This window comes from Acipenser ruthenus, chromosome 4 (genome assembly GCF_902713425.1).
Source record: "Acipenser ruthenus chromosome 4, fAciRut3.2 maternal haplotype, whole genome shotgun sequence".
Lineage (NCBI taxonomy): Eukaryota > Metazoa > Chordata > Actinopteri > Acipenseriformes > Acipenseridae > Acipenser > Acipenser ruthenus.
The window spans coordinates 84,865,371-84,937,459 of NC_081192.1; the positions used below are offsets into that span (position 1 = coordinate 84,865,371).

Consider the following 72,089-nt stretch of genomic DNA (forward strand, 5'->3'; position numbering starts at 1 on the left):
AAAGTAGAGATTCAGCTTTATAATAAAAACAACAAAATATTACATAACATAGTATTTTGTGTGCCCACCCTTTGCTTCCTTTACAGCTTGCAGTCTTTTATTGTATTTTGAAACCAGTTCCTGGCATTTTTCCGGAGATATTTGTGCATATTCTTCAACACACACAACTTTTTCTGAAATCAGCTTTGGTTTCCTTTATGCAACAGCAGCCTTTAAGTCAATCCACGACATCTTGATGGGAATCAAGTCTGGGGACTGAGATGGCCAATCCATAACTATAATCTTCCTTTTTCTCAGAAATTCCTTTGTAGACTTTGCAGAATGCTTAGAGTCATTATGCTGCAGGAATACAAACTTCTGTCCATCTAGCACTGGGTAACAAATGAGAGTACAATATTTCTTGATATTTTACAGCATTCGTTAATCCTACAATACAAAGGTCACCAGTGCCTGAGGAAGAAAAACAAGCCCATACCATCACACAACCTCCACCATGCCTCCTCGTTTTTTTTACAAAAGAAACATGTGCAGTGTTTATTTGTGGTTATACTCTGGGTTTACTTTTATTTCTTGAGTTTGTTTGAAGTAAAAGTGCATTCTCAAAATAATATTTTCATTTATTCATGAAAACCGTTGCAACCCACCCCCCCTACATCCTCACCCCCGGACCTTACACACACACACACACACAGTTCTAGAAAGGTTCTGGCACCGTTGTGTATGTATGTATGTATGTATTTTTGTATGTATGTATGTATGCATTTTTATTTAAATGTGAAAGGTAAGCAATACGTTTGTTTTCCCTTACACTAGACACTATTGTAATGCTGCTCCATGCAGAGGAAAAAAGGTTTATCAAAGGCAGTTTACTGTTAGTGTTACAAAACTGCAAAAAAGGAGAAAAAAATGCAAATAAATATATATATACACACACACACACACACACACACACACACTTTAAGGATTTAAAAGTTGTTTGTCACTATAGTTTATAAAAAGGAGATTGATAAATTAGACCAAAAATGTGCTTTTTAATTGATATTGTATTCACTTGCAATAGCTCTGATACTGTATGCTTGTACTACGTCACCCCCTGTGGATTTGACCTGAGCTTGTTATCATAATTGCAAACTCATGTGGAAATCCCAGTGGAACACAAAATTGTGGTTATTTCAATTTTCAGCGGTTTCTATAACTATTTTTATTTATTTACTTTGCCTTGGTTAGAAGAAGATCTGGAAGGCGCTCCAGTGCCTGTTTATGTTTGAGAGCTGATCCCCCATATAATTTCATTTCCTGGAGCTGAGTGACAGTAATCTCTACCAATAGGAATGCAAGTCATTGCTGGATAAACTGGGGTATAGAAATGGGGCACAATGTTAGGAATTTAGTGTGGGGTGGGTGGTTAAGAATAGTTTAAAATGAAATTTGAGAAAAAAAAGTTTAGAGAAAGCATCAATAGGTATGTTAAGCCAGTACTTGAATATCATTATTTCGTTTTGCATTACAGTAGGTTGTGTAAAAGTGAGTGAAACAGTTTAGTTTACCTATAACATTCCTGAAGTTAAACCTGCATATCTTTAGTTTGCATATCCATCCATTAGCATTAACCGCTTACTCCTTTACAGGGTCACAGTGAGCTGGAGCCTAACCCGGCATACACAGGGCACAAGGCGAGACTACATCCTGGACTGGACGCCAGTCCATTGCAGGGCACCACACACACACACACACACACACACACACACACAGAGGGCAATTTAGAGTGACCAATCAACCTGGTCAGCATGTCTTTGGGCTGTGGGAGGAAACCATAGTACCCGGAGAAAACCCACGCAAACACTGGGAGAACATGCAAACTCCACACAGACAGTACCCTAGGCCGGATTTGAACCTAGGACCCTGGCACTGTGAGGCAGCAGCGCTAACCACTATGCCACCGTTCATGAAACAAAACATTATAGAACTATACTGAAACATCTAATGTTCATAAACAATTTTTTGGCCCAGTAAGTTATGCACTTAAGTATATTACACACTCAATGGAATTTTCCATAACTAGAGAATTCACCAGTATGCATATTTCATTTTAATATGTAGAAACATATATTTTTTGGCATTCTTTCATATTATATCCATTTATATAAATTGTAAGAACATTAACTGTACATTTTTAAGAAAACATAATTACATAGATTGAAAAGTTTCTTGTGCCAAGTTTGTATCACATAACAGGGCTTCCTTATTAATAAAAAGTGGCCACACACCCTCTGAAAGTCCACCCAATGTAACTCTCTTCCCAATGTTCTGGTCATTATAGTTTTCTGGCAGCCTGAATTAAGTGTTTGAGTTATTGTGCGTATTGATGTCCCTATTCTCTCCTGCCATTGTATTCTCCCATCAGTCACAAGCAGCTTCTGACCGTATGTTGACGGATCAGAAGTTGCCTTCTGGGACGTTTGCCAGTTCCTTAAAGTCATGTGCAGATTATATATAGTATAATTTTTGGTGAACAATTAATTTAAATTCAGCAATAGTCTGTCATGTAAATTCAGCGATAGGCAAAGATTGGTTGCAGTTTTAAAATAATATTATTATATTATATCACAAACATGTATTTTTATTTAAAAACATGACCTCTGGTACGATACTAGGTAAAAGAAAGTTCCCAGTTAGCGTGCCTTGCCCTCCAGGATATCTGTTACACTTGCACTAGGTGATTTGACCTCAGCAGTATCTATGGGCTCAAGCATACTACTGGCTGCAAATCTTGGGGAAGCAGCTGGTTGTTTACTGACTAGTTCACTTAACATTTCACTTGACACAAATAAGCACAATAATTCTTCATTTCGCAATACAATAATTGGAAATATAGTCTTATGCATCAGCCAAAACAACCTATAGTATGAGGCATCATGGACCATTGTAAGTCATGTCAAACCCCCTGGGAGATGAGCACCAGCTGCACGGTGGAGTGGGGGAGAAGGTGTGACTAGATGTTCAGCTGTTAAGGCAACCTGTTTTAAATCAGTTTAGGGCGGTTAAGCATGACACAGGCCATATCACTGCTTTATATACAGCAATCGCAGAATAAAACAACTATAACAATTGCCATTGCTAAATAACATGGTAGACCAGAAAGTTACTGACAGAACTGCTTTCGCTCAGTTATCCTTTACACTAGGTTATCTTTCACTTCAGAGAAGGCTCCGTGATTGAGATGACATCAGTCAGTGTGGTAAAAGCTTGTGATCAAAGTGACTCACTGATAAAACGGGGAGATAAAATGTATTGAGATAGGCATGCCTGAAACAGAGTGCACAACCCTGCCTGCTTTACAGACATGAGCCTCCTCACCAATACTGGAAATGCATTGATAGGCATGCCTGAAACAGAGTGCACAACTCTGCTTGCTTTAGAGACATGAGTCTCCTCACCAATACTGGAAATGCATTGAAAGGCATGCCTGATACAGAGTGCACAACCCTGCCTGCTTTAGAGACATGAGTCTACTCACCAATACTGGAAATGCTAAACTTAGATTTCAAACTGGGTCAGTCAGGAGAGGAATTAGGGTGTAATCTGTGGTACGTTAAGAGAAACATTATTTCTTATGTTTGCCTGACAATACATTTTATCTTAGAAAGTACATACATACAAATACAGTAGCAACAAAAAGTTGTTTTAATGACTAAATAAAATAATTTGTAATTGAATCAAGCAGACCTGCTAATGTATATTTATTTTACCCATAACTCAGAAATTGCACATGCTTGAAAAGACCAAGCCAGGTAAAATGTTATTTTTCAATTCAATGGAAAATCCTTTTATAAATCCTTTTTTTTAAAACATCCATCAGACCTGGTCTACTGCATTCTAATTGGATCAATCTCCAATACATCTCAAGAATCACACACAATACCTTTAAAAATGAAATCATATATTTCTAAATTCAAACAAAGGGTATAACTGACTTACATTGCAGTAATTTCTGAATTGAAAGGGTTAAAGGAAACTTGTGGTCTTTAATAACTTGTATTGCAGTGATACCACATGACCCAAACCAAAACTTATGTGGCAGTTCACATTCTATAAATGCACCTTTATCTTAAAAAAGTACCAGGGAGATAACTTTATTTGGAGACCTGAAACACATTGCCAAGTGTAAAGATTATATGTTTTAAAGCACAACTTGTATCGTGCCTTGCAGTTTGCATTTTCAAGTGCTGTATGCATTTATACCTATGTAGCATGTGACAAGATTTGAGGTTTAGGCTAATTAACACTTTTTGCCCAGAAAAACCACTACCAAAATGTGCCTGACTAAATAAAGAAACAAACTGCACTACAAAGCTAAAACGTGACAAATCCAAGTGAATAAATCATGCAAATCTTACCTAATATATGACAAAAAGCAACATAAACAAAACAATATGCTTCACTACAGATCCCCTGCACCTGTGAGAGAGGAAAAGGGCACCCGAAACCTGCACTTGAACCACTTTGGTTTATTCAATGCAACAATACAAACAAAACAAAACAAAACTTACTCACTACTTATCAGGTGTTCTGACTTTATAAATCATTAAAAAGAGAGAGCACACAATATAATTGTAAATCACACAAGGACCAGACTTGGATTATTTGCGATTTTTAGGAAAACATACAAAATGAAAATAAAACTCTAGAAAACAGAGGCTGGCACTAATCCTTATTTTCCTGGATGTCTGAAGTCCAGTGTCACACCACGGCTCGTCTTAACAACGCAACCCCTCGGCTCATCCTCGTCACAGGTGGAATTCGAGTCGATTCAAATGCAGACCCTCAGACAGTGATGGCAACCCCAGCAGCAGCTAGCATCCATTAATGAGAGAGAGTCAGACAGCTTTTTATAGAAAAACATGCGCTCATTGAAAGACAATCATTCAATTATAGGTAAGGCACAAGGCCCTACCCGTTACACCTACTTTTTCCTGACAACACAGTGTTCAATAAAATAAGACTATATACTAAACTGATTCGTGTGAAAGTTTTGATGGAAGGCAAACATTGCTTGCCGTTGTGCCAATAGCTTTGTCACTCTGTACACATTGCCTATGTCAAGGGGTGTCTTGGTTGCCTAGCAACCTTTGAACTAGGGCCCTGAAATACATTGTGTGTAGTATATATATATATATATATATATATATATATATATATATATATATATATATATATATATATATATATATATATATATATATACTGTAAACTGTAAACATATACAGTATAGATCTTAATTATAGACATAAAGACTACCAAGCAGCAGACTAAAAAAATGATGTAAATAGATACAGTGAGAAAAAGTGTAAATATGATGTAACACACATATAAATACAAGTGAAAAGCAAATATTGAAAGTTAGATGGGTTGATAAGCCATTATTTGGTAAACAGTGATTTATAGTGGAGCAGCATTCCCTGAAAGAGCTTTAAGAAGCAGATCTGTATCTTTAGCTCTGTAGCATTTTCTTTTCTTTTGCCTGGGAATTCAATCTCCTCTTCCAGCACTCATGCACCCTGACATGGTTTCAATTCATTTAATATTCCACATCTTTAGAGAGTTCCCGATCTCTTGCTGATAACTATACAGTATGGAGATCTGACATGTTTAGCTTCACCACATTTTGCCCTAGGTTGTGGGAGTAGGTTATCTAATACCACATTTCTATCTGCAACATGGAACCAGTTTGTAAAAATAATACATTGTTCCACAGTAACTCATTCAGTAACAAAAAACTGTGGTAGTCGCGGATTGGAGGAGCGGATGCACTCGTTTACCAAGGGGTCATGTGTGATGGCATAAAAGGGGACGGAGAGACGCAATCTGTTCCTTCGCTTTGCTTTGAGAATAGAACCCGGAAGGACCTGTGAGAGAACCTATGATAACGTATCATGAGTTTTTGTTTGTTTTTGTCACTAATTATTGTTATTGTTATTAGTAGACGGCTAACACATTCCGGAGCTGTCACCAAGGGCCAGCACAAAACCCAGAACAACAGTGCACTACTGTCACGTATAAACTTGTATCACCCCTCCACGGGCACTAATGCACACACCCAAGACTGGTGACCATGTTAGTACATTGTGGGAAGGATACGCGTGTTTATTATTTGGGACTGCAATCCCGTTATTGTTTACCCCGTGCACTACACATTGTTGTGTATTGCCGGGGATTATTATTTGGTCACCAGACCTAGATTAAAAATAAACAATTTTCCCAACTGGATTATAACCTCTCTGTCTGTTGATTACGCACAGCATCACTGTACACAATAAACCACTTTTCCACACCCATTGAAGGATAAGAACCAGTGGTTCCCTGAATCCCTATCTCGGAACCTAAACAGAAGATGTGATGTAACCTTGTCTGAAATTGCAAAGCTACAGTGCATCCAGACAAAAAATCAGCCTCCAAACTACAAATTATGTCTAGTGCATTGAAAATATGATGTGGCTGAGGGCACTGGGGTTGCAAAGTTGCATTAGACATTGTAAATTACATTCCTCATGTGATATAGATGCATGGCCAAATTTTGTCCAATAAAGCTACCAAACCAGAATTACACAACACATTTAATGTAGGGGCTTGTTAGTAGTCTGAAGTTGTTTCTAAATGAAATTTATAATTAAAGTTCGGGAGGAGGGTCAGACACCAATCTCCGCATCACCAAATTGAATCATTCAATTTACACATTAGCTAATTTAAATTGTTAGCACTATAAATACCCTCTTCACTTCTCTCAGTTGCGTTTTGATTTCATCGTAACCCACCACCTCCCCATCTCCACCTTTCTTAATAACAGTTTTTATGTTTTATCAAATGGGGGTCTCAGCCTCGTCCAGTTGGCCAGGCAGCGAACCCTCAAACCAAGTTAGGTTTGATGCCAAATGAATGTGTATATACAGCATACTTCTGTTAAATCGCATACTCCGCATTCTCTACAATAAATATTTGTACTAAAACATTTTGTGATTGGTGTTTGTCCCGAACTACTGAATGACAATTTAGAGTAACTAGCATTAAGAATCTAACCCTATGTGTCTGTAAAACAGAAGGTATATTGGCTTTAGACCTTAACCAATGCTAATAAACACAGAGCATCCACACACCATGCTGATTTGTTAGAAACTGCAGTATGTCCAGGTTACACAAGCAGAACATAAACCTGTGATAACGAGTGAGTGTGAGTGAGTGAGTATTGCAACTGACCCATCAATACCCTTCTTTCAAAAGAGCGCCAAATGAAGAAGAATCTTTGTGGCCTTAAGATAATATAAACTGAAATTCATGAAAGTTATACAATTCTAGATTACCCTTGTCATCATATTGTAACTCATCCAATCCCGTGCTCCCTAAGGTCAGTAGACAAACTCATTACATTGGTGTATTTTCCAAGGTTCAAATTGGGTGGGCAGGTTTTCCTTCCCTTCCAAGCATCCTTCCTCTGACACATGTTTGCTTTACATCTTTACATTTCATTTGCTAGCAGCTGTTTGATTTTATAGTGGATACATTCTGCATTAGAAATGTTTGTTTTACACAGGAAAGTATAGAATAGACTACAATAGAAGAAGAAGAAGAAGAAGAAGAAGAAGAAGAAGAAGAAGAAGAAGAAGAAGCATGTACACCCAACTATGCCAAATAAGGCTGTAATTCTATCAAGGGTTTCTGGTGACATGTAAATCATGAGTGCGCTAGTATAGTATGCCTAATTGAACTGCTGCTGTGAAAAAATCTTCCCAATTTAAAGGATGTTTTTTTTTGTTTTTATTATCTAGATGATGTATGCTTTGCTTGGGACAAGTAGTATTAGGACCAAATAAAATATGCATCAGTTTACATTCAACTGTAAATCTGCATGAAAGAGTGGCAGAGGATGAACTAAGAACTGAATAAGACATTGGGTTAAATGGTCTGGGATTTGTACAGCAAGCAGAAATCTTACGTTCTAAAGTGGAGTCTACCTGCCAGTTTTATATTATAATATTCAGAATCACTAAAATTATTGTGGATATATCTTAAATTCACACAACTTTATTTCATATCACCCTGAGGTCTCTCATGGTATTTCGTCTATCTTTAGATAAGCATTATCCAGACTGCATTTCACCAGAGCAAATGAAGTTCAATAAGGGCCTCAGTGGAAACAGCATCACTACTGCTCTTGTTTGCATAACCCTTTACATTATAAGCAGAGCATATTTAGATGCAATCCGACAGTTAATATTTCAGCAGACATTCGATGTAGAGTTTAGAGTCAAACTTAATTAAAAACAGTGGATTATTTTTGTTATTCTGCCAACTGTAGGCTGTTACAGTCACCTCTCCGGGAAAAAAAATCATAAAATAATTCCCACCAGGAGTTATAGGTGTTTTGCTGTATGAAAGCTGTGTATTTTTGTGACATAGCACTATAAATTCACTTCCTGTGTTACAGGTAATAGAGGCCCAGCTGACGTACTAAGGCTCTTAGCTACACATACAGTTTTTTAAACTTAAAGCTCTACAGTACAGTGCAGAAGGTTGCAATCTTACACCTATAAAATTCACCTTGTAATTTACCTTTGCTTTGTTGTTAGCACTGACATACAGCACAGTGTAACCTCACTGTTAAGACCAGTGAAGGGACCAGGAAAATATGGCCAATAGGTTAATAGGCCTTCCTATTTAAGTTTACGGTAGCAAATGAATACCAAAGGATTTTGATTTACAAAAGAATGGTGGTGGTGGGGGAGGGGATGGGTGGGTGGGTGGGTGGTTAGTATAATGGTTAATTATACAGGTCAACATGATTAGTGTAATGGTAAATATGTGTTGATCATGTATTAGGTAATTGAGATAGTATTAGTCGATGTTATCTCTTTGATCTAATCTTTCTAAGTAATTTTTCACACTAATTGTTAAAAAAAAAAAAAACTATACTTGAGTACTACTAGTGGATTATTTCTTATCAATAATACAACAATGAGTATCAGGGCCTCCCTCACTATACTACAATAATATAAGCCATTAAAATTTAAAAAATCAGAGATGAAGTGAAGTACAAATAGTTTCAGATGTAATTGTAATAGTTTTTTTTTTTTTTCATTGACCCTGTATCTGGCTGCGGACTAAATGCCAACACTAAACATTATATATAGACAGAAAGAATAAGTAGGGCTTGAGTTGAAAGTTCACATTTTCACAAGAATTGAATCAGGATAATGAGGAAAGGTGTTCAGTCCTGGCACTTAGGATTCTTCAGACAAGCTCACAGCAAGTTTAAAGCAAGGTAAAAGCAGATTTGGACAACAATTGTAATGACTCAGTATTGTAGCAACAGAACCCAGAAGCCCTCAGAATGATTGGAAACACCATAAAACCACAGGGAAATGATAACAAAAAAAACACACACAATGAAAAAGACATTTGAAGTTACTTCCACTTTAGTAATCGAGGTGTAAGAAGGGACAGACTAAAATAGAAAGCTGGCAGGGCTACACACCCTCCTTCCTGCAGATGTAGTGCTGATTCAAATGTACAAGAATATACAGTTCCTCTCAGCTATTCAGCACTCCTGGGTGTTCTTCCCAGGTGTAATAAAACCATTTCAAACAAAGTTTACTGACTGCAGATTTGCATGCCTGTCATTATTGTGTGCAGGAATGGAACATAAGCAACACAATTAAGGACTGAGGCTTTGTCACTACTTAAAGAGTGGGAAATGGAGCAGGGCCAGTGTGGTTTGGTGCCATGTCATAATGGGCTCTGACCCTGGCTTGTGAGAAGAAGTAAGTGTGTGTTTGACAGTTTGCACCCTAGCTCCAATTACAATCTCTGTCTCAGGTCTTATCCACCAGGAAGACTGTTTCATACAATAAGAGCACCCAGTTATTAATTAAATAAATCACAATACATGTAATATATTTATATAATATAGTATCTAGACTGGGGGAGGACAATTGCGGTCCTGTACCCCACTCACACAGAAAAGTTATAACGGCACAGTGTGAATGAAATACTTGAGTACCACTCCACCCCAGGTTAAATATGGTTAATGGAATAATTAACTATTTTAGGACAGTTGAGGTTTACTGGCTTCAGTTAAACACTTTAGAGCTACTGAACAAGACTCAGGGCCCAGTTTTCCCATTGTTGAAAATATAGGCCCTGGACTGGGAGGGCCAACTTTGTCCATCCCTGATTCAGACTATTTTATTATTATTATTATTTATTTCTTAGCAGACGCCCTTATCCAGGGAGATTTACAGTCGTAAACAAAAATACATTTCAAGAATCACAGTACAAGTATTAATGCAATTAAGAGCAAGATAAAATACAGTGACTTCAGTTCTAGCAAGTACAAGTACATGACAAAATACGATTCAATAACGGAGCAGATAACAGTGTCAGTGATAGTTACATCAGGATATAATTAAATACAAAATACTACAAATTAAATAACACTTGTGACATATTACAGTACTCTAAAGTACAGGATTAAATGCAGTAAAATAGGGAGCAGATAAGAGCAAGTAAAGTGCATTAGGGAAGAGTGATAAAGTGTCCAGAGGGAAAAGAGTTCTACAGGTGCTGTCTGAAGAGGTGAGTCTTGAGGAGGCACCGGAAGGTGGTCAGGGACTGGGCAGTCCTGACATCTGTAGGAAGGTCATTCCACCACTGCGGGGCGAGGGTGGAGAAGGAGCGGGCTCTGGAGGCAGAGGAGCGTATAAATGATGCATGTATTTTTTATTGTAAAGCACTTCGATGGGTTTAATTATTATTAATTAACTACTATTTTAGAAAACAAGTACAAAATATTCAATGTTTCATCTACTACCATACTCAAGAACCAAATTACATCATTTTGAATTCCCTCTTGAATGTGTGGTGTACGAATACATGTATCCTGGTGTTGCTTCACTGAACGGTGTCTTTTATTTTGTATTATTTTCAGAAATGGAAGATGGAAATAATATTATTTATTTCTTAGCAGACGCCCTTATCCAGAGTAACTTACAATTGTTACAAGATATCACATTTTTTTTACATACAATTACCCATTTATACAGTTGGGTTTTTACTGGAGCAATCTAGGTAAAGTACCTTGCTCAAGGGTACAGCAGCAGTGTCCCCCACCTGGGATTGAACCCATGACCCTCTGGTCAACCACTGCTGTATATCTTTATATAGCAATATCTTTATTTAGCACCTTTCATAGTGGACCACCATCACAAAGCACTTTACAGAGGTAGGCTGTGAACTGGGCATTATATGCAGAGTCACTTACAATAGGACATTGATTTAACATCTCATCCGCAGGATGGATGGAGCACAAGGAGGTTACGTGACTTGCTCAGGGTCACACAGTGAGTCAGTCAGTGGCAGAGGTGGGATTTAAACCGGTGACCTTGTGGTTACAAGACCCGGACTTTAACCACTGGACCACACAGCCTCAATGAAATGGAGCAATATATGATAAAAGTATATTGAATGTTTGGCCCCTCAATTTTTCAGATAGGTAGCCCTGTTATCACACCTTTGCAGCCCCACTCCACCTTATGACTGCCTACTTCTATATTGTACAGTATAAGAAATAATACAGTCAAATCAGCTGATCTGTCTGTAATTTCCTCTGCCCCCCCCCTCTCTCTCTCTCTCTCTCTCTCTCTCTCTCTCTCTCTCTCTCTCTCTCTCTCTCTCTCTCTCTTATGGGAGGAGCTCTTGTAACAATCTGACAATCTCTGACTCTCGCTCACTCTATAAGAAGTGCAGATCGTAGAGCTGGGAACTTTACACAGAAACTCAGGAGAAACGAAATGATCTGCCCTGGAGCCGCAGCAAAATGCTGGATGGACACCTACTCCTGGGATGGTTATCATTCACAATTATAGTCCTCCTTATCAACTTGCCTGGACCAACCACTGCTTATTTTGGGTAGGTATTTATTTATTTACTTATTTAGTTATGTATTTATTTTGGTTGATGTTAATTTCATAATAATATAATTTAATAATAATAATAATAATAATAATAATAATAATAATAATAATAATAATAATAATAATAATAAACAAACAAGTTTTGACAATCGTTTTTAAAGCAGTGTCTTAACGTTTCAACGGATTGTGTAATGTTACGAGATGCCTTTGGTGCATTTGTGCAGTATAGTAGATTATTAACAGTACACACTTGTTACATATAGATTTTTTTTGTTTGTTTGTTTGTTTTAACAATAGAAACAAGAGTTTTGGGACTCGGTGTTTATGGTTAAGTAAATCTAGGAGCATTGTAATGCTTTTGTTCTGTTTTCAAGAGTTCCATAACTTGAAAATCCTTCGATTTTTCAGATGTATATAGTTCTATTTTTGCCAGTGACGCTTTGGGTAACTTTAGTCAGTTGTCCGTTCAAGCAAACCCAATACATGGTTTCTTATATCGCATGACAGGTTTTTGCTATATTTTTCTTACATGTGTTTTTCATTATTTCTTGTGTAAAAAGTTTGTAATTCTCTAAAGTTTGGGTGCGCCTCATATGTTTTGTCTAATTTCTTTCTTTCTTTCTTTCTGCATTGTCATTCTTTTTTTGGCAGGCTGTTTAATTATTTGTACGGCACTATTCTATTAACCTGAGCATGTGTGGTTTATTCTGTTCGTGTAGTGTTTATGAGTTGTGCTCCAACTTGCACACTGTCTTGTCATACGCACTGGAATAAGCTCTTTGGAAAAGAAAGAAAAGAAAACTGCTGATGTTTGAGTTTTGGGCTGTAGACACGTCTCTCATCTGTCATTTTTCTATGGCTGTAGACCTATATGTATTGTTCTGGTATATGTGCTAATGTGCTTATGGATGATTTACCTACAGCTGTGAAAGATTAGAAATTGCTGGGATCAGCGGATGCGTGCACGTGTTAGCATGTTTATTCTTTTGAACTGGCTAGAGCAGGCACCTGAACGGGAGGCAGCAGGGACCGTTTTACACCCATCAGGAAAAAACCGCATTCTTTTCTTGAAATGCTTGTAACCATCCACTGTGTAGCACTGTGAGTCCATTTAATAAACAATGCAGAATATCTCACAGCAGATGTTAACAATAAAGCAAAGTATGCTTTATCAAAAAAAAAAAAACAAAAAAAAAACGGTATGCTGTAATCCACAGTTACAGTCACAATATGAATCAAAAGTTGGCTTTTAAGGATTAAATACCATTTTGGGTATACTTGAATCAAAACTGAGCTGCACAGGAAAGCTAAGAAGTTAAATCCACAATGCAACAACTTAATTTGACTTGCTTTTTTTGCTTGTTTAGTAGGGTGTGTACTGTTATTATTATTATTATTATTATTATTATTATTATTATTATTATTATTATTGATTGGTTGATTGATTGATTGAACCTAAAGGAAAAAAAGAAAGAAAAAAACGGAGATTCTCAATACATAAACCTGAAAAACAAAACATTACCTTCATAACCTGAATTTTGTTCAGCATTCACAACCTGAGAAAGTGAACCAACGTTTTTTTTTTTTAAGAGTGGGCCTGTTTGCGGTTTGGGGGGGAGGAATGCTATGTTTAAATACATTTGTATGTCATAATGTCCATGCTAGGATTGACAAATACATTCAAGGTGATCTTTGTGGTGCTAGGACTGAAATTGGGATTGAAAATCTGGACACAGTAAATGGTTTAGTACTTAATTTAATCACTGCCTTTTCAAAGCTCTTCAAGTGACTTCCTGTCGGCCTAGGTCTAAATAGGAGTTTACTGCAATAAACTACTTTAAAGTCTAATACCTTTGCTGTAATGGGTTCAAATTAATTTAGTGAATCAACTAGTGTGAAAGGGAATTTTAGATATCCCCAAATCAACCCTGTACTTACCAAATCAACCCCGTATTAACTTACACGTCCAACATGTAGGCTTTAGGGAGGGAAATATGTCCAATGGTTAAAATCACATCTAAACAGATGCCAAGCAACTAGGACAAAATAAAGAATATATTAATAAGATAAAACTATGAGTAGACAATAAGTAAAACAAGAGAAAAATGTGTTACTTGAGAAAGATCATTTGTATACCCTAACAATGTGCAGTTGAACAGTTTTCCCAATAAAAGTATAGCAACAAAATACTGTTCTTTTAGCATAGCCTAATGCTTCAAAGCCTTATCTTAATATTGGAAGTCATATGTTCTTATTTACTCATCCAGAACAGGTGAAGGGAGAGTTTCATTTTATTGTGGCATATTTCCTTGAATTAGTAGCACAGATTAAATGTGTTTAGACAACACAGCAACTCACAGCAATGCGTGCTTGTAAATGATAAGGACCTTAGATCTGCTATTAGTCAGCTGGAGGGTTTTTGGGGTGTTTTGGGGAAATGGTTTGGTATAAAAATCTTTAGCTGTACCTGTTCCATTCCACCACCATTCTGAATCTGTATCCAACAGGATGTTCAGAAGTTGCAAGCCACACAAGCTTTCATATCTAACATACCTCCAAATAAGAACACTTATAAAAACAGCTTCCAGCTCACACACATAATAGTAATCATTAGCAATTACACATGTGCGAAACTTAAAAAGAGGACGATCCAGTTTAAAAAGGGGTCTGCTTAGCAGATGAACCTGAAATAGTGAACTTCTAGAGACAGACCTTATGAACGCCCAGACTAAAATAAATACCTGCTGTGAGTGAAAGGCATTTGAAGCGTTCTTTGGTTCTGATTCATTCAAAATAGACCTCCAATGTTACACACTCAATTTCCCTTGTGCGGTGGACCATAAATATAAAATAAATAAGATTTCTGCAGCTGATATAGTGTATTGCTAGGGTGGAGTGGGATTCCTGTATGCAGAGACTAAAATAATTGTTGACGATTATACTGTATTATGCTTTTATAGTCCCGAAGCCACAGGTAGTGTGCGCAGGTTTCTTGTAGTGTACTGAAGTGTTGGAGGTATTGTCCATAGGGGAAAAAATGTAACTCAACATTTAGCAATTTGGAAGACTAGTCTTAACGTTTGACATTGAATGTATTTATAAATTCAGCACTATTGAGTGTTTAATATTTATGGATGATATTTTACCTGTTAGTGCAATGTCTGTTTGTGGTGCTGGAAAGTTTTGAAACTACTTATTAAATCTCAATTTTACTGCATGCTATGAAACACATATCATTTTTAAAACCATCTAGCCATTGACCTCCCAGGTCTGCTAAAAGTGGTAACTGTTCTTTCTAGTTATGATTCTTAATATCCTTTTGAACTGACATTTTCTGTTACAAGGAATCAAACCCTTTTGAGTAGTATTTACTTTTGCAGGGTCAATTTAAGTAGCACCGGGGGGGGGATAACTGATGAAAAGCACATGTAATTCCCCCATTTATTTATTGTATTGCTTTTCCCCACTTCACACAAGGGGGACTGTACCGCGATTGAATGATATTCCACCTGCCCTCTCCCAACTTTTCTTTCTTATTATGAAAACTTGGTAAAATCGGAAATGAAATCAAAATACATGCGGGTTGAAATACTCAAAGCCTGTATAAATAAATAAGTTGTTAAGTTGTGGTCAGGCTAGAACTGAAAATGAAATGCCTTTGATCCACTGTTTACAGTCCTTGGTTGATTTTATATACTCAGTTCTCTGGTAGATGTATTTAACTTTTCAAACTGCTGGAGTTCTTCTTTTTCTGGTTGCACAATATTTTTTTGTTATGTATAATAACAGCCTGTGCATCAGTGGTTTGGACATTTCTCCTCAAACTCATTTATGTTGCTGATCATTTGAGCTTGTGTTCACTCCTGCCTGATCAAATCAGCACGGAGCCTTAAAGAGAGAATGTCACAATGGTGATAGAAATAAGACTGTGTTTATGGAAAGTTGAATTTTTAAGTCATATGGTAAACAGCTTTTAAGAAACCCCAGGAGAGGGAAGATAGTGAACCAGAATGAGAATTTTTTTTTTTTCATCATGATTGTATCTGTTCACACTTAGCCCTTTACCATTATGGTTTGTGAATTTTGTCCACTTGAATTCCCTCGGAGACATTATGTGTGTGATCAACAGCTGTCAGTAGCTGACATCCTGTAGTGATGCAGCCTGGAGCAGAGCCTGGGTGTGCTATGGAAATGTCCCCCGATAGGACAACAGACCTTCAGTCAAAAACTTTTGCGCCTGTGTTATTTTCTTGTTCTTTCGTGGAATAGTGCAGAGATGTGTTAAGATGATGTCTTCATGTGATGTTTGATTTAACAGTGCCATCAAACAAGGAAATGACACAGGTCATAAAGTTCATAAATCACTAGGTATTGTAAATAGAAGATTCACTTGTGGAGCCAATACTATTAAATAAAATATGTCTACTAAAACATGTGCTTCAACATATTTTGTTATGTTATATTACCCTTAACCCTAACCCTAGCCCTAATCCCTCATTAACTGATATTACTGAGCAATCCACATGATAATTACTATGTGATTTCCATTAGTGATCGTCTGGTTAATATAAAATGTGACCTTTACCATAATTGTCCACAGAAAACAGGGGCCTCTAATGGTGGTCTGTGACTATGATGTTGTTTTAGGGAAGACATGAAGATGGAAAGAGCTGTGTTTCAGAAAACATTCTCATGGGATAGCTTCAGGATGCGATGCAAGCAAGGGACACATTTTACTAAAGTGTTAGCTCCATTGCAAAGTTTGCTCCAAGTTTTGTAAAGACAGTAAAATAAATGGAAAAATGAGTAGGTTGTAGCCCTATGTAAGGTATGTTTCACACTGCTGTGCCATACACGCAAGCTGTGATGCATCCAATATTACTCGTTTTTGTTGTTGTGTGTATGCAAATGTCAAACCCAACATCAGTGTTACAAAATGAGAAACAAACAATTCTGGCAAAGAGACCCTACATTATGAGTTTGTCGGAATCTGTTTTAGTGTACACCGTTAAAGTCTATATAGTGCAAGTGAATGGTTAACTCATTTTATTTGGAGGACTAAGAGCTAGAGGTCTTCACAGGTCTACCCGGACCAGAGGACCCTACACCCGACCCGTAACGAACGGGTTTCCGGGTGCAAAATTGTCAAGCAACACTCGGGTCGGGTTGACTTAGGCTCTCTTTGGTACTAAAAATCATTGTTTATAATTCCTGTTGCGTGGATTGGCTTCCCCCAGTAGCACATGACATGGCTTGCAGAGCGCAGCAGCAGACACGTGACCCATATCGAAGGTGATTCTTTTAGATCATTCTTAAAAGTCGGAGTAATGGATTTGTTTATGAAGGTCGTGAAAGAAAAACTTAAGAAAAATTAATTCCATGAACAAAAAACTCACAGAAAAATGTAAGTCTGCAGTGTGGGAATCATTTGTTTTTATGGTGGACAAAGAAGGAAAACAAGTTTTGCAAAACACACATTTTACATCTCAGTACCATTTGATCTTGTGTTAAGTTTGTAATAAAATCATGCATTTAGGCGATCATATTTCAGTTCATTTGATTTTTAGATAATGTATTTATCTTTGTATCTTTTACACAAACATATTATATATTTAATTGTATAGTCCTCTGTGTAGGTTCATGATGGAATAAACACTGTCTGTAGTTCAGCCAGATTTCAAGGTTGACTGGAAAAAAAAAAAAAAAAAAAACACTGCTTAAATACTGTATCTAGTCAGTGTATATACTAAGCTGTTTTTTCGGGCTGGGTCGGATCTGGGTTTAATAACAAGAATTTTACATGGGGTCGGGTCAGGTAAATAATTGCCGGTTCGTGGTTGGGTCGGGATGATTAATTTGGACCCGTGAAGACTTGTATTAAGAGCTAAATTAAATACGGCAAAAATCAAATTTTGCCCTCAAGATGAAGTATGGACTGTAGCTAAATACCACTGACTTGAGAAGCACAACTTTGAATTCAAAAGATATGTTGTTGTTGTGGTTTCACCTGAAAGCACATAAACATTAAACTTTCCATTAACACAGCTCTCTGACTCTCAGGATGTGTCAGTAAGGCTGGCGTAATTCAGCTTTTTTTCCCCCATGCAATTAAAGACCTGTCAGTCTAAATGAATGGCAGCTTTACATGTCGTTGACAATCAGGAAGCAAAACAAGTGGAGCCCTGAAGTAAGAAATTGAGAGAGGTGACATTATGCAGTCTTACACTACTCTTTAAAATGTAAATGTATCCAGCATCTGTGGCAAAGGAATGAGCTACTCCAAATGACATCTGAGCTCTCGGATTAATAAAGGGGGACAGAGCAGAAGGAGGTATGAAGTGCACAAGCTTAACCAAAGGGGAACAGGTCTTGGGAATGCCATATAAAAGTAGTAATACCAACCTTGGCAGGGTGGCTTTGTGGTGACGTCAGGCCAGAAGCAGGAACCAAAACACTGACACCAGGTAGTACTGCAGTTTCAAAAAGATGCGGCGTGTGCCGTTTATTTCAAATAATACCAAAATAAAATACTGAAACAGAAAACACCGTGCTCACAGAACAAAATAAAAGTTTAAACAAAATAATCACATACACAAAACAATACAATACAGGTCAGGCTGGGCAATTGCTGTCACTGTTCCTGTATATCTATCTTTCTCGCTCGCTCGCTCTCGTTCCTCTTCTGAACACCCACCCAGAACCGAGAGTGCTGCAGGTTTATATGCAGGTGACCATCTCCCGATTTAGCAACAAATTAATCACTTAATATTAATTCGGGAGATGGCCGCCTTCTGCACGAGGTTTTTAATTACTCCTGGCAGAGGACGAGTGCTAATCTCGTCTCTGCCAGAACACGTCTTAAATGAAAATAAACAAAACACATGGCTTTGCCGTCACATATAAATACAATACAATTACACCAACATAAAATTACAAGTTTAAACTGCATTCAAAATAGTTACAGTGATCGCAGGTTGTACAGTGACACACATTTGTTTTGTTGTTACGACTATCTGTTATGTGGAATGTAATAAACGAGAACCAAAATTGTTTTTTTTCACCCTTCGTTTTCCAGCACCATTTCCACGTTTGTTTTATTTGAGGTGTTTAAAGTTAAATTTCAGTTTTCATTTGCTTGTTCAGCTACAAAAAGCCACAAGTAAACCTCATGTTATTACTTTATGAAAACGTGTCGATGGCCGCTGTTTACTGTGAAGAAACAGCAATGGCAAGGAATGAAAAAAAATAAATAAATAAATAAAATGCAGTTTCAACTTTATGTACTATTTATTTTGTAAATAAACAAAACAATCACTGGGGTAAAGTAAGGCCTACACAACATATTATTTATTCCTGGGATATTTTTCTTCTTTAACATGTTACATATTCTAACTTTTTGCTGTAAAATAAAGGCACACACACAGAGGCCACGCTCCCCTGCCCCTGCTGCTATGCTGTCTCTGCCTGCGTTCTGAGCAGTATACAATGGCTTTTATTACTTTTTGAAAACAAATGAATATCCGAATGAATATTTAAGTTATGACAGAATACCCGAACATGAAAATCCTGAGTCTGTCCCAGGACTAATATATGTGTGTGTGTGTGTGTGTGTGTGTGTGTGTGTGTGTGTGTGTGTGTGTGTGTGTGTGTGTGTGTGTGTGTGTGTGGGTAACCTATATGTTACTATAGAGAATACAATCCAACAGCCATTTGAATTGTGATTTTAAAAACAGCTGTAAATGCCACTGAGGATGATTTATCTAGTACTGATGAATCTATAATAACTCAAAGCCATCACTGTTACTTTGGGTTTGTCTGTCCGGTTTGGCTGAACAGTGGCATGTTTGAGTTAACCCCTTTACATCAGAAGAGGGTGGTTCCAGCCGCTGGGTCAGGTCCATATTGTCAAGGCCAATGCATTCACACTCCCATTGACTGTAAAATTAAATCTTGTAACTGCAGGCATCAATTTGCGTCGGGAGGACTAAAAATATGTGACAGACTGGGATGTGAATTTACTGTGATATAGTATACATAGTTAGGAGTAAAACTTACAATTCACTCAACCATAAACAGATGGAAGGGCCACCGCAGCTACTTGGGAGCTAGGCAAGAGTTGAATGTTTCATCAACAAAGACCTCTAGCCACCAAATATATGGGATTACTATCCGAAGAGGTTCCTGTTTTTGGAAGGGAACATTGCCAGGAGGGGGAATATGACATGGTTTCTTAAGTCTGGTCGGTTTAATATTCATTCTGCTCTTGGTACTACGGTAGAAAATTATTGACTTGAGAGAAGACTATTGTTACCGACACAGGGCTATAATGTGCTGCCATATAGTACTTGTGGCTTTACCGTAGTTTAAAATAAAGAAGCAATAGAAGCAACACAGTTCTTTAGGCTATATTACATGTGTGACATATGGTTGTGTTTTTTTATGCTAAACATCTGCTAAGAAATAAATAATAATAATAATTTGTCAACAGTGATCTGCATAGTGAATTCTCATATTGACTAGTTGTACTTTACGACATTTTCAAAATGAAACTGCTCATGTCACTTCTGAGTATACGCAACTTTAAAATGTAGAGGCTGTGTATTCACTCAACTACACACTTGAAAGAAAGATCATTTTTCTTTTCAATGTACCGGTACTGTAATCTGCTGTCTGATTGCACTGTTAACATGGTCTTGTGTTTTTTCCTAAAGCCATATTCTAATCTTATTAAATGTATAGGCACCTGAAGGAGCAATCTGCAGTTTTAGAACCGGTGTATTCATGACTTTCAGTGTCTCCATATTATAATGACCATCCTGCAGTACTCTGTTGTTGAATATCTCTCCTTCGTGACTTTTGCACCACCAGGGTATTGATGCTTAACACCGTGTTGTCTCAGTTGCAGCTCCAGGATTCAGCAAGGTCACCCCCTGGATGTGTTGACAACACTTGTTTTAGTCTAGGAAGCTCTAGGACTCCGGGCTGCACACAGACAGTGATCACCTGTGTTACACTTGTCTGCATTTTTCAAGCAACTGCTGCTTTTGTCCAGCAGGGGGTTCTGTTAACCCTTTCACAGAGGCTACAGCGTGAGATTACCAGCTGAACTTGCAGTCTGTAGAGCTTTAATTGGTTTTATTTTCTAAAATGTGTTGTTTTTAATATTATTAAATCAAATTTAAGCACTATGACTATTTGTTTATGTTTTAGATTTTTTTCTTATGTTTTTTTTTTTGCAATAAACATTTATGATATCAATCAATATCAATATTTATTGTATATAGCGCCTTTCATAGTGGACCACCGTCACAAAGCGCTTTACAAGATAGTGAGGAACAATGCATAATACATTAAATACAGGGCATAGTACATTTAATACAACATTACAAAACAATGCAAATACATTAAATATAAGCATAATACATTAAATAAAAGGCTAGAATCATACAAACAAGATAGAGTAAAAAACCTGAAATAGCAATTTAGACAACAGCTGATAATGGATACCAGGTTTAGAGAGCATTAAAAGCAAGAGAGAACAAGTGGGTCTTGAGAGTTGATTTGAAGCGAGCGATTGTGGGAGCTGCATGCACTAAAGCTGGGAGAGAGTTCCAGTGAGTCGGGGCCATGAAGTTGAAAGAGCGCTCTCCGAGTGTGGTGCGCTTTTGCTTGGATATGATTGTATGTAGGCCAATATTATTCAAAGACAGATAGGTCAGCCTTTATTTAAGACTGCTAGGGCAGGGTGGGGATTTGGAGACAATACTTCTGCTCTACTAAAAAGCACAGTTATATGTATCCTCCAATGTATAATATATCACAGTTTGCATTCCTCCTTGTTATTTAGATTTTCTTTAAAGTGCTTCTTGAAAAGTTTGAACTTGGACCTTCGCTTTTTGAACATCAGCTGCATCTAGCAGGAGTGAGCAGTGGTGGTGCCTTCATGGTATTCTTGGGATGTAACAGCTTTTTGTTTGCCAGGGTGATCAATTCCTGGATTGTTTTCCATCAGCCACATCTGCTGTTTATAAGTCCCCTGTTACTCCATGTTGGCTCGAACCAGCCTTTTCTGCTCCCTTCGACATTGCTATGTGGGATGATGCAGCCTTCAGTTTTTTTTTTTTTTTTTTAATTCTTAAAAACCAATTTTGTTTGAAATGGTTAATTACTCGATATGAATAATTGCTGATACAGAAGGTTGTGTGCAGAACCATAATACACCACCAAATGAATTATGCAGAGGCTTTACAGTAACATAAGTTCTAATTCTCTTTGATTTGTCCAAAATATATTTTGTACAGTACTTAACACATTGACTGCCATGCATTGTTCCTTTTTGTGTTTCTGTTCGGTATTTAAAATAAATAAATGAATCTGTTCATGTCTGGTGATGACTGATTAAATTAAAAGCAGAATTATAAACCGCTTTATAGAACAGTGAAGATTAATGGCAACACATTTTGGGCAACAGTGTATAGTAGTAATCAAATTGTGAGCCTGTACGTGTTCCAGCTCCATGTACCAATCAATTCCCATGATTTTTTACTTCAGTTGAGCTAATCTTAATAATGTTAGGAAGCGTGGTCTTTAAACAATATTAAGAAGATCTTACCGTAGCATCTTACCATTTGAATCTGAGCTTGCACTTAATGATTATGCTTAATGAAAGACAAGTTCAGTTACCTATCCTGCATTATAGGATTATTTCTGTATGACATTTAAAAAAAAACAAACAAACAAAAAAAAAACCAACATATTTTACACAAACCCCTTAGAGCTACATTAGTCTCCGGCTAAGAGAACACCCCTAAGGAAGCAAGCGAAGTGTTCTCTTAGCCAGAGTGTTCTCTAAGACAGAGCTGACCACCAGACAAAATATGCCAAGGCCAATTATGATATGAATGAATCAACAGAAATGTATTTATTACTTGTGTCATGATGCTGATCCCTACATCCGGTAAAAAGGTAGCAGCGGCTCTAACAGTAATTATGAATACAAGAGCACTGTTCAAGACAAGCATGGATTTTAACACAGTGGTTATTAACACAGCGTTCCTAAACATGTAATAAAAATTAGCAGCAGCTCTAGATTACTCTCGCGATGACAAGTCAGTTTTGAAAAGATTGAATAAACCATTTAAATTTGAGTTTGATGACATGTTCCTATACGCGGAGTCGACTGTCCTCTAGGATTGCCTGGTGTAAGTTCCTGTCTTCAGCACTGCGGGTTTAAGTTTGGCAGGGATGGGGTTAAAATCCCATCCCTGCAGAAATAAAGGTGGAATGTGGCCATTCCTAAATTGGTTAATTGATTGCCATATACCACCATTGAGTAATGGCTGATATCTCAGTGTTCTTTTAGGTGTGTTCTTTTGTTGTTTCAGCTTAAATCATTATTTGCCATGATTTCAAACATTTAGCAAATCTGTGCTGATTCTGAAAGGACTCTTAAAAACTGGGTTGCTGAAGTGAGATGGTTTGTAATTTCTGTCCTCACTATGATTGGGTAAACATGTTTTCCATTCACTAATGTTGCCACAGTTGTTTATTAACAATAAATGATTTGTTGCTACACTGTTACATACTGAAAGAAATAAGCTGAATTACTTTTGCGTGCAGCAGGATAAATGAGAGCACAATGTCCTTCAGTCATTATTACAGTAGGTGCATGCCTGTGATGTCTCTGAGTGTTTCGAAGTGAACTGGAGTCTTTAGAGATTGATTCAAGGGAGTTATTAGCCTAATGAATGCCATGCAGCTTTACTTACAGCACTGCAGAACATTGGCACTGTACAGTGGATCATATCTCTGCCACACTGTGTAGTCAGCCGGAATAACTGTGAATTGTGATGCTAGGTTTTTTAATAGACCCTTGTAACACACTTGTGAACTATAGAGTACACAGCAACAGCCAGCTTGCTCAATACCAAAAACATACCAAGGTATGAGAACGGCATCACAATACTTACACAGTATATAAATACAATTTATAAAACGGAATATTTGGATGCTGCGCGCTGATTGGCTGTTGATTTTTTTTTTTACTGTGCAGTTAAATAGTAAAATGTACACCAGAACTTATTTTTGCCGAAGCACAGTTCGATTAATAAATTATCAACACACAAGATATTAAACTCGCAATAAATATACACATTGTTGTGAGAGGACTTTCAAAGTTTTAAAAAATGGGTAGCATTCCTTTCATCACATTTGATCTTTTTGGAGGTATGACAGTAGACAACTGGCTAGAATTACAAGAAGCAAAACCTCAGTTGAAAAAAAAAGCAGGAGACACAAAGATCTAACAAGTTAACAACTTAATGAAATCGAAGAAAACTAAAATGCTTGGGCAGCTGGTGTTTTTATCGATTGGATGAAACATAAATAAATGATAATCGACTTAAAAACAGTTTGTCTTGAAAATGTAAATGGTCTGTTACGAGAATTCTATGCTTCAGTGCGTAATTTGGCTGGTCAAGAGTACTCAATTTCTAGCTTTGTTATGTTAACCTCTGTGCTGGTCTCAATCATCCGTAAACAGTGCTGACATAAACCCCAATGATAGCCTGTTAGTGACCAAGCATTTAAAAATGCCAATAATGTATTTTTGTATTGGCTTCTCCAGGTCAGCGGTAGTAATGCGTGGATAGTGAACTTTGTCTTTGCCTCTGTGGCAGGACGGCTGAGTGACAAGACCAGAAAGCTGACAAAGCCACAGACAGGTACTTGCGGGTGAAAAGCGCCGGTGCTCGCAAATTTATTTAAATAAAAATAAACTAAACATTTTCACAAAAAACACTGCTCACAAAGCACAATAAATATTTCAACAAAACAAATCACGAACACATAACACAAAATCTAGGTCAGGCTGGGCAGTTGCCTTCACTGATCCTGTCATCATATTTTTCGTTTTACTTTTATTTTTGCTTCTTTCTCCTGTCTCTCACACACACGTTCCTCCTCTTGAACACCCACCCCAAACAAAGGATTTCTCTCTCCTTCTATCCTATGTGGCATTCCTACGTTTTTGGCAGGGATAGGAACCCCATCCCTGCCAACCACCACCAACACACAAACCAAACAATACATTTATTTTAACAGCAGGGCTTTGCCCTGCCCCACTAACTATGTGCAGGGCAATCTTCTACCCTGCTACAGCCTCCTTTTCTGTTATTATCAACAAAAATACATGATTGGCATTTTTAAATGCTTGGTCACTAACAAGGCTAATATTGTTGGTTATGTTAGCTCTGTTTACGAAGCGATTGAGACCAGCATGGAGTCTTCATTCATTTTAATTAATTACAATAAATGGAAATGTTGAAAACCTCCAGTTTAATGTTTACAAATAGAACGTTGTTTGAGGGACTACTTTTTTCTTCAAAGTGGAAGGATATATAATAAAATGATAAATTATTATTATTATTATTATTATTATTATTATTATTATTATTATTATTATTATTATTGTATCCGTTTTATAAGCGGGATAACACACTTACAACCCAACTACACTCTAACCCAACTACAGCCGTATGCTAATGCAACACAACGCACACCCTGTCGTGTGTTGTCCCTGACATAGTGGTGTCTCTTGCTGATATATATTTTTTAAAGAAACCTGAATTAAGAAAGGTAAGTGTCTGAGCCAGTGAGAAAGCTCAACTGGTATGAGAAGTAATGTATAATGGAATTTCACTTCGTAAAACGTTAATTACAGAAAAAATACTATAAAAGTGGCAACAAAACAAGTTTACAAGAGTGTATTACCACTTTATTATTATTATTATTTATTTCTTAGCAGACGCCCTTATCCAGGGCGACTTACAATCGTAAGCAAATACATTTCAAGTATCACAGTACAAGTAATAATACAATTAAGAGCAAGATAAATACAATGACTTGGTTCAAGCAAGTACAAGTGTGACAAAATACAATTCAATAATACAGCAGATAACAGTATCAGTGATAGTTACATTAGGATATGATTAAATACAAAATACTACAGATTAAACACTTGGCAGATTACAGTACTCTGAAGTACAGGATTAAATGCAGTAAAATAGGGGGCAAATAAGAGCAAGTAAAGCGCATTTAAGGAAGGGTGATAAGTGTCCCAGGGGAAAAACAGAGGAGTTCTACAGGTGCTGTCTGAAGAGGTGAGTCTTGAGGAGGCGCCGGAATGTGGTCAGGGACTGGGCAGTCCTGACATCTGTAGGAAGGTCATTCCACCACTGCGGAGCGAGGGTGGAGAAGAAGTGGGCTCTGGAGGCAGGGGAGCATAGAGGAGGTAGAGCCAGTCTTCTAGTGCAGGCGGAGCGGAGAGGTCGAGTGGGGGTGTAGGGAGAGATGAGGGTCTGGAGGTAGCTGGGTGCAGTCTGGTCAAGGCATCTGTAGGCTAGTACAAGAGTCTTGAACTGGATGCGAGCGGTGATCGGGAGCCAGTGGAGTGAGCGGAGTAGTGGAGTTGCGTGGGAGAAGCGAGGATCCTACAAGCCTGTGGGTGCTTCTATTTTAGATTCCTAGGAAGCAGATAGCAGGCACTGCTATACTTTTCTGCAATAGAAAAGGATATGTCAAGAGTTCTAGGAATATATAAGACCAACACGCACAGGCACTAGCAAAGAATCAAAGAATGTTTCACTAATAGGTGACACTGTCGAACTGCATGCTAGCGGTGGCAAAACATATAGAGGGTTGAGATCTTCTTTGATCGCTGTGACTATGGAGGTTTTTGTTCTCAGAAACAAGTTGTATAATGCTACACTGCTTTAGAAAAACAAGCTCACAGATGATTTGGACAGGCATGAGAGAAAAACAAATCAAAACAATGAATATGATTTATGATGTCTGCTGAGAATCCTAAGAATACATTTTGACAGGAAACAGAAGAGATAGCCGATAGTATTAAATAGTTTAACAATATAACACAGTATACAGTAATACGGGTTATTCACTTAAAGCAGGCTTGCAAAAGACACAAAGAAAGCTCAGTTACTTGTAATAATAACCAAAACAGACTTAAACAAAAACAGTCTTTAAATAATACAAAATATGCAATACACACAAGTCTACCCCCTAAGTGTGGATCTCTGTTAAATATGAGGAGTAGGATTTTAAATAGGGTGCCTAAACAGGATGTACTTTTCAATGTACAAGGTACGTTGCCAAAATATATTCTGGAGAAAGTAAAATAATGTTTGAAACAAGAATAACATATGGAGAATTCCACATTGTTATGCTATCACAAACCATGGGGGAGGATTATACAAAATAATAAAAAAATCTGCATTTCTGGGAAAGTTAATAGAAACTAGGCAATGGTAAACATTACAGATGTCATGTGTTGGTAAAGCATGTACAGTGACACTATATACATTCAAAACCTGTACTGTACATATGAACCATCGTTAGCATTGGAAACGGTAATGCCACATTTGCACTATGAAACCAGTCTATAAAACTATCTCATCTTCTTCCAGTGTCAAACTGGGACTGCCTCCTGTTCATTCTGCAGTCTACAGTACAATATGCAACTGGACAAAGATCACCTGTATGTATCACCTATTTTGTTTCCAAGATTTAAACCCGCCTTTGCCTTGGATGCACATTAAGTAACTGCCACCATTGTGCAAGTTGGAGAGTTTGAGTTCCTAACCTGATTTCAAATCACTTTTAAGTCAGTCCCAGTGGCAGATAGAAATACGGCCAATGGCAGTGTTTATATTCACCACCGTTTTGAACATTTGTGTTCTTTGTCCTGGGTTGGTGAATGTGCATGTTACCCTCATACTGGCACTTTGTTTACATTAGGGAATATTTCAGATTTCTAAGCAAGAGATCAAATTGCACTCAATATAAAATCACAGTATTTCTAATAGCCATCCATAGTCTAAGAATTTCAATACAATAACAAAACAATCATACTAACAACCTGTGCAAACACAGTTAACACAGCCTAAATAAATACACAAGGATTGCTCTGACTGGCAGGTGAAGACAAACAAGCTCATTGGTGTGTAAAATGCCATGAAGGCGAACATGACAGCAGCACGCCTACAGCCATCTGTATTTGTTTCCCTGGATTATTTCCATTGCGTGTTGCTGTAAATGTGGAAAGCAGGCAGGTATGTGATTGCTGATCCTTTCTTAAAAGATCCTCCCCCATCAGACAGCAATCCTGTTATCCCCAGCTTTTATTAACATATTTTGCTTCATAATGTCGAATGAAACCTGCGGAATAATGTTACTTTAACATGTTGAATTACATAATGCTTTGTCGTTTTCCATATAATAATGAGAGCCTGACAATTCAAATCTAACATGAAGTCCTGTACTACTATTATGGCTTCCGGTAGACTTTTGCAATATCATTTTGTAATTTCTTTGGCTACATGATGTTAAATAAAAGATCAAAATGATGTTCATGTTGTCTTTCATTTAAAATGATGTCTCAATCCTAAAATTGTAGGTGATGCAAAATGTTTGGCTGTCGCTGTATAGCACAGTAGTAAAATCTAATGAATAACCTAGTGCACTTTCTTTTTACTTTGGCTGTAGGCTACCGATAACACAAACAAATCATGCTGCTGCATTACAGGGCAGCAGTGTGGAGTAGTGGTTAGGGCTCTGGACTCTTGACCGGTGGGTCGTGGGTTCAATCCCAGGTGGGGGACACTGCTGCTGTACCCTTGAGCAAGGTACTTTACCTAGATTGCTCCAGTAAAAACCCAACTGTATAAATGGGTAATTGTATGTAAAAATAATGTGATATCTTGTAACAATTGTAAGTCACCCTGGATAAGGGTGTCTGCTAAGAAATAAATAATAATAATTACACATACTGTACAATGTTAAAAAAAAAAAAAACAACATGATGTTAAATTGAAACTACAACATTTTAGCGTGTTTTCATTTACCGCAGCCTACTTAGTACACAAAACAGATCATGGTGCCGCATTAACACGTTATGATACTATACAGTGATAATTAAAGAGAAAAAAGGATCCGCACACTGAAGCAAATGAGGTGCAAGTTCACAAGGCGAAGCCATAAATCAGTCTAGAGAATGAGAGAACCGCACACTCAATTGCGCTCCAAAATATCTGTTGGATTGACAGACAAGTACTTTACAGTACCTTACATATACTGCACACACTTTACACAAATACATATTTTTTAAATGGACATAGAAAACTGTGCAGCGTACAGGTGGCTACAAGTAACACATCGCCTACCTACTACTTTTGCTTTCTTTTGGCATGAGTCAAACTTTCTTTTCTTTGCAAAAAGCAATTAAGGACTTCAAATTCAGAATATTGTTGTCCACATTTTGCATTTTGAGTCCAGCAGTATCTCTGAAAGCTTCTTGCCCTTTTCCAACCGATCGACCGCAGTTTGTTTGAACTCTGTAGAGTATGTTTATTTGCCCTCTTTTAATCATGTTTTTAATTTAATAGCTACTTGTATCTGTTGTTGGGTTTATTTTCGTCCAGTCAGTACAACAAATTGGTTATGAAAGGGGACATATCAGGCATATCAGACTGTACGGTGTAACTGTGTCTGTATAGCAAGGATCTCCTGTACTAAAAGGTGCTGGACGCGAGTGAGGGGTTATGAAAACCTGCATTCAATCCCCAGTAACTTGCAGTATTAAAATAAGACTTATTCGTCAATGCAGATCAGCTGTTTGGAAATTCAAGGTTCTGTGGCTGAAAAATATGGCAGGAGATAGCTGATCGGGTTAATGCGGTGGTACTGTAAAAATAGAATATATGCTGCCAGAAGCTGTGGCAAGATGAACGTCAGATTGTAAACTAAACTGCGGGGTCTTCTCACTCTTCTGGGTCATGTTTCAAGATATCTTCCTCCTCTTGATGTACAGTCCACACAAGCACACTGAAGCCTGGCGTTTTCTTAGAGCAACGAATAGGCTACAAACGTGATTTATATGTTTCCAGCCAGTAAATAGCTTATCCTGTTCAGTCGTCTTAACAATGCAATTTAATGTATGCGTTACAAATAACAGAATAATTAGATTACATAATTACTGGATATTTTTTTATTATTACTATTGCCGTAAATACATGTTCCTAAACACAGAAATTATGCTAGGAAATGACACCGTTAAGACAAATCTCATTCTTCGCCTGGTCTGAGGCACGTGTTAATTGTGAGGGTCAATTAACGGCACAATACAGATTTATGAATCAGACGAATAATATGTTAATAACAAAATTGGTCTCTCAAGGCATGTTATTCTAACATCGCGATGAGTGATGTTTTTTGACGGTAAATGCGGATTATGCATCACAGGATAAAATACTGTCATGTTAAACACTATTACTGGCACGATAAAGGAGATGGTGAGTTTTATGCATATGGGCCTTAATCTCTACAGTTGGGTGTACATTATCCTTATGAATATTAGAATAAATAATACAAATAGTACAACATATATTATTAGTATGATTACTACTACTACGACGACTACTACTACCACTACTACTACGACTACTACTACTAATAATAATAATAATAAACTATTGCAGCTATTTTTCACTTTACCCAGCCCAGAGTGAAGGACCTGGGAGGCAGTGAAGTTGTTAGTGATTTAATCCCAGCCTCTACACAGTTAATGTGGCAAGCCTGTTCTGAATAACATATCCTCGTACAGCAAATCCCCTCTATTATTATCGCGTAACAGTATCACTGTAATGACATTTTTGGCAAGATCAATTTACATTAAAATACAAGCATGGGACTTGTTGTATGACTCGCAGTGTAATGTTAATGAAATGCCAAGAAGGTATTTGACCACAGAGTATTTGTCCAGAAATAACTCCTGTATGTAAAGATTTGGCAGAAATGTATGTGCTTACAAAGGTAACACACAGCATCTGCTTGAACTTTCCTGACACAGCAACAGTGTGAGATTACAGGTACAGAGCTGATAAAGCCTGAAGGAGCGCAAATGGGGAATTCCTTTCTTGCTTATAACGTTATACAGTCTGTTCTGTCTGCCCATATGTCAACCTGTAGTGATGTAGGTGTAACAGGGCGGAGGCTGGGTGTGAACCGGCGCGCAAGCACACCTAAAGCGAACTTTTTAAGCACTAAGCAAAATAGCCAGGCTCGTCTGCATTCATGATTATGGAGCTTATAACATCTCACCATCGGGGGACGGAATTCAGAACGGCAGTGCATCACACAACACTGCCCATTACATAGTTATGGTTAAGGCTGTATTTTTATCACAGATTTTGCGATTTCCGTGAAATGAACCCATTGCTCTGTAATATGTAATTCCCAGTGAAAATTCCCATTTATGAAAGAATAGTATAAAATATACATATTTTTTTATCACATAAAAATAAATAAAGTAAACGTTTGCTTTGTTGACGCACTACCTGTTACCCTGCATTTAGGAATATTGCAGCCAGTTTAGTTTGCTTCCGGTAAATGATTTAACACACTGCATAGAGCTGCACAGTTTCTAAAAAATGTGTTCAAAAAGTTGCATGAAAGATCGGGAATATTTCTGGTAAAGATCGCTCTGTCCAGTACAAGTAGGGGACATTTCACATGTCTGGTGTTGTTTTTTAAAAATTCTCAGGTAAGTATTTAAATATTTAGGAACATTTGTTGCATAATAACTCTAGAGAAAATGATCAATTTTGAATTTGACAATGCTATTTTTTTCTGCTTTAATAAATATTATGTTTAATCATGAAATATCTTGAAATACCTATTTTTAGACCGTGAAAAAAATAAAGCCCTAGTCACGGTGATCACGTTTTTCCATTGATATTCATAGTTCTAATTTTGTATTTTCAGACGTGGCAGGGATGTATGTCATTAACATACTTGCTATAACTTTTTGAACAGCTGCATGTCATAGTGTGTTTTAGCACGTACACTGCCACATTCACTCAACAGTTTAAGGTTAAGTTAGTCCTTGAATAATTAAATTGAAGTATTTTACCTCAGGTGATATTTTTCCAGCGCTGCAAGTTGAATATACTAGCTGATCCATATCGATAAGAATGAAAAGCAGACAGCATGTTCAAATATTACATTTAATAATATGAGTCCACTCAATGGAAACAGACGTGTGTCTACCTGCAGAAGAAAGCTATTGAATTTTTTGTCAAGTAGCTCACTCTTTATTAGGTGCTCCACTCACAGATGTTTGAGTACTTTCTTTAGAGCTAGTATCAGGCCCATTTAAAAACAGTAGTAGCTGTAAGATGTATTGAACCTTTCTGTGCAGGTTCCTATATTCCTAGATCACTTGAAATAACTCAGTACTTTTTGGCATTTTGAACTGATTCTGGCAACTCCGATCTATCCCGAAGTTTGTTGGATTGTTTACATGTTTAGCTGCAGTCCTGGAATTAGTGGCTTCATTCATTCCAGTCAGATAGCAACACGGGGCACCCTGTTACAAGTTAGTAGATGCACCCCTCAGTCAAGTTCCCCCAAGCTAACTTTTACAGGCATTGTCTTTTATATTTTATTTTACCTATATTTAGGTCTTGAAATTGCACCTCCTTAATAAATTATTTGCAAATGTTTATAACAAACATGATTCTAAGAACTTAACTCATAATAAGTTATTGTAAAAAAAGCTAACCCGAGTGCCGTTCTCTTCCAATGACAAGGTGGCAGTATTTGAATGACAGGTTTCCTCTAGTGCGGTGAGCAGATACATCTTGATTCCTGTTGTCTTTTGAAAACAAATCATTGTTATTTCACATAGCACTGTAATGGCTTGAATTGTACTTTTTGGATGAAAATTGAAAATGCATGAAGGATTCGGTCAGGTAACCCAGTAGGAGTCAGGTCTCTCCGAAATGGGAAAGCAAAACAGAATGCAGAAGACTTTCACCATTTAATCAATTATTTATCATACCTTTGCCAACTTGTGAATGCCTATGCTGATTTGAATAGCATATCAAAACATGAAGAATCTGTTTAAAAAGAAAATGCGACAAAATATGAAGTGCAGGATGCAGCAGAGGTAAAGTTTTATTAAAGTATACTTCATGATCTCTGGAGAATTTAAGCCTTGGTTTTGGAATTAGACAGGAGGAATTTGGCAAGGCCAGAATTGTATTGACCTGAATTTAGCATTTTTGAAAGATGTCAGTAGGATCTTTAAGCAGCTTTAAATGTACATATTTTAATTATTATATTTAGCAGACGTCTTTATCCAAGGCGACTTACAGAGACTAGGGTGTGTGAACTATGCATCAACTGCAGAGTCACTTACAACAATGTCTAACCCGAAAGACAGAGCAAAAGGAGGTTAAGTGACTTGCTCAGGGTCACTCCGTGAGCGAGCTGGGATTTGAACCAGGGTCATCCTGGTTACAAGCCCTTTTCTTTAACCACTGGACCACACACCCTCCTTATTAACTGTGCCCTTTATGTATGTTTGCTATCCCTCTGTGTTGTTCACCCAAATGGGGTGGATTCTAATTACTATGTTCTAATAAGCAACATAATTTAGGATTAAAAATAATCTACAGTATTACAAAACGACTGATTCCTTGTGAATGTAATATTGTTTTTCATCAGTTCACCCAAAATTAGAAACCCCATGTTGAAGTCACATATACAGTAAAAAGACCTGGATTACACACTCTAAATAGTATAATTAACATAAAACCCAACTCTATATTACTAACTGTGATTATGGTTACATAATTATAGAGTGTACTTTTTTCAAAAATAACACTTTTATTTATTTATTCTTTTTTAGAAAAAGAACATTTTAACTTTCAAGGCTGGTAGATTAAGATTATGTTTCTTGTACCTCAATTCTATCTGTGTTATATAGTTTAATGTTTATTTTCAAAATATGTGGTTGTAACTATTAGGATACAAGATAAAAGTAACAGGGTGCACTTATTTTAAGAATGACATTGTAAAGCACATACGATTAACCATGTTGTGTATTGCTTCATTTAGCTTTTGATTTTCCTTATTCCTCCATTGTTTACTATATTCTGTGAATACCAGCCTGTTCTGATATATTTAAAAGACAGTCCCATGAAGTAGTAATGCTTGGCAGACTGTATCAATGCAGTTGGTTATGATTTACAGAGAGAGAACTTGACTCCAATGGTTAGACAGTAGTTCTAAACAGAAATGTTGTTATACAATTAGACACAACGATTATAGGTTTAAGTATCAGTTATTTAGATAATTGACATATGTGATTTCTCTGGTAGTCCTTTTAAAAACCCAATAATGCAATTTAAGTTTTTTTGAGATGGTTTAATTAAAAAAATACGATGTTGCTCATTTAATGACTTTAATAGAACATCTTCAATAACAGAAGCAAGATTGTAAAAAGCAAGATTGTAAATACATTTTTCATGCTGTTTTATGTGGAATGCCTTGTGAAATATGTGTGATCTTTCAGACAAAAATTCAAGTCAAGTCAAGAAAATATTAATTGATTCATTCAAATGATTATCTGTGGTAACACTGTTCCTCACACACACAATCTCACTTCACAGTTTTACATATGGCAGACCTTGTTTAAAATGTGATTTGCACAGGACTTACTCACCACAGACAAAGACAATGAGCATTTCTTTAAAACTGACAAGTATTCCGGGGGTCGAACACTGTGGAAAGCAAATTAAAAGGTAAGCGGACATGGTTGCCGTGGCTTGGTGCTCTTTTGGGGAAGGTATGCTGCCTAACTATACCGAACAAGCGCAAGGCAGTTTAATTGCTAATAAACATTCTGGTTCATAGTTAACAGTTACTTGCAACACTTGAAATTCACCAGATATCCTCTGCTTTAGTGGCAATCGGAGGAGGTTGTTTTATGTGGTGAGTTTTTGTCCTGTTAAAATCGGGCTTTAATAAATGGTATGTAGTCAATATGTTGGCGCTATTGCTCTCTTCAAAGAAAGCTAGTTACAGGAAAGAGAGGGCGAGGCACTCGTTTCACAGGGGGATGAAAGGGGTTGAGCGAGTAAAGGAGGGAACTATCAGGAGGGAGTTAACGACCAAGAGTAACTACTGAGAATGAATGTGTGTAGTATTTGAACCAGGATGAGTCTCATGCCAAATTGTCTGGCTCTTATTCTATGCTTCTAAAGCCTACTGGTAAATAAAAGGAACAAATAATTCAATATACCATGCATGTTTATTTCTGAGATAGAACCTTATGTAATTCTTATGGTTATCATATGTGATATTGCTGCTTGTGTTATGTTTGATTCACACCTTAGCAGCTTCACTACACAGTCTGACAACCATAGGAACAAGGGACAGAATACTAATAATATAAAAGCTTTGAAAAAATGTTATTGACAAAACAAACTTACACTACACTTATAAACTACATACACTGAAGACAATGTTAATTGAGTTTGTATTAGCTGGAGTCTCCTTTGGCTTCATAATACTGTATGCACAAACTGGACCAAATATTGGTTAAGATATTTTTTTTAATTTGCCTGTTACAAAGTTACTGTTTAGTTTTTATTTCTAAAAAAGGAAATTGTTGAGCTTAAATGTGTAAATGAGTTCCATTACATATCAAGGTGTGATGGTGATGGACTTAATACTAAATATGGTGGTCTTAATTCTAAATATAGGGGTGGCCATGACACTGAAGGTGACTTTACATTGACAGTTATCAAGTGTTTGAATAGCCTGTAGCAAGAATTGTTAAGTGAGGAAGATCACATGCTAGAGTCTACCTAGTGAGCTTTTTTTGGCAAGTACACCACCCACTCGTTTTATCAGGGGTGTCAGGGTCCAATATAAATCATCTACGCAACCCGCTTTTTCTCATGTTTCATATAAAAAGCAGCACACCACTTTAATTTGTACTGCGGAGGGTAATTGCTTCTCATCAACTCAAGTCTCCAATTAATTTCATGAGTCTTCCTCTCCTTTTTCAACATAGAATCCATTCCCAACATAGAAGGTTTGTTGCTAGGGAGCTGACATCACTGCCCTGTGACTTTTGCTAGTGTATTGCTGTCACAAGTGAACACCTTGTTGGTTAAAATAAAAAACGCTTCAGCAAGTAGATACTGTATTTAATTTGCTTTGTGTTATTGTGCAATGCCTGTGTATATGATAACAGTACAATATTAATGCTTTGTTTTTAATTGTTTTGTATATTTTTGTTTGTGATATGCAGTATGAAATAAAACAAATAGTAATGCTAAGTGAATTTGCCTATGTATGTTGCAGCCAAGGCATGCACAGTTAGACTGTAAAAATGGGGAGCCAACTCCAGGACTTCTGGTATATCCAACCGATCTAACAAGGGGTGGGTGTACATACATTTCAATGAAGACTAAGGAAACATTAAACTCTTACGTATACAACTGACCTTCAACCAGTGGTTTGTGGCAATTGACTTGCATAGGTACTGGAAGGTTTACAATTAGGTTACAGTTTTACATTATGGTGGGTCTGTTGCTAGGGGATGCAATAGGTTGACTTTTCCCAGTACAGCTTAGGGTCTAAACATTTGAAAGTCACAGTTTAGTTTACAGTTTACAGTAATTACACAACCCCAGGATTTTACCCTTAGATAGTCTGCAGGTACATGCATGTATACTGGGAAACAGCTATACGTGTTTACCAATCTATACTGTTGAAGTGGTTCTTCCTCCCCTGCCGTTTCTGCTTGTTTTGCATGATTAATTGGATAAAAAATAAAAATCCTAGATGAATGTGTTGCATGGCTTATTGGATCTCAGTTGTAGGAATTAACCCCATCCTGCCAACCACCACCAAAACACACAGAAACATCCACACTATTCACAGGCAGAGTGCTTGACTACAAAATCTTCCAGTTAATACAAGCCAGCGCAGATGCTAGGCCATGGAATGAGTCTGGGAGCACTGTCCATGCTGATTTTAATAAAAATATCAAAACATTGAAGATTCTGTTTAAAAATGTATGTGCAGGATGCAGCAAAGGTAACGTTTTATTGCCAGTTGTATACTCCATGATCTCTGGAGAATTGAAGCCTTGGTTTTGGAATTAGACTATGGAAGAATTTAGCCAGGCCAGAATTTTATTGACCTGAATTTACCATTGACCTCAGGAGGTCAACACCCCTTCTTTTTTCTGTTTTTGACTGCAATTACTAAAACAAGGTGCTTTGCCTATGAGTTCAGACTATGAAACTACTTACTCTTTAACGTTCATAGAGTAGCCAAGACTGATTTAATATCCTATTCAAAAGGACAGCAAGGGAAAAGCATGAGTGTAGTAAAGTGAAAACAGGGTATAGCACAGAAAACATTATACAGCATGGAGTAAGTAATAGCAGAGGCATGAAAAAGGCATGGCAAAATTAAATTTGTCGCCATTGAGGGCCCTTGCCTTCAGCACTCTTAACTGCCAATTATTTAGCAGGTGATTCCTGCTTCATGTAATATTGAACAAATGTTTCCAGTTACCTAACTGTTTTTATTGGCTTTTACAATATAATGTACATTGACTGTTTAGTAATCATGAACTTATGACAAAAATCCACATTTTAGATAAATAAATTGTCTTTTGGTACAGAGGATAAGCTATTGTAGTATTAACAGAAACACATTCAGTGAGAATATTTAGGCAAGTTCTGTGCTTGGTTTGGTTTATGTTCAGGTTACGTATATGGGGAAGAACTTCTCTCTATTTAAGTCTTTAATATCTTAAAAGGAGTTGGCCGAGTACACCTTCCATTGGGGCCCTGCTCTGGGGTCAGCTTCACCAACACTGGAGTCTCAAGTTTCAGTTTTCAACTGCTCTCCTCGTTAATGTGCAGAGACCTGAACACATACCATTTAACAGTATTTGGATGACATACTGTACTGTATTGAGGGTTTAGCTATTCTTCAAAATTACAAGTCAAGGTGAAGCTAAGGTACAAAAATAAGGGAATGTAAATGTAAACTATCCTCTCAAAAAACAACTCCACATTCCTTTGTTCGCGAAATCCTTGCACCAGTTTGCAGACATGAGTTTTTTGTTTTGACAGCAGCTGTTTTTCTTTTTTTTTTTTTTTTTTTTTAATTTAGTCGTTGCCAATTGGTTTTTATTATTTTCTCCCCAATTTGAAATGCCCAATTATTTTTAGGCTCAGCTCACCGCTACCACCCCTGCGCTGACTCGGGAGGGGCGAAGATGAACACACGCTGTCCTCCGAAGCGTGTGCCGTCAGCCACCCGCATCTTTACACTCTGCAGACTCACCGTGCAGCCGCCTCAGAGCTACAGCGTCGGAGGACAACGCAGCTCTGGGCAGCTTACAGGCAAGCCCGCAGGCGCCCGGCCAGACTACAGGGGTCGCTGGTGCGCGGTGAGCCGAGGACACCCTGGCCGACCTAACCCTCCCTCCCCCCGGGCAACGCTCGGCCAATTGAGCGCCGCCCCCTGGGAGCTCCCGTCCACAGTCGGCTGTGGAATAGCCTCGACTCGAACCGGCGACGTCCAGGCTATAGAGCGCATCTACTGTATTTCTTTGCTTTGTTCTGTCTGTGTTTGGTCTCTTTCTTTTTTTTCCTTTCAGGTTATTCTGTGTGCATATGATATTGCGGTGTACTACACTGTAGGCCTGGTGTCCAACATCAGTGAAATCCTGATTTTTTTTTTAAATGTAATATTCTCCAGAGGTGCTTTATTGCCAAACATATTTTTTAATGTTTAAAAGACTAAGGTCAAGTTCTTTTCAGAAAAAAAACAGCATGTTGATTGGCACTGGTAATGGTTTTTTAATGCCTTACTTTAATGCTTTAAAATAAGGAAAGCTTGGACATGTTAAAAAAAAAAGTTTTGCAATATATACAAAATAGCTTTTTATTTTAATACTTCCTTGAAATATTACATGCACATCGATTACCTGATTAAAATTTGCACTGAAAGTACTTTTTATCTTCCTGGATAGATTATTTCTGTTATAGCTGTATTGTTCAGTGAAAAATGATCTGTTTATTTATCAATACAGACATAAACAATGCTATTCAAATATTACTACATATAAAATTGTATTACAGGTTATTCTTAAGAGACTCATCAGCAATGATAGTGACACCGTAATCATTACTTTCCATTGTACACATGTGCTACTGTGGTGGAGTATAGAGCATTTAGAAAAATCTTGTAGTGAAACAAATCTAGGTTGGGAAATAATATATGGGATGCAATTGAGTCAGCATGAAATTGCAACAAAATACAAAAACAAACCAGAGAGAAATAATACAGACTAGTCATCTACTAATTGTTAGTTTATAGTTTATGGACTTTGTCATGGATGGTGAGTGGTAAGGGTGAAGTGACGTCACACACACACACACACACAAATAAAGTGACAACAGTGTAATACAGTTCCAACAACAATGGTGACAAAGGTGCAAATCCAACGGTGAGTGCTGCATGTCCCAATTGCTGTGCTGTGCAAGTTCATGGCATGCTGGAAGGGGTGTTGGTGCAAGTGCTGAGTGTAAGTCTCAGCTCCAGTCCCCTCCTCCTCTGGCTGCGCTAATATCCTGCAACAAACAAAACAAAACACGCCACTGTCTGACCTAACACAAGTTCCAACAGTAAGGGGAGAGTCTCTGTTGCTGCACCTCTAATATACACCAAAATCCCACCCACACAATCAGCACGTTGCCACGTTCTATCCAATCAGCGAATACAACAGTGCTGATGGGATTCAGCTGTACTACAGCTTCGCACCTCACCAAGATGGCCGACTTCTGGTTCACTCCGGGGTTGAAGTTCAGCACATCCTGTGATGAGTGTATTGTTCCCCTTATGCAGCGCCTTCTCTGGTCGGGTGGGAGATTTACAGTTTAGATTCATTCTGTCCCTGCCACAGACTTTCTAAATGATTATTAGTAATAAACAAATGCCAGTCTTATTCCTGGATAAATCAAATCTCTTATCTTTGTCTGGTTTTCTGTCTGCTACTGCACTGTCCAAGGTCAATATATTGCTCTGTCTTCTGATATAAGTATTTATGGAAGGCACTGATAAAGACATGCAAGTTCTACATTGTTTTGTCTTGAAGAAAGCAATGTCTAATACAATATGTCTACAACATCATCAATTGTAAACAATAATAATGTCTAGTTCTTTTTGCCCTGTGATCATGTATTTCTTTCTCTTTGTCTTCTTGTTGGTGTCAGGCTGACAGGTAATGAACCCCTGTCCATCCTCCCCCTGAACACCGAGCCCGAGGACACAGCAGGCAAAGCCCACTACAAACTGTGTGACCGGCTGAAACTGGAAAAGAAGCAACGGAGGATGTGCAGGCGAGACCCTGGTGTGGCGGAGACCCTGATGGAGGCCATCAGCATGAGCGCGCTCGAGTGTCAGTACCAGTTCAGGTTCGAGAGGTGGAACTGCACCCTGGAGGGACGCTACCGTGCCAGTCTGCTCAAAAGAGGTTTGTTGAAGATGAATTTAAAACTTCTATTGTTCCTTGGGATAACAAAATACTGAGCTCAAGTCATGTGATTTCATAAAAAACACCACATGCTCAGTGTTTGGTATTTGAGTTGAGTTAAAATTGCCAAAATGAGTTGATTAAGAATCTGTATAAATAGGAATTCGAAAAGACATGATTTTAATTAACGCAGAACAGCGAACGATATGACCATGTCATGCTTGAGTACTGAAGATCGTCTGGTTGCTATCGGCATGATTGAAGGTGGCCTCTCTGTAAGAGAAGTTACCCTGAGAATGAGATGTTCTTCTTCAGCAATCAGCAGACTAGTCCAGAGAAACCAGGAAACCAGCTCTGTGAGGGACAGGCCACGTCCTGGAAAGCAGAGGGTCACCACACAGGCTCAGGACCATCACATCTGACTGATGCATCTGCATAATTGTTTTCAGACTGCAGTGGCTACAGCATGAGAAATTCCAGGAAGAAATAACCTGCACATCAGCAGAATAACTGTAGCTCGCCGACTGCATTAAAATGATTTGCATGCTTGGAGGCCGTTCAGCGGTAACATGTTGACAGGTGAGAGATGAAATGGTTGTCTTCTGTTGGCCAGAAAACATCTGAGGTGGCGGCAGAGAGAGTGGTGGAGTGTTTTATTCACCAGTGAATGCCGTTTTGCCCTTGACAGACCTGATGGAAGACCACATGTGTGGAGACGTTGTGGAGAGCGTTATGCTGACTGTTACGTTGTTCAAGCCAACCGGTGGGGTGGTGGAAGTGTGATGATGTGGCGAGAAATCTCCTTTAATACAAGAACGTCTTTAGTGCAGATTGAGGGCAACCTTACTGCTCAGCAATACATTGACAAAGTCCTTGAGGCAACAGTTTTTTCCGTTCCTGCAAGCCAATCTGAAAGTGTCGATTTTCCAGCAGGACAATGCAAGACCACACAGTGCTAGGATTACAATTGCACGACTTCAAGAAAACAATGTGGAGGTCTTGCCATGGCCAGCTTTTTCTCCTGACCTGAGTCCAACAGAACATATGTGGGACCAAATCGCCAGTGCCATCCACAGGAGACAACCGCGACCAGCCAACCTTCGCCAGCTGGCTGCACCTGCACAGGAAGAGTGGCGGAACATCCCACAGCAGTCTATCCAGAAGCTGATTAGGTCTATGCGTCAATGCTGCCAGGATTGTGTTAATGCTCAGGGAGGTCATACCCGATACTAACTTTGTAATGTTTTCATTTTGACACCATGTCACGTTTCATACTAAAAACGTATTATGATTCTTTGATTCATGATACGATTCATGATTCTGCTTTTTTGTTTGCATTTTCTGTGATTCTGTTTGATATCTATGTTTAAAATATTTGATTAAATCCATTAGACATGAGTGTTGCATTTCTTTTGTACATCAGTATATGTAAAAAAAAATTCTAAATAGTTAAAATCTTTCAGTTTTCCAAGAACACTTTTTCTACCTACAGAAAGCTCAGGCAGTACATTTTACACTATCCAAAAGTTACTATGGGTAATATTGCATTTGCTTGTCAAAACCAAAAGGTAAAACACAGTCATTTCTTTTTTAATACTGCTTTTGTCTCAATTTTATTAGCTGATAACACAAATACAAATGTTTAATTTTGAGATTAGACTTTGTTTTAGTAAGGTTTAAGTTACTGGTTGTAGAAAATGAAACCATGTGTTATCTGGACTTTTGGGACTATAAAGAAACAGTCATCTGCAGCAAGTAGGTTTAAAATAGACAGCAAATTGTGATGCAATGCCTTGCTTATGAAGTTTCCTTCCCTGTGTACAGGATTCAAGGAGACTGCGTTTCTATACGCCATCTCGTCAGCAGGGCTGACTCACGCCATGGCCAAGGCCTGCAGTGCGGGCCGCATGGAGCGCTGCACCTGTGATGAGGCACCAGACCTGGAGAACAGGAAGGCCTGGCAGTGGGGAGGCTGCGGGGACAACCTCAAGTACAGTAACAAGTTTGTCAAGGAGTTCCTGGGCAAGAAATCCAACAAGGATCTCCGGGCCCGAGTTGACTTGCACAACACCAACGTCGGCATGAAGGTGATTAGTTTTGTAATAACTTAGGAGTCGTAACCTAATTTACCTTACTTACATGTTATTGGCCTTAACACCATTATAATAGGTCCCCATTTTGCTGAAGGTCTTTTGCACTTTTGACCGAACTGAAAAACAAGTCAAGAACAATAAAAAAGATAAAAAAATAAAAAATCAAGGGTGCTATTGGCGATATTACTTTTCACAATAAGAAGTATGTAAACTGTCTTAAAAGCCTTACATATCATACGTTTAGGTTAGTGTTAGTCTCAGTTTCCTTACACTTCCAGGACATAATATTTTAGGACCAGTAAATCATAAGTATCATGGTCTGATAGTAAATATTTATTTCAAATAGGAAAATATGGAATGCATTTTGATCTAGAACCTGAAAACAGACATCCTGATACTGATAATAATTGCTGCTAGTTCTCAACACATTTCATTGTATACTATAAGTGCTCAGTTCTGTCTGTGTGAGAGCTCCAGTGCAGTCCTCATTTTTGCTCATTAAAGATGTTGTAATTGCTTTTTTAAAACTAAAAAAGAGTGACAAAATATAAGGAAAAAAATCACTGGAGCAGATGCTAAGGCAGAACTTTTTTTTTGTCTTAATAATTCCACTCCCAATGTGTGTCATTAGTTAAACAATGACAGGAAATATTTAACCCTTAAGACGCTGTGGAGAAGCATCCTGCTTGGCCAGGGAAGCTGTTGACAGGTTTACTCGTCCAGGGAGAGCCTTTCCCTCCTTGTTTCTGGCGGGTTCTCATGGAAACGACTACAGTTTGAAAGCAGGCAATGTAAACCATATGTTTTCAAGTGATTTGTATGTTTTTTTTTTTTTTTTTTTTATGAATTCTATTATAAGTATAAGTATCTTATAATTAACACTTAATAACCTGACAGTATATGCATTATCTTAGTGGTTGCTTTAGCTGTCTTTAAAAAGAAAAGTCCGAGTTTGTGGTTGCACGGTCTAAACATGTTTAAAATCAATACTTTGGGTTAGGTTGGCTGCCTGTCTAATGGGTAGGTGAATTTGACTTTGTACACTGAAGTGTCGTTAGATGTTAAGTAAGAGTGTAGTGTAGGTAGTGTTTGTGTGTATTTGTGTGCATGTTTTGTGTTTTACATACTTGATAGCATTTGGACATACAATGTAGGGGCTAGGGTCAGAGATGTGCATTTTCATTTTTACTGTTTCCTTTTCACTGAGATCTGTCCCATAAAATGATACTGGAGAAGCAGAGGTGAAATCCTATGCTTCTTCAATGTGACAAGATCTGATTGAAGTCTGTCTATGGCACGTGCAAGAGAGCTGTAATTAAAAAAAGTCCATGTTTACTGCGGCAATGGACATTGGTTGTCAGTGTGATTGTGTGTGTGTGTGTGTGTGTGTGTGTGTGTGTGTGTGTGTGTGTATGAGGGAATGTGTGTGAAACAGCTGGATATCATATAATTGGAGCCAATGTAAACTTCAGGTCTGGCATTGAGTTATTTTACTTATATTTTCTCATATTTTCGACATCTTCATTTTAATACACATGTAAATCATAGAGAGCAACACTGCTGAAATGTTAATCAGACATGGTTAGGTCCCATTGGAGCAAAAAATAAAGTCTTTTGTCTGTTTATATCTGTATACAAATCTATTTTGTTTCAATATAGTATGCTATATTTAGTAGTAATGCTTGTATTGCCCTTTGATATGCATAGGTATTCACAGGTGGCACATTCAAATCATGAGTACAGAGTGAAGTGAGAAATGTGTTAATCCGCCAAAAAGAAATCCTACTTTGGAAAAATTCTGAAATATTCCATTGGGCTAATACAATCACTTGTGGGGTTTATGTACAATATTTAAAATAAAAAAATGCTAATGTTGTCAATCTTCATTTAAATTGTCAGAAGATATGTATACATTTAACAATTAGGCTGAATCCAATGTCACTTCTGGCCAGATCCAATTTTGGCCAGGAAATATCAGTGTGGCCTGCAGTTGAACAGAGGTCTTGAGATCCACCCTTGTTTGGTCTCTATGCATGTTTTCAATCAGACTTGGCATAGAAAGGCCCAGCTTGGCCAGGGCATGGACTCAGTAATTAAAACAAGAATCTCTGCAGGCCTTCCATTATCCACCAGGACCAGCTCAATGGGACGTTTATTAAAAAAGCAATTTCCCCTCCCCTCCCAAGGAAACTCTCTTTCTTTCATGCAATTTGTATTAGGGCACAGTCAGCTCAATCAAGCCCCCTAATTCTTCTAATAAAATGAAAATTACAGAATTATGATTAAATCGTAAATCCATTCCCCAACCTACCCTCCTTCTCTCCCCACTCTTTTTTTGTGATCCATTAATTAAAGAGCACAATATTAAAGTTCTGAATTAGTTCCATTTGGTTAGAAATAAGCAATGGTTTAATCAAGTTCTGTCAGGTTCTTCGGCACAATATAATTAAACTTGACTTTCAAACTACTTCCAAAGGGAACTTTAATCTGAAATAGGATTCTTTGGCATGGCTTGGTTTGGAGGGCCTTTTATTTTTTTGCTGTTCTTTTATTACTGATTTAAAATGATCAATGCATTAGATCATTATTTCCTCAGGCTTCATCTGTTTGAACTGTAGTGTTGTAAGTTTTACGTGCAATATTAATATGTTTCAATTTTTTTTTTTAATTGGTTCGTATTCAGTTCTGATGGGGCAAGAATTGCTGAAATGTTAGATCTGCAGTACTTAAGCCATTCCATGAAAGCAAGCAATGGAAATTGAGTGGCAGCGGCTATAGGGAAAAAACATGGTTTCTCTAGTCCTAGTTGTTATAGTCATCTGGTTAAGAATAGGTAAGGATGACAGCTGTTTAACATGGTTTATTTTATCTCCCACAGGTGATCAAGGCAGGAGTGGAGACAACGTGCAAGTGCCATGGAGTATCTGGCTCCTGCACGGTCCAGACTTGCTGGCGACAGCTCTCCCCTTTCCACGAGATTGGCAAGCAGCTGAAGCAGAGGTATGAGACCTCACTCAAGGTGGGCAGCACCACCAATGAGGCGACAGGGGAAGGAGACATCTCCCATGTCAGGATGCAGCCCCCGCCTGGCCCCAGCGACCAGATCCCCAGGACCACCGATCTTATTCACATCGACGACTCGCCAAGTTTCTGCCGGATGAGCAAGTATTCACCCGGGACCTCAGCGAGGAAGTGCTACAAGGATAAGAACTGCGAAAGCATCTGCTGCGGCCGAGGTCACAACACTCAAAGCCGGGTGGTGACCAGACCCTGCCAGTGCCAGGTGCGCTGGTGCTGCTATGTGGAGTGCAAGCAGTGTACACAGAGAGAGGAGGTTTATACCTGCAAGGATTAACATAATCAACCCCCTTTGGGGTCCAAATGGGGGGAAAAGAGGCCCATATTCTGTATGGGAAATTTATTGTCCTTAAATTGAAAATGATCTACATACAGAGATGAAAACAGAGTCTGAGGGACATCAAGGAACTTTCATTATGATGTTGATGATGACGATGTATGCACTTTGAGTGGTTCCAATGAGCTGTTGTATGAAGCTTCTCCCAGGGTTGGGTCCAGTGCAACCCCAAGAAGAATCCCCTACCATAACAAGAAGGTTCAGGTCAGGACCTGTAATGAGGAATCCTCAAAAGATTTGGTCTTTTTCTCAAAAGCCATTCAGCTGGATCCATCAATAGACCAACAAGACATGCAGGTTGACTGAACATGGTTTGTGTTGAATGGTCAAGGATTCAACCCCCGCACCTAAACCATAGCTTTGGTGGAAGCAGGTTTGACTGGAATGCACAGCTAACAGAAAAAAAGGGCCATGACTTACTGAATGGGATCTGGATAAATTAAGACATAGACTGTGTGATGTAACAGGGTATGGATGTTTTGTTTTGTTTGTTTGTTTGTTTTACCACTTTTGATGTCTAAAAACCACTAGCCACACATGATACTGGAGTATTGTGGGGTTTTCAATTAAAATTTACATTGACAAGGCCTTGTAGAAATAAAGTCGATCTCGCTTTCTTTCTGTGGAAATAGCTTTTGGAACTAAGAAGTACAGTGTATTGTATGTTCGTTTGTAGCTTGCTTAACCTGGATCATAAGTCTTTTTCAAATTTTTCACAGGAAAAAAAACAGTATTTGACAATTCCCTTTGTCTGAAAAAAAAAACACAATTCACAATCATCCAAGTTATTCTGACATCTTGCCAGTGAATTATTACAGCTATTTTGACTGTAATTAAACTCAACGACTCATATTCAGGGACCAAATCTAACCACTATGCTTGGACAGTGTGATGCTAATCTATAGCAACACTGGGTTTGAATGGAGAGAAGCAGGGTATTTCCCTGGCACAAACAGACTGAGAAAATCTACTGTGTGCACCACTGGTACAAGACAAGTGTGATATAAGAGGATACCTTATGATGGAGACCATCAGTGGATTTTATACCCAGTATTTGTCAACAACTGCAGTCATTGACTAAAGGGTGCTGAGTATTTTAACCAGCATTTTCTGCCCATCCCATGTGTCTATTCCAAAAAAGTTATTCTCAATATAATGGGAAGGTGCCATACTTTTTGTTTTTCATTACCCCCAAGAAAATGGAGGAAAAGAATGACTGCTTTACTTTCAACCCAGGGATTCCTGGTAGCACCCCCCAACCCCCCCACCCCCCTCCATTGTACTCACATAAGCTATAATGTTCCACTTGGAATACCTGACCAAGTGTTGCAATGTGCCAGTTTTCTTTCCTAAAAGGTCAAGAAGAGGACACATTGGTTTTCTGAAAGCAAATTAAGTTGAGGGATGCAATTTGTGAAGGAAATGCTCTTTTGTTTGTGCCACCTTTTGCACCTTTCAATGACCACGTCAAAGCCGCAGCTAAAATGACATGACATCATAATGGGTTATCCATATGGATGCTTTCTCTGTTATGACTCTGCTAGGAGGGGCCCCAAAGCAAGAACAAGTTTTCTGTATGGATACAATTTGGATTTGGATAAAGACTTATTTACAGTCCTGAAAAAATTAGAGACTTATAAAGATGTTTGTTTGTTTTTATACTGGTTTCAGTTTTTGTATGTTTAACCCCAATATACTAAAGAGTAAGTGCAGAGAAATATATTTTGATGGTGTGTATACAGCCTGCTTACCTACCAATGATGTATATAAATGCTTTTTAGTTTTGTTTGTTTTCTATTTTTCCCTGATAACTATGAGCAATTTCTTGGTGGTTTTTGGTTTGATTCCAGAAATAGGACTTATATATGCCTGTCTGGTGTGATGTTTTATTATGCCACCAAGGGAAACATGTTACTAATGAAAACTGAAAATGTGTGTGTGCATGTGTGTATATATATATATATGTATGTATGTATATATATATACAGGACAACACCCACTTGACAAAAAGGTAACAGCTGTATGAACATTATGAAAATATCACTGTCTAATTTACTACTTTTTAAAAACATGTTATTTTTATCTTAACCTTTTCACTTGACAATCAGTCTGCTTCTTTTTCTTGGGGGGAATTCTTGACTATTTTAGCCCAGCCTTTCATTTCCCCGTGGGCCAAAACAGGTTTTTTCCTTCATTCCATCCTTAATGTGTGCCATTCAACCAAGCAGACTGAAGCAAGTTATGTCATGACTACAGTGCTGAAGTTTGTGCACGTGTCTGGGTGTGTTTCAGTATGTGTGCAGGTATTTGTGCTATCCTTGTCAGGACCAACAAAATGCCAATGCAACCCCACTAAAATCAAGAACAATTCTGACAAGCCAGTCCTTAATTATAACGGGTAGGGTCAATTTATACACGTATACAATTTGTTTAAGGTTTATTTTAGGACAATTGTTATTTTTGTGGAGTCAATGATAGTAACATATAGTATCTGTATATGTTGCACACATGTAAGGTGATTCCATAGTTCCATGAGTCTGATTATCCTAATGTTTAAAAAAACGAATACTCCAGTTAAGACCTGTTCCATAGCAAGTCTTACCTAAAGCTATACATTCCAAGACTTAGTGATAATGTGGCTCAAAGGCTATCCTGTTCCTGGTGTTTGACTCTTTAAAAAAAACATGGGTGCCACCTTTTAAATAAATATTATTGGGTAGCCACAATTGATATCTCAGATAGTTTTAATAATTACATAGGTGGTAGATAGTTTTTCCAAATAATGTGCACTATTATACTTGTGTAGCCAACCCACAGGAGTGACACCATCACCCCCTAGTTTAAAGAGAACTACTTATAAATAACAAATGTAGTGCATCTTATTTGCATTCCATTTCCCTATTCTTGTAAACAAGACTTCGATACCAGTTTGGATTTGTTTTTCTGGGTTTATCTTAGGGAAACCAAAGTAAAGATGGGAATAGAGAATTATTTTTGGGTGTGTCAGTTTAAAAAAAAAACTGAAAATGAAACTACCATGAAGGAGATCTGAGGCCCAATTAAATTAACTTCATACATCAGATTGAGAGAAATTTGGGTACCCAGCATTTGCAGTGAAAAGTAATATTTAACGATTCACTTTAAATCAAGCCTGACTGGCAGCCAATCGAATTAAAGTAAATAAACTATGTATGTACATTTTCTGAGCAATATTCAGTTGATCTGTTTTCTTGGTTTAGGTGTTTGAAACCATACATTGTAATCAAACCCTCTCTAACAGTTATTGTAGATAAAATTGTATTCCGCAAATGGTATGTTGAAGATCCTAATTTGACACTGGAGACTACATAATGTGTCTTACAGGCTGAATTTGGGTAGTGGCCCTGTACGCTAATAACTGAAAATCTGTTACCCATTAGTGACAAGAACAGCAGGTTCCTGAGGTCAAGATCAATTCCAGCCCAGATATCAATTCCAACCAGGTCCTAAATTAGTTATTTGAACCTGTAAAGAGTAATTAACTAATTTAAGACTTGGTTGGAACAAAGTCTTGGACTGGAAAGGACCTTGAGGGTCAGAGTTGGGAACTGGTTAGAATATACCAGCATACACAGTGGAGCTGTTGTCAGGTTCAGTTCTTGTGGCGCTCTATGGGGGCATACAGGAGGCTACTTCTCCCTGCTATTCTGGCTGAATAGGTGTTCCAATGAAAGACTGACATTAAATCTTTAGACATGACAAAAATGTGTGTATTTCGTGTTTGCATGCCATGACTAGTTAGGACATTCATAGCCATTTTGGCTACACCGCTACAATGCAAAGTCTAAAATGTAGTGTCAAACTTGATTTGAAATACATTTGTAAGTTGGTGGACAACTTACTTTTAAATTGTTGACTTTGCCCATTGATGTTCTTGGAGATGGGCTTGTAACAAAATTATAAAAACTGACTCAAGCAAATAGTCCATTAGGCCTTCTACTGTACTTAACAATATTAAAATTAATATTATTAATGTACTCACAAGTGTATGACAAGCACACAGATGTGTGAGTGAATGAGCTTAAATATTTTGTGTATGCAAAACCGAGTATATGACTACACTAAAAAAGAAAACAAATATATAAGAAACAAAAAAAACAAAAAATATAGATATATTATAAATATAAACGTTTTGTTTTGTTTTAGGCAAGAGTGAGTGAACTACTGAGTGAGAGATTCTATGTTGTAATATAGCCCAATTCACGCACTGAAGCCTGGAAGCTTTCTGTTTATGTATTTAAAGAAGAATATTGTATTTATATATAATGTTGATATATTTGCTTTTTCTGTGTATTGTAAATAGTTAAGGTTTATTCTCCTGTGGTATAGAGACAAGAGTGGGGCACATCCTTTAAACTCGCAGGCAGTTGGATTGGGGGTGGGGGGGCTATTGGAGTTGCTGTGGAGGATTTAGTGTGGTGCAACATTTATTTTCCAAGCTTTTGTCTGCCTAGAGGTGCTATAAACGTGCTTCATTTTTCAAATGAACAGTATTTAGTGGTAATGAAATATGCTATCTTAAGGCTAGTAAAGTGATCAAGTGAAATTTATTACAAATACCCATTACCAGGTCCCTTCCCTTCTCTGGAAGGACAATCGTTTAAGTAAGTGCCTAGGCCTAAGTGCCTTGGCATTTACTGGCACCTTAATATTTTATGAATACAAAAAGAAAACTGCCTGTACCTGGATTCACTTGGGTTTGAGAAACCAGACTTGAATGCATCTGGATCCCACATGCTTGTTTGCGAGACTGCCAGTAAGATATCAGGTATTCATTTTTTTATTTATTTAACCAAGTTCACACCACTGTGATCAATGATCTAATTTACAATAGTGGTATGAAGGTTGTTTTGTCATGTGGACATACCAGGAACATAGACTGAGGCCACCAGAATGCATTTAGCATAGGCCTCCAAAACAAACAGGTCAGCAAATGACCTTCAGCTTATGTGAAAGACTGTATAGCCCATGAAAAAAAAGGAATCCAAACCAATTTGCACAGGGGAGTTTATGCTCACAGCTGAATAAAGGTTTAGGTATTAAACTCAAAATGACTGGGAAGAATTCCAAACAAGCTCTGAAAACAAGTATATGGAAACCAACTGATATATTCTGCAGTTTCTAAATATGGCTCCTTGTCTCTGTGTGTAAGTTCCTGGTTTATTGAAGATTGCTCGCTGCATGAAAAACCCTAATGGCTGGGGGAAATGCCTTGAAACTGTAGTTCAAATATCCATGAAGCTTGTAAATTGTTGGTCGCCATGGTTAACAAGTTCTGCTCAGGCTGTGGTTTTTAGATAGTTCCTGTAGTGGTGTAGAGAGTTCATTTTTAGCTTGCTGAGAAATAGCTTTGAACAGCTTAAGTCCTTAAAGGAGCAGTCTGTTCATTGTCAGTATAGGGGGCTTAACACCTCTAACCACTCCTCATACCTTGGCTACAATCAGAGAAACTATGTTAGGTGTTTAGGAGTTTGTGCTTTACTTTACCATGGATACATATTAGCCACCACTATATTCTGCCATACCAAATTATTGTTTTAGCCAGCCATGAAAGACAAAGGTAGAATTATATTCTCCTCCAGATATTTACAGGTTGCATTGGTGTGGTGTAATAGCAATGAAACAGGACTTTGGTCGCTGATTACAGCAGTCCACTGGCATTAACACTGACTACACCCAAGTGTATCCAATCCAGACTATTAACATAAAATAAAATACATTCTTAAAACACATTTAAGGGTATTAAGATGACTGTCATTGGTTTAATATTTTTATGATTTAAAACGTGGTGGGTCTATATATTTCCAGCTTTTAAGTCAAAATACATTTTGGTGTTTTTCCGCAGAAATAAAAATGATATAATTATAAGAGTTGTTTTACGAGTTTAAGGAGAATGGTGTCGAAATGCAATAAACTTAACTGTGTTGTTTATCTTCTGTGGTTTAGAAAGTTGAATATCCTTGTAAAAAAATAACTGTGTTTCATTGCACGCAGGGTCACCCTCCATTTTACTATTCATAAGAGACTTAAAATGTCCCCTGATAAGTATGATCGCTTAACCACTAAACTGTTCTGGAATACTGTGTTGTACTGTCATCATAACCCATTCTGAGCAGGTAGACTAGCTTATGCTTATGTTTCAGTGTCCTTCACGTTTTTGTTTGAAAATGTGTTTGAAAATGCTAGGACTAGATGGTGTATTTACCATCAAAACTATTGTTATTCCTAAAGTAAGAAGCCTGTTTTTGTAAAGCAGCACTGCCCTTTTTATATATAAAAAAGAAAAGTAGCACTTTTTTTTTTAGGTGACATACATAACCAAGTGATAACATGGTACCAACGTTTCATGGTAACTACTGGTAGAAAAAGTGTTCAGTTATATAAAAATGGTCTGTGCCATTGTATTACAATGTTGTTACATAGACAACAAGTTATTCACATTTACCATTACACGTATTTGCAATGTAAGAGCAGGAACCATTGGTATATCCAGTTATTACAATGTGATTACATGGCTACCCAGGCTCTTTAATCTAAAGTGCTACCTAAATAACTGTTGCACCTTTATTTTATTCAGCAGAGCTTAGTTTTCAATTGCTTGAGCACAAAACAAACCCTAATATTTCAAATAACACTTCAATAGGGCTGTAGTTTAAACACACAAGATCATTCCTGGAATATACCTGTGCGTAGGATCATATTCAAATGTAGGATATTATTCTTGTTATACCACAGTGTTACCTGTGTACATACAAGTTAAGTATAACAATTTGAATTTATTTCTGTAAATTTGCTTACGATTGTAAGTCGCCCTGGATAACGGCGTCTGCTAAGAAATAAATAATAATAATAATAAATAATAATAAATATGTATTTTGTTCTACCTTTTTAAAATGGGAAAAGGGGATAGTTTTCCACATTATTATTATTGAATACATTTAGGAAAAACGTTACATCTATACAGTACATACGGTTTATAGTCCTTCCCATGGTATCTGCTATGAGGGTTTGTTTTGTGCTATATTTTGAATCCTTTCTTTTTATATCCTTTGTGGGGAGTAAATACTAACAAGCAAATGTTTATCATTTTCTCTTTTTATCTGTGTCTTATGGGAACCTAAATTATTTTCCTCTACCTCATGTGTACAGCTTGTAGGTATATAAACTGATTCTGAATGACTGGTAAGAATGTATTTAAGTTATTTAACATCTTTGTATAACAAAGGCAAATCTGGAAATAATAAATGAATTTTTAAATTATTTTTACAGGTGTCACCACTCATTCTTTGTTTTTATTTATTTTTTAAACTTTTTTGTATCCTTATTATAATTGTTCACCATGCATCATATTACAAAGCACAACACAAAAAAAAAGAAATGTGAGTCTTTGTTACAGTAAAATAACCTGGACAGCTAAGAGTATCAAAGAATATTTTATTTAAATATTTTTTATTTTATAAAATTTATGTGCATACTAAATCTGATGTTGCTGTCTCTGTGCTTGCTGATTGCATTTCTGATATAATGAAGTGGATGTCACAAAACTTTCTGCATCTTAACTGTGACAAGACAGCGGTTTTGTTGCTAGGCACTGCCCACCAGTTACGTAAAACCAATGCTGTAAACTTGTCAGGTGATGGTACTATGCTTGAGTTTAGATCCAAAATGAGAAATTTCAATCTAGCTTAAAGACCTACTTTTATAGAAAGGCATTTTTATGACTTTTTATTTTCTGTTTTGTTTGTTTGTAAAGCACTTTGAGATGTTGCTTTTAAAGGTATAAAGTTTATTATTATTAATAGAATTGAGGATTGTGATTCAGATCACTTCAACGAAATTTATTTATTTTTATTTCTTAGCTGACGTCCTTATCCAGGGCGACTTACAATTGTTACAAGATATCACATTATTTTTACATACAATTACCCATTTATACAGTTGGGTTTTTACTGGAGCAATCTGGGAAAAGTACCTTGCTCAAGGGTACAGCAGTGTCCCCCACCTGGGATTGAACCCACGACCCTCCGGTCAAGAGTCCAGAACCCTAACCACTACTCCACACTGCTGCCCATGATCAATAACATGATCAATTGATTAATTCTAGCTATGACTGTTCTCAGTCATCAGTATTTTTTTTTTTTTTGTGGTAATAGGCATTTCAACATTCGATCTGGTATATCTACCTGTATTAGGTTAACAACTCTGCAAGTGTGCCATTGCATGGGATCTTTAGAGTATACAGTGTATAGTAAACATAGATATGGACACGTCTCATCCAGCACCTTAGTTTAACATCATATCTAAACGAAAGCACTTCCAACAGAACAACCGCCAACATTTACACCACACTGCAATAACAACATACATAATTACAACTACATTACTGTACATCTGTTTTAATTCCTGAAACACCATGGCATAAGTCTGTTGTATCCTATACACCTCTAGCAGCATTACTGGAATTAACATAGAAGCCATCACCATTACTTACAATTATTACTGTAGTCTCCTGACCCCTCAGACTCAAGTACTTTGAATATTCTCATCATAGCTACCACCCCTCCTTTATGACCTGTGCCAGGTTCTAATGTGAGCCGTAGCTTTGTGGTACACTGTAATCCTGCAGCACTTTCACAGCTATTCCCACAGAGGAAGTGGGTACAACTGGAGCACAAGATTTTTTTTTTCTTATAGAATGAGACTGCAGAACAAACCGAAAGCATGAGATAATGTGCATGCTGAGACTCAAGATTTGCTGAAAGCAGCACAAAAGCTGAACCCATGTTCTCTTTAACAAGGGAGGGGGCAGAGAGGATGTATTTGCTTATCCTTTGCTGCCGTTTTCTCAACTGCAGTTTACATTTTAAACTAGAAGTGGAATGTAGATGAATGAATCGGATTGTTCCAGAGAGGGAACAGGAGGCGAAGGCTATTATTTATTAAGCATCCCAGCAAGTGAAGCTTGTATGAGTTTGTGAATCTGCCGCCACCACACCTACTACTGCTAATATCTCAAAAATCATTAAAGCTGTCAACTTCAAATTGTCAATGTTGTGGAAACTCTGTGGTTAAACTAATGGCACCCTTCACTTTGACCTAAGGTGGATAAAATGTGTAATTAAGTGGAAGCTGCACTGTGTTAAGGTGATGTATTTATCAGGTAAACACAATGTTGTTCACATTGCCGTTTACACAGTGCAGTAGTTAAAGTATAAGAGCAGAAAACATTGGTAATTACATGTTCATCACAATGTAATTACAGGTCTATGCATGTAATCTAAAGTTCTACTGAAGTTTCTTTAGTTTTACTCATGTATACTACCATAGTACTACAGGGGATTCATTGGAGAAATATTTATAGATGTTTTTATTTATACTTAGGGAACCCCTTGAGATGACATTGGCTACATTTAAAGCTACAACAAAAGAAATGCTAGCACACTATAACTGTAGCACTTTTATTCCTAAAAATATATATTTGACCCTGGCCTTTTTTAATTTTACAACAAACCTATTTAATATTAATATTTCGAATATCAGGCATCATAAGAACGCACCATTAATTCAACGAGCTTATATTAAAAAGAGTGTTTACAACAATGTCGTAACATTTTAGCATGATATTACAGAAACAATCCAAACGTACTTACCTCATCGTCATAATTTGGATTTACAGCAGATGTATTTATTTCTGCTTTGTATTCATATACGGAAGCATTATGCCATGTAGAGCAAAGAAAAAAAAATCAGCACATACAACGTTAAAACGTAATCATTATTTCTGTTTTCATGACATAATTATTGCATTATAACGTAATAATTATTTTAATTTTCATAAGGTAAGTATTACTTAAAAATACATCAGTGTGGTGTGGAGGGTCATACAGGTAGGGTCCTGGCTGTGCGACGATGCCAGTTTTCGGTGTGGGTTTCTATAGGGAGCGTTACATTGACTCTGGTGCTCCAAAAGGTAAGGCAGGCAAAATCTACAGGGACATTGTCTTGATTTGACAATTCAACAGTCTTAATAGACAACAAAAAACAGGGTAAATAACTGGGCACTTACAATTTAAAGCCAAAAATGAAAAGAAAACACTGACTATAACATACAGTTGTAGTCAAAAGTTTACATACCCCAATGGAAATTTATAATTTGTAGAAATTTCTCGAAAAACAAATCATTTTAGGTAAAGTCTTTTGTAGCAAAAGTTCTGCTTTTGTGGATGAGGAAAATAAGTTACAAGAAATAGATGTCTACAGTTATTTATTTCAGCAATTTTTTTGTAAAACTCCAAAAAAGCTAATTCAAAAGTATTCATACCCTTTGATGCTATGCTAGTATTGTCTACAAGATGCTAGAAATTTCCATTCTCAAGAAGTACAAGACTCATGGTACTGTCACAACACTCCCTCGGTCTGGAAGAAAGAAGGTTCTTTCACCAAGAACAAGTAGAAGAATTGTGAGGAAGGTTAATAACAATCCGAGATTGACTGCCAAAGATATTCAATGTGAATTGGCTGCAAGTGGGACTGGGGTTTCCATTTCAACCATAGGTCGAGTATTGCATGGTGAAGGTCTCAATGGTCACAGGCCAAGGAAAAAGCCACTCTTAGGAAAACGTCACAAGGACAGTCTCTTACAATTTGCAAAACGGCATATGAATGATGATCCAAAGCACACATCAAAATCTACTTCAGAATGGTTAAAGGAGAATAAAATCAAGGTTCTGGAATGGCCTTTTCAAAGTCCCAATCTAAATCTGCTTGAGAATCTTTGGTATGAGTTGAATAAGGCTGTGCACAAGAGAAGTCCTCGGAAATTGAATGAACTGGAACAATTTTGCGTTGAAGAATGGTCAAAAATCACTACAGAATCATGCCAAAAGCTTATTGAAAAATATCCTAATCATTTAAAAGAGGTTATTATTGCTAAAGGTGCCTGAACTATTAATTTAATTTCCCTTGTCAGGGTATGAATATTTTTTAATTTGTATTTTTGGAGTTTTGCGAAGAAAATGCTGGAATAAATAATTGTCGACATCTATTTCTTGTAACTTTTTTTCCTCGTCCACAAAAGCAAAACTTTTGATACAAAATGTTTTTCTGATAATCATTTGTTTGAGAAATTTCTAGAAATTATAAATTTCCATTGGGGTATGTAAACTTTTGACTACAACTGTACATACAGCACTCAAAGTATTTAGACAGGTAGCTTTAACTGAGCAAGTGAAACTGTCCAGTCAGCAAGAGACTGCATAAAAAGTGCCATTATTTGTACTTGTAAATTTGAAGTAAGGTCTGAATTTAATAATGGCACTTGTATTGGTATTCCCTCTGCAATGAATGACATTTACCTTCCCGCATCAGCATAGTAGTGATTGGCACATGTCAACACAGTATAACTCAACCATCTGGCTCATAAAGGCACCTTATGTGCCCATTCAAGAGCTGTGGTATAAAGTACAGTAAGTCAGAATGGGGGAACCTTCATTTTCTTCTCCATTGTCTGGACAGAAGCCACTGTTCCAGTGGGGCTATGCCACCATAACCCAGACAGTTCATACATTCTTTTTTTCACAATTCCTTGAGAAAATGTTTGTGGAGCTGACACAACAGATGGGAAACCTAACTGAAATACACATCATCCAAATGCTGTGCAAACAAGTTAAGTCACAGTATTTTCATACACCAGCTGTGACAAAAATTGTCTGCTTTCCTTTTGGAAAGTATGATAGTGTCTGCATTTGTCATAAGACTCAGCTGCCTTCCTAATTCTGCCTGGGATTTGCCATGTTTACCACTGTTTTTTTTTTATTTTATTGTTGTTAGGTACCTGTCAAGGCGGTTTTTCTGTTGGAAGTGCTTTCTCCCAAAAAAACATGTGAGCTAAGAACCTTTCAAAACAAAAAGAAAATAAGACTGGCAGGTGGAAAATATCATTAGGTGTTAATATGGCATCTGTGTGTGTGTGTGTGTGTGTGTGTGTATGTGGTAAAGGCCAGTGACTTTGCCAACCTTACAAGTTCAATGTTTAAATAGCAAAGTAAAATGTATTATCTATAATACACTGAAGCTAAAAAGGGTAGGGAAGTGGGTTTAAAACCATTAGATACTGTAATTTTAATTTGGGCATCACAGAATTAAAAGGTTCAAATACGTTCTGTATGGGGGAGTCTGTATGAAATACACATTAACCCCTTAAGGAATTGAGCAATTGTTCAAACAGTTTCTTCTTAAAATTAATTTGAGAGTGACTCAAGTATCACGAGGAAACTAACCATTTGGTACATTTTAGACCCTGTTTTGTGCACCTCATTGCAAAAATAAGAAAGTTAGCATTAATGTATTTGTGGGACACATCTTCCTTTTACATTATAAGGTTAAAAGGAAATGTCGTGACCTAGCCAGCTGATCTTCAAACATTATCCTTCCATTTATTGTCAAAATCGTTAGAAGTCTGAGTCTCATGCAATATGTTTATACAGCTATAAGTAATCAGATTTATGTGTAATCATATCTCACACAATCAGATCAGATAACTGGTATACATTTTTTTGTATTTGTGTTCTCTGTTTACATGAAGCTACTTGCTATCAGATTGATGTAGGTTTGTATACATCATAGTGTTCCTGTTGTCAGTTGTTGCAGTGAATATGCTAAGTATGGAGACTGATCATGTTTGTTTCTGGCTGTTTCGCTATTTACTAATCAGTGACTGATAAACTTAATAAGGGAGTATTTACACATGGCCAGAATTAGTAAACATGAGCCAAAGCCAATGCTTTGAAAATTAAATATGACGGTTCCATCTATTTGTTCAGTTTTAGAAAGGGCAGATGTTGTGAGCTCAGTGGCAGCTTGTCCAGCGCAGGCACATTTTCTTGCTAAAGCAAAATTTAAGTCTATGACGCTTCGGCTTCTACCTACATCTAGAATAAGGTGGGCAAAGGAAAAGAGGAATATGCAGCATCTAATTCAACTCAAGCTCCTTCACTGACAGTTTGTTTTCTTTTCCTTTTTTCTTCCCTCTGAATGAAAGGTTATTTATGACTTGACAAAGTTTGCAAAAATCAGTGTTACAAATGCAAAAATAAAATGTATATTTGGTGCAGTGTCAGAAAGACAGCTGGCAAATGCATGCTCATGTTAGGTTATTATCATAACCCTGGTTCCGTGAAATAGAAATGCAACCATTATCTAATGGATGTTTACCTCCTAAAGACACCGAAACCTGAAATTTATATACCAAAGCAGCTCGGCCGAAGCTGTGATGCGGTCATGCCCGCCCACGAGGGTACAAAAGGACTGTGCGCACAGATCTCAGCATCATTTTTCCTTCAAGCCTACTGCAATCATGGATGCAGTGACTTTGAAGGTTAATGGTTACATTTCCATTTTAGGGAACCAGGGTTATGATAATAACCTAATGTTCCCTTTCAAGTATGAAATGTAACCATTACCTAATGGGTGAATATACCCAAGCTGTTGCAAGGGCAATATTGCAGAACGACTGGAATGCTACAAGGGTGAGTCTTGAGCGTTACCATTAGGAACCCGAGTAATAAGAATCTAGTTCCAAAACCAGGATTTTGAGGATCCATGACATTAAGTTTGTAGAACCTAGTAAAGGTATGGGGAGTAGCCCACACCACTGCATTGCAAATGTCCTTGACAGATGTACCCTGGAATACAGCCCATGAAATTGCCATGCCCCTGGAGGAATGGGCAGTGAGCTTTCTGGAGGGGGCCAGCTCATAGGTAGTCCTGACTGTGTCTGCTATCCATTTGGACAGCCTCTGCTTAGACAGAGCTTAACCATGGGACTTCGCCCCATTGTAGCACTAGCTACATGAATGCAGCATAAGTAATTTGCTGCCTGCTGCTCTTAATTGAGTATCAGAATACCTGGCCAGGTTAAATTAATTCTCTATTAAATTGCTAAATAAGTAATTTTGTCCTTGTTTCTAAAGTGGGCTTTTCAGATTAAAACAGGATAGGAACAGGTCGACATGTGGGGTACGTTGTCCATATACTCCTTTGTAAAAACTTGTGATAGCTCGTAATCATTTAATATATTTGCTATTTTTTCTCTTCATCTATGATTTTGCCATTTGTATCTCTTAGACATTTTACTTCCTCCTTGAATGTTCTTTTGTTATAATATTGGAAAAACTTTTTGGAATTGATTTTAGCCCCCATGGCAATGTTAATTTATGTCTCTCTCTTCCTATTTGACTTGAGTTGCAAGTACTCTTTCTGTGTACTTTGTTCTTGATCCCTTCTAAACACTCTAAGGTGCCTTCCTCTTGCTCGCTCTCTCTCTCCAACCAAACTCCTACAATCACCCTCCTCGAACCACACACACACCTTTTAAACATAACTAATTATCAACAATTATCCACCCATTAACCCAACAATTGACCCAGACTGGAGTCCACCCTGACTCCAGTAACATCTGCAGGGTCCTAATGCCCTCATGTAATTTCTCTGTACAATAACAATATTTATTTTAAGCCAACCCTTCACAACTGTTATTGATGTAGTTGATGGGATTACGGGCATTTACACTGTAGAATATGGAAGTGAAAACATGTACTTGTAAAAAAGAGGTTATCATTACCAAATAAATCTCAAAAATAAACACTATTTACAAGAAGAGTTTTCACCCCCTCACAATACTGTTAATGTAATTTTAAATGTTTATTTAGATTTTTATTCAACACTGCAAAATGCATGTTTAATAAAAGCTTGCACAGACGGCATACAGATACTGTGTTACCAAGAAAAAGGTACAGTAGCTTTGCTGTAAGGGTTAACAAATTTGAAAAACTGAATGTTTCATAATGTTTCTGCCTTTTCGTTCAAATAAGGGATGAAAGCACAGCAAGAAGCTTATGTTTTGGCTATTTCTAATACAGCTAAACAAGCCTATAAAGGCAGCCCTTAGGTCAGAGAATTCAATCTATGTACACAGGTGGCTTGTATAGTCCATTTTTTTTTTTTAAATAAATGTGGTCTTTATAGACATGTGACAGATGTTAACACATGTTAACCTGCAATTTTGTTGATTAATTTAGTTCCTATAAGAAAGTAGGGTTTCAAAATTTGGCACATGAGGTTTCCAACGTGTCTCAACATGACATTTAAAAATGTAATATGGTTAATATAAAAAAAAATCCCAAAACTGGACAACAAATAAAATAAAATAATAAATGGTCTAAAACTACTGTGGCAATTCTTTGTTTTATCAATTAATTGGTCAAATACTGTTTACTGGATAGGGAAGAAACATTACGTCATTACAAAATGGGAGTTTGGGATTTAATCAGTCACTGTGTTTCTTGACAATTCAGAAGGACTAGCTTTCCTTTTTCACGTGGAATACAGTGACAGAGCCATTGAATCAACGAAAAACATGAAGTGAATGCTTGTGGCAATGTGCCCCGCCCCTGTGTGTATTTTTGTGTTTTATGTTGCATGTGTTAATGTTGGTGTATTGTAGTTGGTACATGGGATATAATGTGGGTAATGAGTACGAGTATTTAAAATGTATAATTGTATTTAGGCACGGGGATTGCACTTCACTTCACGTGCATTTAAAGTAGTTAATAATATGTAAGCACGGGGTTGCACAGATTTAGTTCACGTGCCAGGATTCAAGTGAATAATTAATTGGTAATTGAATCCCAGCACAATTGTATATGCACGTTTCACTCACTCGGGGTTGTGTGTTCGGTGAGTGGAGAACGGGTGTGGAGAAGGAGTAAAAGTAAAGTAAATATAAATTATTTGTACTCACCGTGTTTTCTTGTCCACCGTTTGTTTAGTGTTAATTCGTTTTGTTTGTCTTTATTTTGGCCTCAAGTGCCGTGTCCTGTTTTCTGTTTAAACCTTTTATTTTGTTTAATAAACGTACTGAGCGCAGCCATTGCAGCTCAGTTTCAATCATCACTACTGCCTGTGTGTGCGATTCTTTCTGGCCTGACATCATCCCCTACAGCCTGCTTGTCACAATGCTTCAAATGTATCTCCGAGAAGCTCTGTTTGCTACAAGATAGTTTTATTTTATTAAATCCATATGAAGGCTGTAAAAGATAAATAAAAATTGACTGTTTTATTAATATTTTTAAACAATACTACATAAAAATGTCAAATATAAATATGAATTAATTGAAAATGTGCTTAGGATTAAATTAAAGGTTTGTGGTAAAATTGGGATATAAGGTTAGGATACTTTTTGTATAGGTTGTCCTGGAAAACTGAATAACCAAAAAATGCAACACTGGAGTAGGCTCCATTTGGAGAAGCCTGTTTTTTTTCTGCTTTACTTTAGGTTTATTTTATTTTTGTTTTCACATCATTTTCCCAGGTGATGCGGCAACCAGCCCTTTTTGTTTTTGTTTTTAAAAATAATAAGAATTTAAAACTTAATCAGCTCACAGTTGCTGAAGACCTTAACCTCATGCTTTCATAAACCAGAGATTTTATTTGTTTGCAGAGCTGCGTGCAGCTGTTGGACTAGTGTGGTCAAACAAAAACAGACTTGCGCTGACCTCTCATCCCTTGTAAAGTTGATATAGAATATCTTATTTTCACAAGAAAATTCACAAATGTATATTGAGTCATTATTTAGTGCACTGTATTGTACTGTAAAATATGGTTAACCATGACACAGCACAGCAAATGTATTGCACGCATGGGAAAAGCATGGGAAAGCAAGAATGTACAAATTCTCATGGTAAACCAATAGGGTGTTTAAAGAAAATGTACTAGTGTGCCAAATCATGTTAAAAGGGATTACCATATGTGAACCACGTCATGTAGAAAGATTATGCATGCATGGTGTGTTCTTGGAAAGCCATGTTACCGGATTCAGAGAGTGGCCACTTCCTGTAAATAATAGGTTTTCCCTTATAACTTCACAACGGCATGTTATTTTGTTCTGATGACACTGCTGCATTGGGAAAAGTATCAATTATCCCAGTACAGTTGATGGATGTTAACACAGATGATGTCTGCTGACTTTTAAGCAGTATCATAGGAAAGGTAAAATAGATTGTCATTCAAGACTTGCAACATAATCTTCCATTGAGTTTATTTTGATGTATTGGTCATTTTTATACTCCCAAAGTCTTCTGTTCTACTTAATTAAACATTTACTTGTAAATGGTGAACTAACATTTTACAGGTACCTTTAACAGATAGTCCTAAACATTTCACTTTTTGTATATAATATATGCTTGTTTAAAAAACAAGTGTAAGGTACTGCACGCAGGCAATAAAAATGTGCATTATAAATATCATATGGGAGATACTGAAATTGAAGAAGGAATCTATGAAAAAGACCTAGGAGTTTATGTTGAAATGTCTTCATCTAGACAATGTGGGGAATCTATAAGCCCCGCCGACTATTGACTATTGAGACTCAGCGTTTATTATGTAACATCTTCAAATACTTCAGATGCAATCATGGAGAAGCCACTACATACAACCTTATAGCATTAACATAACTACATTGCAACATTGTTAAAACGTTGTGTCAGTGGGTATTAAGTAACAGTTTTATAACACAATGCCACTGTATTGTATGCCACCCAAAGTATAAAGCAAAAGTTAACAAGGAAATGCAAAACGTTAGCAGAAGAACAAATGTGCATTGAAAAACTGAATTGCATCTACCACTGTTAATAATAAAAACAATAAAATCCACTAAAAAGACCACATCCAGTGGCATTGTATTATTCATAACTCATCGTTTACAAAAGACCTGACGATTGTTGGAAGTTTTACGGTGACAGAAATAAATAAATAAATAATAAAAAAATATATACCACAGGAAAAGTAAAGGCATATAAAAACATTGAACAAAAAGAAGTTAAACAATTGGAAAGGCACGTTTAAAGTGTGTTTTGAGAAGCCTTTTAAAAATATTCAAAGGCTCAGATTCCCTGATCACTTTTGGAAGAGCATGGAAAATGTGAGGCGACTTTTCATTGAATCTTAGTACACGTACTATTTTATTTAAATTAATTGGCTCTTATTTCATTTCTAAAGAACTGATTGGCCCAAATTTGTACATGTAGTAAAGAATAGTACGTGTAGTTAACAAAATAGTATGTGTAGTGTATCGCAGTGCTACACGTAGTAATTTATTTGAAACGTATACTAACAGCACATGTTTTTGACCCAGACGGCCTTCCATAACTGTCTTTTACTGGTTGATTAAAAAATACACTCAGTTTAGGCATTTTGTTGAGCAGCTCTTTGCCCCGCTGTTGCTTTTCTTTCATTCATTTTCTTGTGGCAGAACCGCTTTCGTATTTTCGAGCAGCAGACATTGTAAAATAAAATATTGATATAGGTTTGCGCGGAGTCAAATAATTTCTGTGTCCATCATCATCATAATAATAGTAGCTAGGACTTAACCCCCCAAAATTGAACGTCTTCATTTTATGAAATCTTACAACAGTAAACTAATCATACATCTATATATGTTGGGAGAAACGTGGGTAAAGTACACTGGGGATTGTTATTGTTCAGTTTTTAATTTGTAATGCTCTTTATTGTGTGCCCAGTCTGTGTGGGTGTTTCTGACTGCATGATAGCCCTAGTGTGTCCAGCTTCGCCACCACACCCTGAGAGGGTTGGCTAGCGATAGAAGGTTTTTGGGCTGCGTGCTTTACCGTATTTTTATTTTTTTTTTGGAGGGGGGGGGGGGGGGGGGGGGTTGTATGTACCTGTTAAACTAGGAACCTGGGTGATTTCGTATGGTTTCACGGACCGTGATTATCACTAATCTTGCATTATCTAATGTTAATGTAGGTAAACTAGTATGTAGTACTAAAAAAGGCATTGAGTAAATTAATGTATAATCTCTTATTACTAAAATTAATCTTCACACTACTAACGTGTCACAATATTGTGTTTATTATTTTTTTGGTGTAAGTTATAATTGTGTATTACTGTAATTTATACTGTTAACTATGTTTACCATGAATATAATGTTCGCTGTAAATGGTTCTTGAGTCGGGTGGACTTACAGCCATCTTCATGCTGCCGATAGCAGAAAGCCACTTATCGTTTCTATCCGGGCTTAAACCACTCTTCAGAAGTTTAAAAAATGACAACCGCTTGTCTTTCATGTAGTCGTGGTTGCGGCATCCAACAACCACACAACTCTTCGGCATTGTATTAAAAATAGGTGGTAACAACTCTTCAATTAATAAAGAAAACAGCATCTGTCTTGTTTTTTTTTTTTTTCAGCGGCTCCAAAGTTGCTATGCGGTTACTATGTGCGTGCGCACCAAATTGCCCAGATGTCAGCATTCACACCGGCAAGTAGGCGGCATGCGCGTAGCGTCCGGTGTGAACGCCTCTGTACTGTTCACACCAAACGCGGCAGGGTAAAGTCAGTGGGCGGTCCGTTGTTACGTCACAGCTGCAGGTACAGTGGCTTTTGGTTGCCGAGCAACAAAGAGTAAATGCCAGCGGGAAAATAAAACTATTTTGACAGAACTGTCAAAGACACTGACACAAGACAAAACTGAGGAGCGAAACATTATAATTTTTTTTTTATAAAACCTAATTATAACCCCCACACCACCACAATCACCCCCCCTCCTTTTTTTTTAAATTAATTTTTAATGTTAACTGTTAAAATATAATATATGTACACCAAATAAAACATTTTGCTTTATCTTGTACAAGTTTGTCTGCAGTTAATTTATCCAAAAAAAAGTATAGTAGCAGGTGCATAATTATTTTCAATGTGGAGTTTAACACGTTCATGGCCCCGTGGCACCATTAACATGGTAACTTCTTTTTTCATTTTTAATAATGGTCTGATAGTCTCTCTTCCTTACCTTTTTTCAAAGTTTCTGGTAGTAATAAAAAAAAACCTTTGTCTCTCTTGACCTCTGTTCCCGCCATTCCCTTAATAAACAATGTTATTTTAATTTGTAATTGTTAGCTGACTGCCCACAGATCTTGGGTCAAACCAATATGTTAGTGTGGGGGAATTGATTGAGTGTTTTATAAATTGTCTATCCTCTAAACACCTTTCATTTTTTAGATTTTATTTTAAACCTTTAAAGACAAAAACAATGTCAAACATAGTATAGTGTGTATATAATGAACGAAAAAAAAGTGGAGGGGCAAAATATATAGATTCTTATATATATTAGAGATCCCTTCTGCCCCATGGGTTAGGCGCCTATGCTTATGCATAAGGAAAATGAGTACAGCAGAAAATTATGAAGCAAACAATTTCAGTGACGTTTAATAAGAACATAAGAGTTTACAAACGAGAGGAGGCCATTCGGCCCATCTTGCTCGTTTGGTTGTTAGTAGCTTATTGATCCCAGAATCTCATCAAGCAGCTTCTTGAAGGATCCCAGGGTGTCAGCTTCAGCAATACTTATGGTTTTAGAATAGATATGGCTATTGTTGAACACAATATCACATTTATTTATATATATATATAGTCTTTTACTAAAGATGATTCGGTGAATGAAATAAGATTTCCATTTATCTTTATCGTACATCTTTATCTAACAACACCCCTTTTCACCCTTGCAGTCTGCTCTTCTGCAGTTCCCATACCAAAGCTGTACTTGCTCCGTCTGCAGTTCTGGGGCTCTGTAACAAGGAACATGTGGTCAGACTTGGAGGATGCCAAGCAGACATTGAGCTGGTTATAGTTTATTACTGTATATATGCTCACAGTTGTCTATGAACTTACATTGCCAACTAAAAGTGTTCACTAGAGTGTTCAGAGAGCATATGAAATGTACTCTGCCCTCTTTATAGATCTGTCTGAGAGCTGCAGGATGTTGAGACTGCACTGTGAGGTGAGTGCTATAATAAACTCATATACTGTACCTATTTCACAGTGGCTCACAAGCATATACAATATCCCTTTCAGGTAATACTGTCTGAGGTCTTGTCTGAGTATCTCATATTTTCTGTGACTTAATATTCAATATGATCAAGTAAATATGTAAATCTGCAGTTCCATTTTTACTTCAAGGTGCTCAATTCAACATAGAACAAAATTCCAAAACTGTAACCACCACATATGTAAGAACAATCAAAAGTTATTTTTTGAATCTTGAGTGTTATGTAATTTTTGATTGTTTACAATTATTATTTTTATGTGGAGCGTTATTCTGCAAATAAAGTATATTACTGGGCATGCTGATTTTAAGCAGCTAGAGGCCCAATCCAAAAGAAGAAAACTGTTGTGCCAAAGGTCAAAAATCAGCAAAGTGGTGAAGTAGTTTTCTTTATCTTGTCTTTGAAGACCACACCATATGTTAATTGTCTGCAGTCAGGACAAAAAACACCACAAAACAGATTAACTCCTGGGTGAAGGCATTAGCTGTAAACATCTATCAACTAGACTGAAGCCCCAGTCGCTTTTCACTGTGTGTATGAAACTTTGGTAGGAAGATTTATTTGCCTCACACCTGAATTGAGTTTTATATTTTTACTATAAAACTGTCACAGTTGTCAAGATAATGCCCAGCCTTGTTACGTTAAGTATGTGATGTTAACGCTTGAAAGGAAAGTGCTTGAATCCATAGTCAGCATGCACACCTGTGGCACTGTCCAATTTAGACCCCCAATAAAGTATTTTTTCCCAGTAGTGTTTAAGTGCAATTGATCCTGATGAGATCAATTTACATTGTTATGTCTTCTGAACAAGCAGGTTGTAAGCAGTTCACGTTCACACTCAGATTTATAGCTTAAACCTGTCCTTGTAAGGCAATAACTATGGATTTCTCAGAACAAGATTGCATACATGAAAAATGCCCTGTACAGCCTTCATTGTTTCACATGCATGTGGGTTTAAGACAATAGTTCTCTTTGCATATCAATTTATCTCTGTCAAATAAATAAAGGTAAATATAAACATGTTCCCAATTATTATTTTTTTTTTTAATATTTTGCTACACATTCAACAACCACAATCTGGTTACCAGTACCCATTTTATACCAGGTATGTATAGAGAATTTGTTATTATATAACCTGCAAGGAGGTCTAGAAGGTCTGGGAGGCTAACTGTGTACCTGAAGCCTGAATATTCAGGTTTTGTAAATGAGAATTTGTGTAGACATCTTGTCCCAGCTATACGTAGATTCCCAGAGCCATATTCACAAAGTATTTACCACTGTTCTATTTAAAAAGAAAACAAACTATTTAAAACAAGTTCTAGAAAAATAACAAGGTTAATTTAAGAACTCTTACATGCACCTTAATTGTTTTTGGCAGCTTCTATAATATTTTCTGTAATAGTTTTGTTTTACAGAAAAATTGCAAATGTTTTTTGGATACAAAGCTGGTATCTATGCATTGTTATTAAGTGACGTGCCTGCTGTTTTGATTGGCTATGGCTGACTAGCTGAACACACTTCAAGATTTCAATACACAACATGGGTAAGATACAACATATGTTTTATGATTCCTTTGATAATGCTTTTCCACAATATTATGGGGAAACTTCTTTAGATGAATAGTGTGCTTAGACACAAGAGGACAGAAGCAGCAGTGCACACCAAATTACTACACACCAACCAATAACCATATCCCATTCATAGCTAGGTTTCAGATAACATCAGGTATTTTAAAGACTCAAGACTTTAATGCCCCAGAGAATAGGAAAGTTAGCCCCAGGAGCTAAATAGAATGTATGTCAGACACACTAGCTGGAATGTATATTGATTTTGACAGGTAGATCTCAATATACAGCTCAGCTCTGGCATGTCAAATTATGGGCTTAGTAACTAAAGGTCTAATTATTGTTTTGAATGGCTTCCAACATAACCGAGATGTGCCATAACATTAACATGTTATTAGAAACTACTTGTGGGTAAACCAGTATCGCTTGAAAATAATGGCTGCAAATTCATATGATTCCAATTGAATTTGGAGAACATCTATAATACGTTTAGCTCTGTGAGACAAACCAACCCCAGGTGATTTTCCTCCCTAGCCCACAGGGGTGCAAAGGCCTATGAAGCATCAAGATCGACAACTCAGCACAAACAGGCTTTGAACCATCAAGCTCCTAGTTACATGACTGTCTTTACTAGCCACTGTGGATTAACTGGCCCATTGCTGTATCCGACCCAGCCAAAATGATGATTCTAATTGAAGGGATTAAATATGGGATTAAGTGCTTTATTAACCATCAATAAAGCCATGACTTAATTATCCAAAAGCCAGATCTTGGAGTTAAAGAATTGCTTGGAAACAAACAATTGCTTACAATGTGATCCTGAACTGAAACCCCCAGAGTGATTGGGGTTTAGACCTGGGAAGGCAGCAATCAATGTGTGTACTTAACCTCATACACTGGACCATGTTTTAGTCTTCCTAAGCATTTATGTCATCCCTCTTTAACCAATCGACAAGGGCGGGATTAGGAAGTGAGCTCATAAAATGCTAACTACATGAAACAAGCCTTCACTCTCATTACTGGAAAATGAGGAGAGCAATTTTAACTCTAATCCAATCTGCAAATGCAAGATGGTGCACTGCTCTCCCTTTCCCACCCTGCCGTTTTTTTGTGCACAATGTTTGCCCACCTAATTAAAACTACAGGAGCAAAGGAGTTCCTTGTAGTCCAGAAAGTGCTTACAAATCTACCACAGAGATCTCAACAAGTAGGTCTTGAGATCTGAATAGGAGTCACTGTCAGAGTTCCATTGGCCCCAGAAGAAGAGAGACCTACATCTTGTGAGAATATGCCTAATTGTTGGCTGAATTTAGCCCTTTAAGATTAGGGAAAAGTTAATCTGCTGACTTTTCAACAGTCAACAGGCTGGCTTCAGTACAAGTCAGGCTTAAGCCTCAATCAGAGAATGTGGTGGATATTGAGGCTAGAGGGTGGGAAAGTTAAAATACTTATTTAAAGTGACAATAGACAGTTGTTTGTGAAGCACAAAGTGAGGAAATTGAAAGTGGTGTCTGCGGTAGGTTCTTGTGAGAGACATTGATTAACCAAAATAGTTTTTTGTTCCCTGAGAGATCATTAAGACATTATTATTATTTTTATTCATTTATTTCTTAGCAGATGCCCTTACCCAGGGCAACTTACAGTTGTATACAAAAAATACACATCAAGAATTAGAGTATATATTAGGTGGCGGACGCAGGGAGGCTGGCCAGGAGGGAGTTGCAGTAGTCTAGGCTGGAGAATACCAGGGCCTGGACGAGGAGTTGCGTGGAGTAGTTGATAAGTAAGGTCAGATTCTTCGTATGTTGCTTAGAAAGAATCGACAGGAGCGTGCCAGAGAGATGTACTGGGAGTAGGAGCAGCAGGGGTCCAGTGTTACTCTGAGGTTCTTGGCTGATAAGGAGGGAGAGAGCATGGTAGATTCCATCGGAGTGGAGATAGAGAGATCAGAGGAGGGGAAGATGAGGGGAAGAAATGGAGGTCAGATTTAGAGAGGTTGAGTTTGAGGTGGTGCAAGTGCATCCAGGAGGAGCTAGCAGACAGACAGGTAGAGATACGGGAGGGGATGGTGGGGTCAGAGGGGGGGAAGGAGAGGAAGATCTGAGCATCTTCAGCATATAGCAAGGGCAAGCCTGTTTTGGTATGTGATACAGTATCATGTACAGTTTCAGAAAAGTTGTTTTTCAGGAAAATCAGCAGTTATTATTATTATTATTATTGGATAAAATATTGTGTATAAATCTCATTCCTTAAATACAGATAACTCTACATATGTTTGTGCTTTATAATTTCATTAGAAATATATAATTATTATTTATTATTACAAAGTAATATTGAACTACAAATCTTAGTCTTAATAGGTATGTTTCAAGTCATTTCAAGTCATTTTCCTAAGTCATTTCACATTAGTTCTGTTTTCTGGGTCAAAGCACGTTAGTGGCTTTAAACCAGTGGTGCACAGCTCGGTCCTGGAGGGCCAGTGTCCCTACAGGTTTTTATTCCAACTGCACCCTAAAGTACTTTATTGGACCTTATTAGAAGCTTAATTGGTCCAATTAACTAATTTAGGGTATGGTTAGAATAAAAACCTTGGAATCCTTGATGATAAGGGTTCTGTTAACTGGATACACTAAAATGATAAAATCTGTCTTATGGTATCAAAAGATATGTATAACTAAATTACAAAAGAGTATACCTAGTCTTAAATGTAAGGGTATGATAAATAAATGTTGTGGTAATATTTAGGAAAACCTCAGCCAATAAATGGAAATGATAATTAAATGTGAAAAGGCACCAAAAATGGTATGCTTACCATGTATGTTTCATTGCACTACCATGTGTATTACACATCTAAGTTGTGAGCCGTGGACGAGTTCTAGCAAGCCCAAAGACAGCACCAGCTTTGATTAAGATGACCTTATGTGAAGTGAAGATTGTAGTTCATTGACAAACTGAGAAGCATGTTAAGCATGGCAGTCATTGACGCGGTTTCAGAAAAAGTTCTGAAACTTGCTGAGGCAAGTTGATCTCTGTCAAGCAGCTAGACACTGATGAATTACTCTTGTCACTTCTGTTTTTTTATTTCAAATTGTTTTGGTTAGGTGTGGAGAGCTGGTGAAAGAATAAGGGATTACAACACTATTCACAACCCTGGTAGAGCATATAGAAAAGCAGACGGGTCTTCCCTTGTTTGATTATGGATTTTAGGTGTATAGGCCACCAATTATTTGTATAAACATCATAAACATGTGAAGTGATGTCTTATTTCAATGTCATTTCTGGTAAAGGATGGTAAAGCAAGGCCTTTGTTTCCAAAAAAAAAGACATTTATACTTTTTTATTTTATTTAGTACCCAATTATTTTACCTTTGATTTTCTCCCCATTTTGGAATGTCCAATATATTTTTTTCCCCTCACCGCTGCAATTCCCAACACAACTGAGGAGAACTGAAGGTTTACTGGACCCTTTTACACCCAGGAACTCGAGAGTGGATGTCAGAGAGCTACCAACCTCTGGAGGACAAAGGCCAGCACTGCAGGTGTCCACGATGAGGAGAAACAGTCCCTGCCGGTTTTGCCAGAGCCAATGCGACCCTCCCTTCGGAATCCCAAGGGAAGACAGAGGACTTCACACAGCCAGGACGCAAACCTGCGCTGTGCTTTTACCAGGTGAGCCACTCGGGAATCCCT

General features: G+C 37.4%; 1 protein-coding gene across 1 annotated transcript; it reads left to right on the top strand.

Moving 5' to 3' along the window:
• The first annotated feature begins 11,797 nt into the window (after nucleotides 1-11,797).
• Nucleotides 11,798-49,644, top strand: wnt9a (wingless-type MMTV integration site family, member 9A). Its single transcript, XM_034000772.3, has 4 exons — nucleotides 11,798-11,958; nucleotides 40,133-40,392; nucleotides 42,217-42,479; nucleotides 45,364-49,644. The coding sequence occupies exons 1-4, from the start codon at nucleotides 11,867-11,869 to the stop codon at nucleotides 45,838-45,840; spliced, it is 1,092 nt and encodes a 363-aa protein (XP_033856663.1). The 5' UTR covers nucleotides 11,798-11,866; the 3' UTR covers nucleotides 45,841-49,644.
• Nucleotides 49,645-72,089: the final 22,445 nt, after the last annotated feature.

What these genes read in the sequence shown, in the direction of transcription:
- wnt9a (XM_034000772.3), top strand. Translation starts at nt 11,867, where the DNA reads ATGCTGGATGGACACCTACTCCTGGGATGGTTATCATTCACAATTATA. An exon ending in CCAACCACTGCTTATTTTGG is followed by an intron (nt 11,959 to 40,132) that starts GTAGGTATTTAT and finishes TGTTGGTGTCAG; the next exon opens with GCTGACAGGTAATGAACCCC. An exon ending in TGCCAGTCTGCTCAAAAGAG is followed by an intron (nt 40,393 to 42,216) that starts GTTTGTTGAAGA and finishes CCCTGTGTACAG; the next exon opens with GATTCAAGGAGACTGCGTTT.